General features: G+C 47.4%; 1 protein-coding gene across 1 annotated transcript; it reads right to left on the bottom strand.

Moving 5' to 3' along the window:
• Positions 1-5,257: 5,257 nt before the first annotated feature.
• Positions 5,258-55,718, bottom strand: HORMAD1 (HORMA domain containing 1). The gene is made up of 15 exons (XM_088467734.1): positions 55,632-55,718; positions 52,610-52,662; positions 50,356-50,500; positions 45,279-45,342; positions 41,320-41,356; positions 39,947-39,967; positions 37,416-37,442; positions 37,197-37,264; positions 34,936-35,081; positions 29,241-29,482; positions 27,874-27,940; positions 26,876-26,943; positions 22,156-22,236; positions 8,420-8,494; positions 5,258-5,344 (listed from the first exon to the last, which is right to left on the bottom strand). The coding sequence occupies exons 2-15, from the start codon at positions 52,640-52,642 to the stop codon at positions 5,258-5,260; spliced, it is 1,161 nt and encodes a 386-aa protein (XP_088323860.1). The 5' UTR covers positions 52,643-52,662; positions 55,632-55,718.
• Positions 55,719-55,957: the final 239 nt, after the last annotated feature.

Below are 55,957 nucleotides of genomic sequence, written 5' to 3'. Positions count from 1 at the left end.
ACACGTCTGGCGAAGCCAGGGCCAATAAAAGGATCATCTTCCAAGTCAAATACTTCAATTCCACCTCCTGCAAAGGCTCAAAGGTGGATGACTGAAGAAAAGATAAAACAAGATCCAGGTCCCAAGGAGCCGTGGGTGGCACAAAGGGGGGCTGAATTCTAAGAACCCCTTGAAAAAAGGTCTGAACCTCCGGAATCAGAGCTAGGCGACGCTGGAAAAAAATAGAAAGAGCAGAAATCTGCACTTTAAGCGATCCCAAGCGTAACCCCGCATCGAGGCCTTTTTGAAGAAAAAGAAGAAGACGTGGTAAATGAAAAGAGGAAGTGGAGGATCCACGACCTTCACACCAGGAGATATAAGCCCTCCAAATGCGATGATAATGCGCTGATGTTACCGGTTTTCTAGCCCTAAGCATGGTAGGAATGACCGACCTAGGAACTCCATGGCTTCTTAGGATGGCGGTCTCAATAGCCACGCCGTTAAACGAAGCCGCCGTAAATCCGGGTACACACATGGACCCTGTTGTAGAAGGTCCGATCGTAGCGGAAGAGGCCAAGGTTCGTCTGCCAGAAGGAATAAAAGATCGGAGTACCAAACCCGACGAGGCCAATCCGGAGCCACTAGGATGACGGTGGACGACTCTCGTTTGATCCGCTTGAGAATCCGAGGGAGGAGCGGAAACGGTGGGAACAGGTACACAAGGCTGTACGGCCAAGGGATCAGTAAAGCATCCGCTCCCACCGCTGCCGGATCCATGGTCCTGGAGCAGTAAAGGGGTAGTTGATGATTTATCCGAGATGCCATCAGGTCTATCTGTGGCTTCCCCCATCTGCAAACCAGTTGATGAAAGACCTCGGGATGAAGGGACCACTCCCCGGGATGAAGATCCTGACGACTGAGGTAGTCCGCTTCCCAGTTGTCGACCCCCGGAATAAACACTGCGGAAATGACCTCTACGTGTCTTTCTGCCCACAGAAGGATGCGACTGGCTTCTCTCATTGCCATCCGACTGCGGGTTCCCCCTTGGCGATTTATGTATGCCACTGCCGTGGCGTTGTCTGATTGTATCCGAACCGGAAGTCCTCGTAACAGAGGAGCAGCCTGTATCAAAGCTCTGTAGACTGCCCGCAGTTCGAGAACATTGATTGGTAAGAGGGACTCCTGCTGCGACCAAAGCCCCTGGAAGTGATTGTCCAGAACCACCGCTCCCCATCCGCGGAGGCTGGCATCCGTGGTGACCAAGGTCCAATTCCAAATTCCGAAGCGGCGACCCGCTAACAGATGCTCCGTCCGAAGCCACCAGAGCAAGGATATGCGGGTCCGGGGAGACAGACGCACCAGCCGATGCATCTGTAGGTGGGACCCGGACCACTGAGACAGAAGATCCAGTTGAAATATTCTGGAGTGAAATCTGCCGAATTGGATGGCCTCGAAGGAAGCCACCATTTTCCCCAGGAGACGGATGCAAAGATGCACAGATACTTTCCTGGGTCTGAGCACTAGACGAACCAGCTCCTGTATGGCTATGGCCTTGTCCCTTGGCAAGAATATACGAAGCAGAACAGTGTCTAGAATCATTCCTAGGAACTGAAGTCTCTGGGACGGCATCAACTGAGACTTCTGGAAGTTCACAATCCATCCATGTTGAATGAGAATCTGATGTGTAAGGGACACTTGGTGTAAAAGGACTTCTGCCGTCGGAGCCTTGATGAGTAAATCGTCTAGGTACGGAACTATCGTCACCCCCCGAGAGCGCAAGTGAGACACCATGACGGCCATCACTTTGGTGAATACCCTGGGAGCTGACGAGAGACCGAATGGCAGGGCCTGAAACTGGAAATGAGCTTCCCTGATGGCAAATCTGAGGAAAGCCTGGTGAGGAACCCAAATTGGGACATGCAGATAGGCGTCCTTGATATCTATCGACACCAGAAACTCTTCTGCCTCTAGTCCCGCAATGACAGAATGGAGAGATTCCATCTTGAACCTGTGAAATGAAAGATACTGGTTCAATGATTTCAAATTCAGAATGGGTCTGACTGACCCATCTGGTTTCGGAACCACAAAAAGGTTTGAGTAAAACCCTTGTTGCCTTTGTGCAGTGGGAACCGCCACAAGGACCTCGGCCAGCAAAAGTTTCTCGATCGCTTGACGCAAAATTAGTTGCTTCAAGGGATCGACGGGCAAACCTGTTGTAAAATAACGCCGAGGAGGAGTGAAAGCGAACTCGATCTTGTACCCCTGAGATACCAGATTTCGAATGAAATCTTGCCGATGCTCGAAAGGAACGAAAGGAAGGTCCCCTAAACGAGCGACGCGGAGGAGGTGCTGATGAAGGTAGAAAAGTACTCTTACCTCCAGTGGCCAGCGAAATCCATTTGTCCAGCTCTGGACCAAATATAAATATCGCCTGTGAAAGGAAGAGCTTCCACTGCTCTTTTTGACTCCGCATCCGCTTGCCAGGCACGAAGCCAAAGTGCCCGGCGAGCAGAGACCGCCGAAGCAGAAATCCTAGCGCCTACCTGGCCGATATCTCTGGAGGCGTCTCCTAAGTATACAGCAGACTCCTGAATATGTTCTGCCAAGGTAATCAGATCTGCCCGCGGAGTGCTGGATCTAAGACCCTCAGTCAATTGTTCCGCCCACTTTTCCACAGCCTTGTTGACCCAAGATCCTACCAAGGCCGGCCGGAGAAGTGCACCTGCGGCCGTATAAATGGATTTCAAAGTGGTTTCTAATCTCCGCTCTGAGGTTTCCTTCAATGTAGTAGCTCCTGGAACAGGTAACGTGGTCTTCTTTGACAACCGAGAAACCGAAGAATCCACAGGTGGCGGGGTCTCCCACCTCTTCCTATTTTCCGCAGGAAATGGGTAAAGAGAGAAGAAACGCTTAGGAATCTGGAATTTACGGTCCGGATTCTGCCAGGCTGCCGTCATCTGTTCATCCAACTGGAGAGAAACAGGGAATGTGACGGCCATCTTCTGTGACCTGGCAAATAAGGAGTCTTCTAACGATTCTGGAGCTTCCTGGCCAGAAATCTTAAGAACTTCCCTTACCGCTAGAATGAGTGCGTCAATACCTTGCAATGCCTCAGGTTCTTGTGAGTAAGTCTCTACGTCTGATTCGTCCAGCACCTCCCCTTCCTCCTGAGACGAGTGATCCGCTGCCGAATCCTCATCCGACTGGAGAACCGCCGGAAGAGCCCTCTTTTTAGATGAGCGGCTTACCGTAGCTTCAGGAGCTTTAGACGCAGAACCCATCGCTTGAGCAAGGCTATTCACCGAGCGGACTAAATTCTGAGCCCACGCTGGTTCTGCTAGAAAAGAAGGGTGAGATGTGCCAGGTAGATCTCTGGCAGACTCCCGTTCCCTACGGGAAGCGGCTAATTCAGAAGAAAGGTCCGCCATGACCCCGGCCAAACTATTTATGAAGGAGGGAGTGACAGACTGCGTGTTAGCACTGTCTGCTTCACATGTCTCGCACAGGGAAGACCCTTCGGAGCGAGCATGGGTAAACTTCTTCCTGCACTTAGTGCAGGCAAACAGCTTTTGTGATGCCGTTTTTTCTGTCCTGGATGTCATCATGTACTCACAGACAAGCACCACATACAATTCAGGAATGCAGAAGAAGTATAGGGAGAAGCAGAATTACAATAATAATGCTACTCAAGTATGGGAGCAGACAGAGCAATAAGGGAGGAGCAGAATTTCAATAATAATGCTACTCAAATTGCATGCAGAGCAGTATAAGAGGAGCAGAATTTCAAGAAAATGCAACTCAGTAACAGGGGCAGACAGGCATATAAGGGAGGAGCAATCAATAGGACCAGAAAGTAGTTAAAACCACCCTCTGTATTTACAGACCCCCTGTAGATGCTCTCATCTGCTCCTCTCCCCCTCCGCTCAGTGCCTGCAGTCTGAGGCGCCACTCCCGTTCAGAGCGCGCCAAACTAGCCCAGGCAGTGAAGGAGGAAGAGGAGGAGGGACCCATAAGCTCCTCCTCCTAATGGCCGCCGCTTTGTATGCGCGCGGCATACACTTATATAGTGGGACGTTCTGTCCCCGCACTGACAGCGGGGGCCAGCGGCACGACCGCCGCCAGTGATAACCGTGCCGGTGCCTTTTACACAAGCACCGGCACGCAGAGGCAGGACCGCTGTGAGCGCGCCTACCTAACAGCCAGCGCCGGTGTTCTATCACAACACCAGCGTGGCAACTGACAGCGGGGGCTGACAGCCGCATGCTGTTTTCAGACCCAGCAGTTATTTTCACCTCTCCTGCTAGTCAGGAGAGGTGTGCTACTCACCGGGCTGCTGCGGCCAGAGCGCTGGGCAGTGAGGGGAGAGCGGGGACCCGGACACAAGCCAGTGGTAGCTGTGGCGGGCCCCGCTGAGTCTGATGACTCCTAACTGCCAAAAGCAGCCTCCCCTCCATAGGGTGACCGGACACAGGCTGCAGTAGCCGTGTGGTCCCCTCTCTGGCGGCTCCCACGATGCAGGCAGACTGTCACAGCTAACAGTCTGCCTGTCCTCTTGTGACTTTGATTCTTTCTATATAAAATTAATATAAGGGCTGGAGACAGCCCCTGTGCACCGGCTCTACTCGGGCACATTCTAAAAACTGGGGTTGATGGGTCATAGAGGGGGAGGAGCCAGTCACACTTGTAGATTTTTAAAGTGCCAGGCTCAACTCAACCCACCGTCTATACCCCACTGTCATGAAGCTCCAGTGTCCCCTAGTGGATGAAGGAGAAAGGTGTAATTTGGCATGACGACAATGTCGCACTGCACATGTGCAGATCTGTGTCTTTGGGCGCAGTGTGACTGCAGACATCGGGGGAGTGACAGTCTGCATTCACTTGGGGGTGGGGAGGTGGACCGTTTCTCAAAAACTGGCGTGTCGGCCCCGTTTGTGAGGCATGCTGAATCCATTGTCTGCTTCGCCCCTGGCCTTGGCAGCTAGGCATTCTGTGTAATCCAAAGGTTACTCAGAATGTCCGATGGTCCACCGATGCTGAACCAATGCTGTATAAAGCTAGGATTTTACATGGCATAGCAAAGTCTGTTTATGTATTTTGTGACATTTTACAATAAATAACTTCATAAAACCAACTCAATAACATTGTTTTATTTTATTTTTTTATTGGGACATAAAAGCATTTTAAGCAACAGATAAATACAAGCTGTAATTAAGCCTCTGGAGAGGCAATGTAACAGGTATGGGGTGAGAACAAATGACGATAGTCGGTAACGAGTTGCTTATAATGGGTCTTTCGGCTCACTGGACTTCCTTCTCTTTACCATAGTGGGCTCATCCTGACTACCAGAGAGATCCAAAGGCTGGCTCTGTGAGATAAAGGTGTACAGTGTTACGCATGGGAGACACCAGGTTCCAACTGCTAATCAATACACAGTGTTGGAAAAGTGAAGGGTGTGCTCTTGGGGGCTAATTAAGCATTGGAAATGTGCAGAACGGGTCCTGCGTGATTGCACGCAGCCCCTGACTGACAGGCAAAGGCATGGAAGGGACGGTGTGGGAATGGCCGACATTCCTTGAAACTGGGTGTGCCGGCCCCATTTTCTGGGAGTGGCGAGGCCAGGGGTTGCATCCACTGGGGCTTACTCAGCTGGCCTGGCGGCCCTGCACCGTCCACTATCGCAACGATGGTGATCCCAGCCTGCGACCTCGATTGCGGTGCTGGGATCGCAGATGCAGCAGGGGGTGTCATACACCTCCTGTTGCATTTGCATATTAGCAAGAATGGGATTGCAAAGCTGCCTGTGTGCTGCCTGCATGCCTATGTGTGCCTGCATGCCTGTGTGCTGCCTGCATGCCGCCTACATGCCTGTGTGCTTCCCGTGTGCCTGTGTGCTGCCTGCGTGCCTATGTGCTGCCTGCATGCCACCTACATGCCTGTGTGCTGCCCGTGTGCCTGTGTGCTGCCTGCGTGCCTATGTGCTGTCTGCATGCCACCTACATGCCTGCACGCCTAGGTGCTGCCTGCACGCCTCCTGTGTGCCTATTTGCTGCCTGCATGCCTGTGTGCTGCCCCTGTGCCTGTGTGCTGCCTGCGTGCCTATGTGCTGCCTGCATGCCTGTGTGCTGCCTGTGTGCCTATGTGCTGCCTGCGTACCTATGTGCTGCCTGCATGCCTGTGTGCTGCCTGCATGCCTGTGTGCTGCCTGCATGCCTATGTGCTGCCTGCATGCCTTTGTGCTGCCTGCATGCCCGTGTGCCTGTGTGCTGCCTGCGTGCCTATGTGCTGCCTGCATGCCTGTGTGTCTGTATGCTGCCTGCGTGCCTATGTGCTGCCTGCATGCCGCCTACGTGCCTGTGTGCTGCCTGCGTGCAGCTTTGCAATTCCGCCCTAAGCAGAATCACCCCCTTGGTCTGTAACTCAGTATCTGCAATAATGCCAGTAATACAAGAATCACTATACACTACAGACTCACATCACCCCATGCAGCCACATGCACTGAACATTTTATCATTTAAAGTTGCTAAAGGTGACAATTTTTAAATCATCATCTTATAAAAGTGAAATGCAGTGCGATCAGTAAATACTACAAAAAAATGGTGTAAATCCTGTACACGCTGGCTTCCCTATGCATAGTACTATCAGCTAACAGCATGGAAATACTGAACGCGTTCCCCAATGCTTGCTTTAGGATATTGGCAAAAAAAAACCATAAAGCTAAAAGTAAACCTTTACTATAAAACAATGACCTGCACTGAAAGACTTAAGGATCAAACCTAAAAGGTGAAAAAGGAACAAGGTATAACAATACCAAAATGTAAAAAACAAATAAACCATTGATCACCTTGTAAGGGAAATTTAAAATCTTTTGATATAAGTTACAATAATATATATATAGTATAAATGTATCAATTCTCAATGTGATTATCTGTTAGGTGTGGTACTAAGACTCCCCGTATTGTATGCCTAAAATGCATAAAGTCTTGGCCAGTCCCCCTAGGTGACCCATCACCTTGGGCATCACATTGTGTTTCTTCATGCCTAGATTATCACATTGTATGTATATATGTTTACAGTCACCAGTAATGATTAAACCATCTTATCTTAAAGATACTTCTTCACTTTCATCTATTCACTGGTCACTGAATAACTAGCTCTTAGTTATTTATCTTTTCTATCTGACTCCACCTTCCCTCTCTTTCTCTCCATCTCTCTCCTTATGTCCCCCGTCACCACTTTATTCCCGACAATCTCTCTCCTCTCTGCCCCCCTTGTCTTTCTTCCCCCCCTCTCCTTCTTCCTCCCTCACTGTCTCTCTATACGTAAGTGACCGCACACTCTCTTCTGTGCATCTCTGACACTAGTAGGAAGTGACCAACTGTTATAACATTCAAATGTGATGACATCATTTTGAATCAGCAGTCGATTTTATTACATAGATTAAGAATTTTTTTGAATACAATAATTTTTCTGTTTAAATGGAACTTATGTCCTCCAGGTATGTGGAAAAACTATGTGAGCTAAGGGCCTGATTCAGCAAGGAAGGCAGTTGGTAATACGCACGCAATCGAGCAATTGTTGTATACTGCGCATGCATATGCATTACAGTGCGCATGCACAAACTAACCATTGTGATCGGGACTGTGATCACATTGACTACGCAGACCTATGATTGACAAGAACTGCAGTTTGTAGGTGGTAACGGGGGTGGGAGGTTGGCCGAACGCAGGAGTGCCAGTGTGTTTGATAGCGTGCGTGGAGGTTAGCAGCGTGTGAGGCTGCGATGGTACTCCATTGCACCAATGTTTTTGCAGTCTTGCTAAACATTACGGATGTGTGTAAGGTAAAGTGGGCGTCCTTAAGTAGTGCTGAGGCGGCATAGCGATCGCAATGGATTAGCATACTATCACAGTTGAACTGCATGCATAATCGCTATTGCATTCACAGTTGCGTTCCATAGTAAATCAGGCCTTACGTTTCCTCCTTCCTGTGCAAGTTTATTTATGGGTTGAGTCCAGTACTGTTACAGACAATTATCTCCTCCATAGTTTATTATGTGGAAGATATACTGTACATTAATGATATTTGATGTACTTAGGAGGACACTGTTAGTCCCAATTTAAGTATAAATATTCACTGAATTAAAAAAAAAAAAAAAGCATAAGTATGCAGCAGTTACAGTGCAGGAAGGAAGTGTCTGTTTCTCCAAGACCAGCTGCTAATAAATGCTATCCATTATTATTACAGCTCAATGAGAATGGGTATATGGGGGAAGGCGTGAGGTCGGATCCTTTGGTTTCATACCAGAATGCAGGATCCTTTACACTGTACAAACATGCACTCTAGGATCAGCAATACATCTCCTACCATCCGTTATCCTCATCTGTGCATTATATGTAAGCCAAGTCCATCTGTGATTTGTGTGATACCTATATGAATTTACCTGTGTGCCAGACTGTTGTTTCCTTGGTCTCTTAGACACCCTGGGCTGAGTTTTGCCAGTGGCTGGTGCAGGGTTCTAAAAGTAAATAATATTGAAAATACCTAATGAGCACCTGGCTGCAGGGTTAATTTCATTGCACATCGTAAATGTATTAAGCACCGTTCCCAATTTAATCTTCCACTTTCCATCATAATTTGATAATTTTACTGTTAACTTCAATTTACGGCTAGCTTAATGTATATGTACAGTACAGTATACGTGTTATGATGTCAGTTATTATTAGAACATGGAAATGAGATGCTACACTTGTATCACCACACATGTGACATACCCAACGCATAGTAGGATTCTGTCATCAATTTGATTTTGATTGAGCCCTCAACATGTCGGAAGAAGCGCAATTAAATCTAACTCAAAATTCTAAAAATAAATTTTGTATTATACAAATAGAATTGTATTATGAGTTATACAAATAGATATTATATTATACAAATAGATTTTATATTATGTATTATACAGATTATATATTATACAAATAGATTTTGTATTATGTGTTATACAAATAGATAATATATTATACAAATAGATTTTGTATTATGTGTTATACAAATAGATAACATATTATACAAATAGATTTTGTATTATGTATTATACAGATGATATATTATACAAATAGATTTTGTATTATGTATTATACAAATAGATTTTGTATATTTCAGACTGGAATATTTTTTATTTATTTAAACCCCATGCATCATTTTTTTATTAATAAACAATTACATTTCTGTAGAATTCCAGCAACATACAATTGAGATATGCATGTTAAAATCTCATGAGATTGTAAAATACAATTAAAATAACAATTGCTTAGAACACATTCCAATTTAAATAAGAGGACAGGTGAGACAAGACATTTACGGTGCTAGTTTAGTGTGAATTGTTGTCTGTTAATAGAATGATTACCACACGTCATTCAATCAGATTCTCCCGGATTCAATTAGCATCGAAAAACCGCGGTTTGGCGAAAAGGTTTTTTTTTTTGTCCATAGACAAAAACTGGCAAACTGTTTTCACCATCTCAGAGCAGGGGAAAAGTTGTGCAAAGTCCCTATTTTTGCTTAAAGATTTGGGGACTTGGTTCAGAACCGTTTGGACACCCCTTCCCCTCCACTAATGATAAATTAGGCAAAAATAAGTTTTAATTAGCTTAATGTCAATTTTGGGGTTAAAAAAAATAAATAAAAGTAGTGGAAAATGGGTTTAACGTATCGGGTCTGGCCTATCAGGCCTCAGGCTGTGTACGGCATCGCAGTGGCTAATTTATGCACGTCCCTGCAACAGCGTTGAAACGCATTGGCACGCCTGCGTTTCGCCAACCCCCCTCCCATCACCACCACAAACGGTACTTCCTGTCAATCACTCTGTGATGGGTCTGTGTAGTCACTGCGATCGCAGTCTCGGTGGCAGTGGCCTGCTAGCGCACGCATACGCAGAACACAGCAATCAGCCGATTGCGTGCATTTTAGCAACTGCGATCCTTGATGAATCAGGCCCTAAGCGGGTACATGTGTTAACAGGACACGGTATATGCATTTTATACGTTCCTAATGTATCAGATGGTCAGGTCACTTTTACAATGCTAGTAAATACCCAAGGTGCAATTCCTGCAATATTTGTGCTGTCACAGGTAAATCCTTAAGGAAGGAAAAGTAACTTTACGCAGAAGGAACTATGTCATATGAGGACTCCATATGAGGATCACTAAGAAGAAAGTTACCAAGCTCCAGGATTTGTTTCTCAGTATTAGGAAAGTCTTCCAAATTTTGCAATCAGCTTGCAGCCCTATAATATAATGTCCAATCGATAGTGGAGCAACAGACAATGGGTGTTATAATAATAATAATGATTTGCCTCATTAATAGGTGTCCTATCATTGCAGATAATATCCACTGGCAGCGTGTATATCGCTTCAGCTAAATGTAACAAATAGTTTGAGCTTGTACAAGTCCAGCGTCTGTCCCTGGCATTAAATAGTGGGCTCCACTCATGTACTGAATGGTGGTCACTGTGGTCAGTATGGGGGTATATAGAGGCTGTGTCAGTATGTACAATAGGATCTTTAGCAGCTACTGACTGGTTAAAGCCTAATTAAAATAAGTCAATGCATAGATAGAAGCATGACGCGTTTCTTCACAATGTAACAAGATCTGTTGCCTCTGCTGATAGGCCGTGGGCTGGTTGGGTATTATGGAGGGGGACCTCACATTGTGTGCCTTTCTGCTATAGGGCCACCACCCCTGGCTGACAAAGTCTACTACTGACAATAACAAATGTGAGGGGACCCCAAGCTTTTTGTCCCGAGATTTTGCTGCTACCAACCGAGGCTATTGACTTTTTTTGTTATTTGTTTTTTACTTTTTAATACAGAGGACACAACTGCATGGATTTCAGGGATCGCACAGCTTTATAGATGACCAGTGGTTCTGCTGTGATTTAGGCATTTTCAGTTTAGAAAGTCAGACCATTAGTAAGTTCAGTGGTTCTGACCTATAAACCACCTTCGATTCCACCGGTTTCTAAGCGCCAGTAAAACTGATGCTTAGTAAATTTAGACCTAAATCTTCTCTGTAAAGCAACATCACAGCCATGACTCCAAAAGTTGCAACATTCTAGCCCTTATGGCTGTTGTAATGTGACTTCTCTTACAGGCGGTTAGTGTTTTTATTTTCTGGGTGCACTAACAGACTTCAGCAAAGCCAAAACGCAATCCAACTCTAGACCTGGGCACCAAAGTGCCATCTTATCCCTTCTGTTCACCTGTGTGAGTGGCCAAATTGGAAAAGTGATCTTATCATACAAAGCTCAGACTGAGCAGGAAGATTAGCCCGTGTGTCTGCAATGGCTTGTTTACAACATATAAGTGTTTTTCATGTTCTTTTGAGGCACTCGTTAATATTACAATGGAGAGAACAGTAAATGCGGGAAACTGCTTATAATGTGCTTTGCGTGCATTAAACTCCATTAAAGGTAGGAAAGGCGATTTCTGCTGTGCTTGGCAAGATTATTACTCAGGTGCTATATTCACTTTTTCTTTACAGTTCAAAAGTCAAACAAAGGGAGTCAGGTTACATAACAAGCATTTACCATGCCTGAGAAAAGATGATGTTTTCACCTGGGTGCAGATACATTGTTGTGAAAAGGAGGAAGTGAATAAAATATTAGCTACATATTGACTATAATAAAAAAATGTTCAAGGAAAGTCATTAACTGCTAGTGATGAGATCTGGTGAGCGCCTATATAAACAGAATTAGGTTTATGCTATGTTCATCCTTCCAATGGATTCGGAATCCAACACACTTTTACTATAGGGTATAAAAGGTTCCTCAATGACACTGTAAAACTTAATCTAATAGCTTCCATCCTCGCCTCTCTCTCTCCCCTCATCTTGTAGGGATTGGTTATTTTTCTAAACAAATCTGATTCTGAATCATTTGCTAGTTCAAATGCAGACGGATCCTGCAGATATCTGCATACACGGGGCCTCATTGCGGATTCAGTATGATTTACCGCTGGCCGCATGGTTCAAATCCCGACAGCGGCATCCTGGCAGCAGTGAAAATCCCAATCGTGGAGAGGTAAGTATTGACTAACCTATTCTCCCCCCTAACCCTCCCTTAGGGGTGCCTAATCCTAACCTCCCCCCCAAGTGCCTAACACTAAGCCCCCCTCTAAGTGCCTAAACCTAACCCCTCCCTTCCCCGCCGCCTAAACTTAAGTCCCCCAGGGGGTGTGCCTAACCCTAACCTCTCCCCGGGGGTGCCTAACCCCCCTCTAAGTGTCTAACCTAACCTCCCTTCCCCGCCGCCTAAACCTAAGTCCCCCGGGGGGTGCCTAACCCTAACCTCCCCCCGGGGGTGCCTAACCCCCCTCTAAGTGTCTAACCTAACCTCCCTTCCCCGCCGCCTAAACCTAAGTCCCCCAGGAGGTGCCTAACCCTAAGCCCCCCTTCCCCTAGCCTAACCCTAAACTCCCGGGGGGGTGCCTAAACCCCCCCCCCCACGGCAGTCCGCGCCCGGCTTACCTTCGATCGGTATGCTGGGTATCAGGCTCCGGGCGTAGGTAAAATGACAGGCGTCGGAATTTCGACGCCTGTCATTTAGCCCTTGCCGGGATTAGACAGTCGGGAAGCCAACGAACGGGATTCCGTCCATCGGCTTCCCGACTGCTTCCCCTCGTTGCTATTTGTTCGGCATTGCACAGCCCCAGGGTAGCGCAGGGTACCGGCTGCGCAACTCCGTACAACTAAAATGAAAATGCAGTAGGAGGTGTCTGTAGGCAATAGATATCTCCTGCCTACATCTGCGATCCGAGTGCTGCGTCTGAAGACGCAGCATCGGATCAATAGTTGCGATAGACGCAGCCCTCGGCTAGTCTGCGTAAGTTGGAACTTTCTCAAACTGGCTGTCGGAACTGGTCAGCCGAGTCCAGGAACTCTGTGTCCAACGATGCAGACCCTCGGCTCGGCACACGTACAAAGCGGGGGCAGTAAACTGTAGAACTTTATAAACATGCACACAGAGACAGCCTGACTCAGCCAACGCAATGGGTCACGCTGCCCACATAGTGCTCACTGATCTGGATATGAATATGCCCAGCCATTGTAAGGAAAGGGCTCTCTGCCCTGATGTGTGCTTGTTGAATCACCAAAGTAATGTAGTTTTCACCTGTTTTCAGGCAGGCCAACCTCTAATAACATCCAATAAACGAAGAGTTATCTTTTCCTCCATAGACTGATCCTAACTCAAAGTTAGAATCACAATATCCTGATTTATTTCAATGGGATTGTGTTCAACATGTAGAATCCCCATTGAAATGAAAAGGCCATTGAAATAATAGAGCCACTAACATGAATTAAAGGTCACAGAATAGTTTAATGGCTTTATCTCCACATCAATGCAGATTCAATTATTCTCTATTCTTTTGTGATCAAAACAGACTCCCCTCACTGATGGTTGGGTTTGATCACACGTGGCTTACAAATGAAGAATTACATTCATTATTTTAGTCAGAGCAGTGTCTAAGGGACCCTTTCCTATTATAATGGGACCACTGAGATGTGTACTATGGCCCTGACACGCTCTGAATCAGGGCCGTCCTTCTTAATTTTACCACAGCTATAGCGAGCGGCCAGGAAGATGGTCGCGATGGTCAAGACCATCGCGACCATCGGGCTTGCGACGAGACCCTTGTGGTAGGGTCTCGTTGCCGCAAGCCCCAGAGAGATTTCGGCTCAAACAGAGCCGAAATCTCTCCCACTGACATCACTCGTGATGTCAGTGGGGCCGCCCCCAAATGGAGGCGTTCACATGGGAACGCCTCCGTTTGGGCAGCCACCCCCCCGGCCCGCCCACCAAAGGGGGCGAGCTGTCACTCAACATCGACGGCTCGCCCCCTGTGTTGCGAGACCCAGAGCGACGGAGTGCCCGTCGCTATCCGGGTCTCACGCATGCACACGACAGAGCCGGCTCCGTCGTGCGCATGCGCACTGGCCCACCATCGACCCGGTTGCGAGCGCACAGCGCTTGCGACCGGGTCTGAATCAGGCCCTATGTTAGTTAAGGCAGCCGATATGGTTCTCTACACAAGTGTCAGCTGCTATAACTGCTCAGGAAACTGTGTAACAAGTTACTGACGTTACAGTCATGAAATATTAGCACAGAGAACGCCAAACAAAAAAGATAGTAAAAAAAAACATGTAAATGATTTACATAGCTTTGATAAAGGTTATAATTGGTACAATCATTTCCTGAATTAGTATAGCAATGCCAATTAACTCTGCAGCCCTGTAGGGTGAACCATGCACCTTTTTCAAGTAATCTTTTCATCGAGGCTAGACACCATGGGCCTGATTCAGACCCACTCGCGAGCGGCTGTCCGCTCGCAAGTGGGTCGATGGTGTGCACTGCGCATGCGCACGACGGAAGGAGCTCCGTCGTGCGCCTGCGCGAGACACGACGAGCGAAGGACTTTCCTTCGCTCGTTGTGTCTGATCAAAGGGGGCGTGCTGTCGATGTTGATTGACAGCACGCCCCCTTTGGTGGGCATGCCTCCCAGACGGGGGCGTTCCCAAGGGAACGCCTACCGTCAGAAGCCGGCCCCACTGACATCACTAGTGATGTCAGTGGGAGTGATTTTGGCTCTGATAGAGCCAAAATCACTCCGGGCCTTGCGGTTGAGAAACTCAACCGCAGGCTTCGGCTCGCAGTGGCGATGGTCGCGATGGTCAAGACCATCGCGACCATCAACCTGCACGCTCGTATAGGCTGTGGGTGGTCACCCACAGCTATACGAGCGTCCAGGAGGACGCTCCATAATTATGGAGGTGGGCCCTGATTCAGAGCGAGCGCTCTGGTCAGAGCGTCCGGCTCTGAATCAGGGCCCATGTTATAAATATACCCATCTATACCCATCTAATAGATTCCAGTGAACTTCTCGCTTACAGTGCTTTTATAGTTTTGAAACCTCATAGAAATAATTGATTCCATTTATTTACTAAAGCATATTTTACTTAAATAAATGACAGTAGCACTCGTAGGGCCTGGTTCTGGATTGCACGTAAAGCGGTCACAATTTCGTCCGCATCCTGCAATTGGAAATCCATGCGAACATCCACCTGTATCCTGAGTCTGCGGTATCTATGCAGCCGCACATCGCCCCCAGCTGTCCGCTTCTCAGAGCAGCTGTCATCATACCTATGGTGCAAACTCGGATGGACCTCTGCAAACGCTCGTCTCTCAATAGCCCGCAACACGACACGCTTATCCTACGTACTAATGCCACATTGCCATTCAGTGACGCTCATTCTGCCATAAGTGAAAAGCGACCAAAATGCATATGACTCTAAAAGTGCCCACACACATAGCGATATTTTACACGATCTGGCCGATTCCGACGAATCGTGACGACAGATCGTGTAAAATATGGCCAAATCGTGAGGAAATCATGAGTCCTAACTCACGATCACGATGCGATGCGCGTCCCCGCTGGTCGCACATCGCATCATCAGATCTGCCGTGCAGTAGGGCAGATCTGACAATCTGGGACAAAATGCACTGGGAAAAAAAAAAAAAGTTAAGATGCGCGATAGATCGTAAGTCAGATTGGATGCTTTTTACTCCAAATCGTGTGTAGGAGCTGCCGGGGGAGAGTTCAGGGGAAATTGCACACATCGTGGGATCGTGTGCAGATTGGTATGTGTGTGGGCACCTTAAGGGGGGAATTCAATTACAAGTGATAAGTTATTATGGGTGAAAAGGGAGGTAGCTATTCAATTAGGCTCCCTTTTTCACCTGATACCTTTGTTACTGCCCGTTAAATGAATGTATTAACAGGCATTAACACACAGAGGGCCTGATTCAGACCCGGTCGCAAGCGCTGAGCGCTCGGAACCGGGTCAATGGTGGCCCACAGCGCATGCGCATGACGGAGCTGGCTCCGTCGTGCGCATGCGCGAGACCCGGCTAGCGACGGGCAATCCGTCGCTCCGGGTCTCACACCAAAGGGGGCGAGCTGTCGATGTTGAGTGACAGCTCGCCCCCTTTGGTGGGCGGGCCGGGGGGGTGGCTGCCCAAACGTAGGCGTTCCCATGAGAACGCCTGCCGTTTGGGGGCGGCCCCACTGACATCACAAGTGATGTCAGTGGAGAGCTTCCGGCTCTGTGAGAGCCAAAAGCTCTCTGGGGCTTGCGATGAACGAGACCCTACCACAAGGGTCTCGTCGCAAGCCTGATGGTCGCGATGGTCTTGACCATCGCGACCATCATCATCATCATCATGGCCATGTGGTCTCCCACAGCTATGCGAGCGGCTAAGAGGCCGCTCCAAAAAAAAAAAAAGCCCGGCCCTGATTCAGAGTGAGCGCTCTGACAGAGCGAGCGGCTCTGAATCAGGCCCATAATCCGTTAAAAGTTCACAGATTTGTGCGTTAACTGGCTGTTATCACCCGATGACTGAAGATTTATCAGAGATTTCTCTGCAGAAATCAACGATAAGTGAGGCTAATTGAATAGGAATCGGCGTTTAATTAGCACCCATTAACTTAACGTGTCTAATTGAATTCCCCCCTAAGTCGCTTGTGAACGCTGTAATACACCTTTTACACCGAGCTAAAAATCCCGGGTTATGCGCATCAACCCGGGATTTTTGTCGGTGTAAATGGATCCACCCGAGTCCAGGGACCCGGAGATTCAACTGGGGTATTTTGCAGGGTTGGCCACGTGTCATTCCTGTGTGCCACCCTGCAGTGTAAACGGCGCAATCCAAGTCACGATGACCCGGATCATGCCGCATGCTGGCCGACGTCATCTCCAAGCGTCCACTTCAATGCCGGAGGAGCCGGGTCACTGCACGATGGTACCGATGCTTACATACACTTCCTTGAGATGACGTGCGCAAGTGAGCTTCTTAAGACAGGCTGGTCGGCGTCTGCATACACAAAGCGTTTGCATGCCAAGACATAGTGAGCGTGCTTATGCCGTGCCGTGCGATCGCCTGCCTTGCCTTCACCTAGCCAAATTTGCATATGCACCCAGTGAGCGTACGCATCTGGCGAGCGGATCTGGGTCGAGCCCCCTGTTCCAACCTGCGGGTCAGACCCGAAACTTCGGTATAAAAATTTTAAAACAATGAACAATACATAGTCTATTTCAGCATATTTCTAATTGGTCTCATTTAACCCTATCTGTGTCTATGACAAAGTCTAGGGATGGGGAAAATGTACTTATCTCTGGCCTGATTCAGCAGCATACGTAACTACGATCGCAGCTGCAAATTTGTACAGGAAGCAGCTGCGAAAATATGCTACTGCCTGCCAAAGCTCACCCGGCATAGGGATGCCCACTGCTGCATTCTCATATCCGTACAACCTTGCTTTTCTGCGTATACATCGGTACCATCGACGCACATAGGCCCATCACGCACATTTACAGCAGGTCTGACCATCCAAAGACACTGCACGTCTCCTCGCACGCAGTGAGTACACAAGCTGCGTATGCAATCGCTGTGGCTAATTTATGCACGCCCATGAAATGGCGTACAAAAGGACAGACACGCCTGCGTTTTTCTGACCACACCTCCGTCACCACCCCCAAACGCTGACAGCCCGCCACTCACTCTGCGATGCATTCCTTTGTGCGCCCATAATTGCAATGCGATCGCTGTGCAGGCACAGTGCGGCTTGTACGCATCCGCAATGGCAAACAATGGTCATCGCTATTGCGTACGCTGCTGAATCAGGCACAGAGAGTATATAGACTGAAAACAGGTGACAAATACAACAAATAGGTCTATCAGCGTGGTATAAATATTTATATATTGGTATATCTTTAGTAAATAAGACCAAACATACAATAGATATTATGATCTAGAACAGATCAGTTTAGAGGTAGTTTAGATTTCTTCTGCGGCTGGATTGCAGCAACATTATAATTCAAGTTACTCTACTATATACAAACATACAATGGGGCCCATTTATCAAAGTGCATTTGAGGTAAATTCCCCGAAAACACCTGTTTTCGGGGGTTTACCTCAAATACTTAGTATCCCTCGAATGTATGATGGAGGGACGGCAGCAGGTATCTCCGATACCTATATATAGGATGATCTCCGATACCTGCTGCGATCCCTCCATTGCCGCCGGCAGCCGCCTCCCCCATAGGTTTCTATGGGGGATGCGATGCTGCCAAATGTATCAATATCGGGAATGCGAAACATTCCCGATATTGGCCCTAGCAGCTAACGCCATCTGAAGATAGCGTTAGCCGCTGTGTCCTATGGGCACTTACCACATTTCAGCCGGCGGAGGGATCTGGAAGATCCCTCCGCCGACAATGGGCGCCGCTCATGTGCAGTCCGCAGGACTGCACATGCGCAGCAGCCCGGAATGCGCTCCGGCAACATCGCAGGGACGGGCTCTTTTCGGAGCCCGTCTCCCTGCGTGTGCCGGGTCATACATTCGGCCGGTATGATCGCATTTTGCAATGCGATCATGGGCGGTACTGCATGCCCTGATCGCATTGCAAAATGCGATCCTTAATAAATGGGCCCCAATATACTTATATAGAAGGCACGAGAAAGGTACACAGAGGTTTTTTGTAAATATGTTTATTGAAAGGTTCACTCAAAACATTATTACAATAAATTCTAAATACATGACAGTCATAGGCCCGTGTTCAATTTATCAAGTTATCACTAGTACCCTTGAGTGACATAAGCAACACCACAAGGCATGTGATAAACATGGCCTACTTACTGACTACAAATGGTCCATACGCCTCCCAGTGTCTTGCTAAAACAAAGCTAAGAAGCAGCCATGCCGTCACATTTGGATGAAAGAAAAGTCCTTGAAATAGAAAATCCTAATGCCAAGATGCCAAGTTATGTGTACGAAGGGGGAGGAGATGATGGCGTACAGTAGGTAAGGAAGGGAAGTGAACAGAAAGGAAGAGGGTCCTGCTCGTGAGACCTTACCATCTATAGATCTATATTCCCACTTGGACTGCGACAGGAAAGGATTTTCAAAGAGGAAAGTAACGGATGTTTGTATAAAATTCAATTTCCTTTAATTGAATTGAATTTGTATTTTATATTTAATTATATTCTACATGGTACATGTGGCTCGCATTTATTAATAGCACGGACGGTCCTTACACCATTCTCTCTTGTGGATTGTGTAGGAATTGGGAAATGCGATTTACGACTACTACCGCGGACAAGCCCCATCTCGGCACTCCTCCTCCTCACACCTGCTGCTCCTGACTTATACCTGGCACTTTAGTGCTGTAGAACTGAAAGGACTGTGAGATGCATCGGACTGGGTATAGTCATGCTCCTATTCCTGCTAAGGTGCAAATACCTTCAACTCTGCATGAGGAACTTGCAAAACCTGTAATGTACAGTATGTATCTGCATTGTGCTGAGTGGTGGGTTCAGGCACCAGTACAAATGAGAAACATTGCAGAAACAACATTTCTCCTATATCCTATGGGGTATATACAGTAGAATAGGATTTGGCGCTCAGTTCAAATTCTGCACAAAGACTGAAGGCTCTCCCCCCTCTACTGAGAGCTCATATTGTGTTAGTAGCCCACCTGTGTGGCATTGTACTACTATCTGATGGTAGCATTGATTAGTGTGTTAGTTCTCTTTTATGTTACTTGATTAACCCCTTAACGTATAATTGCAGGCACCCGCACAGTTTCTGTGGTTGTATGATAGTTGAAGTGGGGTACAGTGTAGCTGTTGCGGAACCTCCGACTGGACCCCCCTACACGGCTGCACATCTCCTCCCTCTTCTCTGCGATAGAGGGGAAAATTGTGGTCAACTCCTGGAACTGTGACCTGTCCTCTACGTGAGGGTGCAGTGCCTAGTACTACAGACAGGTGGGAGTTCCAGCTGTGGCACCCCTGAAATAGGCACAGACTGGCACCTAGATGATCTTCCTCAGAGACGGGTGCCTGACTTTGGGGAGAGCCAGCAGCTCCTCCTTGGCGTCCTTCTCCTCACAGGAAGAACCCAGCTGAAAGGGACATGCAGTTCTACTCTCCTCTATCTATCTGCAGGGAAGTACTGGAGCTGGGCTTTATTTCTCTGTGGTTAGTCCCGTATTTATTGGCAGGGGTCTTGTCCTATCAGTGCTGGTTCACCTCTGTTCCTTAATGGTGCACAACAGCCGTCCATCTATCTTATGTTTGTCTGTCATGCAGGATGAAGGATGTAGCGCCAGTCTGGCAGGATGATAACGGTCATCTTTTTATGTTTTTACTTGTTCATAATGTCAGGTAAAAAATTAACACTAGTGTGTGTTCATGTGATAGTGAATATAGGCCCTCATCCAGAGCCGGACGCTCTGAGCAGAGCGCTCGCTCTGAATGAGGGCCGTCCTCCATAAAAATGGAGCGTCCTCCTGGACGCTCGTATAGCTGTGGGTCACCACCCACAGCACATACGAGCGTGCAGGATGATGGTCGCGATGGTCTTGACCATCGCGACCATCGCCAGTGCGACCAGAAGCCTGTGGTCGGGGTTTTCGACCACAAGCCCTGGAGTGATTTTGGCTCTATCAGAGCCAAAATCACTCCCACTGACATCACTAGTGATGTCAGTGGGGCCGGCTTCTGACGGTAGGCATTCCCTTGGGAACGCCTCCGTCTGGCAGGCACGCCCACCAAAGGGGGCATGCTGTCAATCAACATCGACAGCACGCCCCCTTTGATCAGACACAACGAGCGAAGGAAAGTCCTTCGCTCGTCGCGTCTGGCGCATGCGCACGACGGAGCTCCCTCCGTCGTGCGCATGCGCCGTGCACACCATCGACCCACTTGCGAGCGGACAGCCGCTTGCGAGTGGGTCTGAATGAGGCCCATAGATCGCAAGCTCCACCGGGAGAGGGACTGAGATGAGTGACTGATATAGGCCCTCATTCAGAGCCGTACGCTCTGAGCAGAGCGCACGCTCTGAATGAGGGCCGGGCTCCATTTTCATGGAGCGTCCTCCTGGACGCTCGTATAGCTGTGGGTCACCACCCACAGGCTATACGAGCGTGCTTTTTGATGGCCGCGATGGTCGAGACCATCGCGACCATCGAAATTGCGAGCCGGAGCCTGCGGTTGAGGTTTTCAACCGCAAGCTCCGGAGTGATTTTGGCTCTATCAGAGCCAAAATCACTCCCACTGACATCACTAGTGATGTCAGTGGGCCGGCTTCTGACGGGAGGCGTTCCCGTGGGAACGCCCCCGTCAGGGAGGCACGCCCCCGGCACGCCCACCAAAGGGGGCGTGCTGTCAATCAACATTGACAGCACGCCCCCTTTGATCGGACACAACGAGCGAAGGACTTTCCTTCGCTCGTCGCGTCTGGCGCATGCGCACGACGGAGCTCCCTCCGTCGTGCGCATGCTCAGTGCATAACATCGACCCACTTGCGAGCGGACAGCCGCTCGCGAGTGGGTCTGAATCAGGCCCATAGTCTCTGTAATGCACTGATTAATGTGTGTGCTACATACAGAACAGCTAACATATAAATGATGATAGATCATTTAAATAACTGTACTATCAATACTTGTGCTTGCCTTTAATTGCATCAATTGCGCTTACTGTCTCGTTGGGGGCAGGGTGGATATAAAGTTGTGGATATAAAGTTGTGGATCCGTTCAATCACAGTATTTTAGTATGTACCATACATTCCATCAGGTTTATTATCACCATATTTGTTAATTAATATCTGTGCTCCAATGGCCATTGCAATATCAATGGTAATCCATGTGTGTATGTTATGTGTGTGCTTGGTTGGATAAGTTGTATTCTTGTAGTGAACCTCTAATCTATCAAATAAAATGCGCAGCTCTAAATGTCACCAACAGTCCCACATTAACGAGCCCTGCCGCTGCCGTGGTGCGCACCTGCGCGCATACTGATACACTGACTGAGCTGCAGTGTATATTTCCCTTACCGTGTGGTATATACTGTGTTTATCTATGGAATACTGAACTGATCCTATTCAGTGACTGGTGACCAATTATATATATGCTGTCTGTGATCGTATTGTTGCTCTTGCTTTTTATTAATTGTGGGCTAATACAGAGTAGCTCTGTTGTTCTTTAATTATTCATTAATGCTCAATCATGTATCCTACTGTACACGTCACATAAAATAAAGATAGCCGTATTTGAATGACTAACCATGCCTGATATGATGCGCCCACTCCTGGTTTTGCGTCCGTAGCTGGCTGCGCTCGTATTTGCCTCCAGTGACTCCTTAGTCTAAAACAAGGAAACAAGATTCATTTTTAGATCAGACAGTGAGAGAAGTGATTTGCAAACACAAAATGACCAACCTCACCAAATGTGCACATTTATTTTATACTAGGTGTAACACTCTTGATATTTAGCAAATGCTAAAGCAGTGTAGGTGGGAGGTATTTATCACCACATTTTGTCCCTCCACATACGGCACAGTGATCACTCGTCTGTCACCACAAGAGCAAACAAGATACCAGCGATGGCAGCCTTGCAAATACAGGGGCACTGCCAGTGGCATCACCGCTGCTAAAATGACAACAGCTAACAATCGGAATTGCTAACGGGTTGGGCACGTTAACTCCTACTCATTGATTTCAGTCCTCAGTCTATGGAGGTGCGAGCTGAATTAGCTAATGTAATGACCTGATAGATGAGCAATACAGGCTGCAGATGGCGGCTCGTGTCTAGCTAAATCTGGCCCAAAGCTATTTAACATTTATCAGATTCCATTGGGGTATTGTCCGTTGGGTGTGGGAGGAGATGCAGCTATCTGTAATGGAGCCAGGAGGTAATGCTGCATTCACGCCCATGGGTTCAGTCTTCTACAACAGCGAGAAGTCAGGCTGCTAAATAGCTCAGCAGCACTATAGTATATGGCAGCATGTGTGCTCACAAATGCACATCCCGTAGCTTATGGGACAAGCATGGCACTTCCAAAGAGAACAGTGATGACTAATGACGCCCTGCTAGGAAATACACTATACAGTTTGACTGTACTATTCGTGCTTCTAATACAACTATTATATGGCTTTAATAAACTACAAGGACCAAAGTATAAAGATACTTGGGCATTTCACCCATAGTTGCTTGATGAGCATTCCATCCTAAAGCATGGGCATCAATATGGAGCGGGTCCCTCTGTACTGCTATAACGGACTCCACTTTCCTGGGAAGAGGTGATCGGATAGGCTTACTCCGCCAGTACAGAATCTCTCTTCCCAGAGCAACAGGGCCAGGCTAACTTTACCACCCCTGAGGTCTAGGGATTCCCTCCTGACTCCTCCTACTATTATTAAGGGGTCTATTTACTAAGCTGTGTTAGGAGATAAAGTGAACGGAGATAAGGTGCCAGCCAATCAGCTCCTAACTGTCATTTTTCAAACACAGCCTGTGAGATGACAGTTAGGAGCTGATTGGCTGGTACCTTATCACTTTTCACTCTGTCTCCTAACACTGCTTAGTAAATGTAACTGCCACCACCAGGCTTCTACACTGGCACCTGGAACCTCTGACTTCTTCTGTTACAGAATGGGCTGGATGGTGACGGCTAATTCCGCACCAGCAGCTTACCGTGGTAGCAGAGGACAGGTTTGTGGACACTGGACTCAACCCAGGACAACCAGAGAACAAATAAGCGTTCAGCACTTATGCGGAAGTCACAGGGTACAAGCAGGTGTCTCTGATAGCCGCTAGATGTTTATTAGCTCCAATAAAATGTCTGAACGGAAAGTATTGGGAATAAGCAGCATATATGGTGTTATTCAGGAGTAACATGTTACAATCCTCAGATGTACATAAGGATGCACACCAAACTAGACTCTCAGAGCCTGTTATACAGTAAAAGCACGCCAAATAGCAGCAGGTTAGCCAGTCCACATCCACTTTAAACCAATTAAGATTAATTCAGAAATTTGCAGAATGTCTGTAAATTCAGTCACAGTTATGAGCAAGGAATCAGATAGCGCCTTCCACAACTGGATTCAAGGTCATTTCACAGCACACTCTCTGTTGCACTCAGCTGATACAACAAACTGCTGAGATACAGACCAGAGTGTGCTAGAAGCACCAGAGCAGAGAGCGACACCCCATGCAGGAAAAAGGAACTGCACGTGTTGTGATAGGTACAGGGTGCTAGAATGAACACTATGGGACTAAGGGCCTGATTCAGACCCGCTCGCAAGTGGGTCGATGGTGGGCCATTGCGCAGGCACGGCGTGCGCGAGCCCCGAAGCGAGTGAGAACTTCACTTGCTCCGGGGCTCGCCACAAGACGGGGCGGCTGTCGATGTTGATCGACAGCTCGCCCCGTTTTGTAGGCGGGTAGGGGGGGTGGCTGGACAAATGGAGGCGTTCCTGAAGGAACGCCTGCCGTTTGTGGGCGGCCTTACTGACATTACTCGTGATGTCAGTAGTGGACTTCCGGCTCTATTAGAGCACGAAGTCCACTTGGCATTGCGAGTGCTGAGACCCTACCACAAGGGTCTCCTCGCAATGCCGATGGTTGCGATAATCGTGACCATCGCCAGGCCGCTCCCACAGCTGTGCGAGCGGCCTGGAGGCCGGAGTTAAAAAAAATAGGGACGCCCTGATTCAAAGCTAGCGCACGCATATAGCGTGCGCCTCTGAATCAGGCCCTAAATCCCTTTCAGTGCTGTAGCACTGCACATTAACTACTCAGTGCCAACCTGTAAAAATTACATGCTAGAATAAATTAAAACATTTTAATTATATTTAAAACTATATTTCTCCGGTCCCAGCACCGGGATTCAGCTCTTCTGGTGCTGCAGTTACCAGACACTGGGCCTGATTCAGACCCGCTCGCGAGCGCTGAGCGCTCGCAAGCGGGCCGATGTCGGGCAAGTGCACATGCGCATGACGGACCCGGCTCCGTCGTGCGCATGCGCGAGACCCGGATAGCGACGGGCAAGCCGTCGCTATGGGTCTCGCTACAAAGGGGGCGAGCTGTCGATGGTGAGTGACAGCACGCCCCCTTTGGTGGGCGTGGCTGGCCAGACGGAGGCGTTCCCATGGGAACGCCTACTGTCTGGGGCCGGCCCCACTGACATCACAAGTGATGTCAGTGGGAGTGCTCTCGGCTGTGATAGAGCCAAAAGCACTCCAGGGCTTGCAGCAGAAGCGACCCTACCACAAGGGTCTCGTCGCAAGCCCGATGGTCGCGATGGTCTTGACCCACAGCTATGCGAACGGCCAGGAGGCCGCTCTAAAAAAAGAGAGGGACGGCCCTGATTCAGAGCGATTGCTCTGAAAGAGCGTCCGGCTCTGAATCAGGGCCTCTGTTCCGGTGCCACAGCTAACTGAAACATGTATTGAAAATGTACATAACACACCACACAGCCTGCACCCATGATTAATGCTTACCTCTCTGGAGTCATGTGTCCGAAAATCACCTGGAAAGTTTCCCCTGGATGGTGTAACAGCACAGGAAGTTTCATTTGTTCCCCTGCCGTGGTAGCCATTCTTAGCCAAGTGGTTATGCGGCCAAGAAGGTTTTCCACTGGATTTTGCAAAATGGCTGCCGGAACTTGCATCCAATCAGCCACAAGAACATTGTTGAGGTTGAGAACTGAGTTTGGGTGCTAATGTTGGAAGATAAGACCTGTCTAGTGGTCAGCGATCCAATTCACCCCAAAGGTGTTTAATAGGATTGAAGTCAGGGCTCTGGGCCTGATTCAGACCCGGTCGATGAGCTGCAAACGCACTGTCTGGCTTAAGGACGCCCTCTATGTCTTAGAGGGCGACGGCAGTGAGCGTACGCAGGTGTATAAAGCCGCCCACCTTTCTCTCTTGGCCCACGTCATCTCCAGGAAGTGTCTGATTAATCGGTAACATCGAGAGCCATCGGAGCTGCACGCAGCACTTGAGATAGCCCCTACTCCCCCGCAAGCACTGCGATCAGTTCAGGCTAAAAAACAACCAAGTGACGTGTACAATGACGCTACTTTTATTATGCACACCCATTAAACTCTGTTTTGACGCCCAGACACGCCTGCGTTCGCACAACTACTCCCCCCGTTCACAAGCACCTTCCCCTGTCACCACCCACAAACGGCGTTGCCACTCAAAGCAGCGTCTAGTCTGTGTACTACAAGCGCACGATTCCCGGCCACAGTGACTGGTCCGCGCATGAGTACTTTTACACATACGCATGCGCAGATGTGCGATAACCGCCCCCTAGCGAGCGTTCGCAGCTCAGCAATCGGGTCTGAATCAGGCCCTTTGTGCAGGTCAGCCAATTAATGTGATTAAAATGGCCAGACACATACTGTCCTCATATTTATGGATATATAGTAAATGTAATTAAAATTCCTCAGTATTAAATATTACTATCTTTTTGGAACAGATGATTTCTGCAAACCCGCAATGTTTCCGTAGTTGCGCAAGTGCGCCTACATGCCAAGCGCATTTCAAAGTGCACGCCCATTTCATGGTATTAGAGGACCACCCAATAATAGCAATTTGTGCCAAGTTGGGGGATGCTCTGCCATACATGTAAGATTTAATTGGTAATAATTTTAAAAATGTTTAACTTACTACTACTGCTTCCTAGTGGCAATGAAACAAAACTACTGGTTTACCATCACTCTTTCTCAGTTATTAAATATAAATATATGTTTTAAGCTTTCTATAGTATTAGTTGAAGTGCACTCGGAAGTGAAAGGGGAAATTATAAGGTACTTCTCATTTCAAGTATAAGGACACGATCCAGTGTCTAGACGACACCATCTTGCCAGGCAAATGTTTGCATTACCCTGTAAATCCGTACTTGAACAAACAAGGGCTCATTGCATTAGAAAGGAGCATTTGTGCTGTGATATTACACTTCTGCAGTTCACAAGTGTGAGAGAAACACTGGTGCGTACCTGTGGCTGCTGTTTATTACTGTGATCCGATGACAGACTCTCATTCTCCTGGCAAGTCAGACTGAGCTCTGAAAATAATATCAGCAATGTAAAGTGAGGGTACATCTCAGCAAGGAAGATAAATAAAACTGCAACATTGATTAGCAAATTTCCACCCGATTATAAAGGTAGATGAGTTTGATTAGTCAAGAGAAAGGTTCTTGTATTTTATCACACTGCATTTAAACCTTAGAAATGTAGGTTTAGCAAGCTTAATTTATTAATATATATTTACTTGATACCTAAACTATGCCACAAACATATTCACATTACATTACAAAGCTGCAAAAAAGTTTTATTTTACATTGACTGTCCGAATTTTTGGGGTTTGTAAATCACCCTTCCTCTATTCTAAACTGACAGGGGATCTGCAAGAAGTTATCATTTTTATCATGAACATAAGGCCTGATTCAGCTGAGGACAGAGGTGCTATTACCACTAATGTAGTAATGCAACAGGTGTTGCTCTCTAGAATGCAACATTGGACCATCTGCAAGACCGTCGGCCGGCTAAGTGACCCGTGGGTCCACGCAAGCCGGCCGCCGCAGCTGCTAAAAAGAAGCCAGGAAATCTCCGTCAGACGACGGAGATCATGGCCTTGTCACTTTCCCTCAACGGCAGCGCCACGCCTCCGTTTTTGGAAACGGAGGCCATCGCCGTCCTCTCCCCACCAGGAAACGACAGCAAACTCTCAATCACTGACAGTCTGCTGCCGAACTGTGAGTGACAATGCAGACCCGGACTGCACATGCACAGTAAGGGTCCGAGCAATTGGCAGATTCCCGAACATCGGGAATCTGCGTCCAAACATTAGCTGCGTCCTCCGCTGAATCCGGCCGATAGTTCATTTCCAGAAATTGTATACATATGGCTGTATACGCCTGGCTGTACAGTAAGTAAAGATAGCTTTATTCAGTGTGTGCACATGAAGTTTGATGAAAAGTAACAGAATTTCTTACCATCAACATTCAAAGACCCGATGTCATTTTTCTCTGATTCAACGTTATGCTCACACAGCGAATCAGCCTTCACGAAGGTAAAAAGACAGCAGGTTATTCTTCCTTAACAGATTTCAGTCCTGTATTGATTTTTGTCTTTGTTTAGTAGAACAAAATGAGCTTTACAAATCTAATTTCTGAGCAGCAACCAGGAAGAAAATAACTAGGTTTCAGTATTTAAATCACCGAAATGCAGCTTTCAATAAAAGTGTAGCTGAATTAAAATACAATTGCTAAATGTTGTCCATTGCACAACGGGATTCTGACATATTTCTCAATAAATGAAAAGCAGGAGAGAACACAAAATAAATGGTGTGCTTGTTACATTGTGATTTAGGCCACTCTGCAGGAGAGAGTAGAGTTGATTTGCTCAGTGGATTGTTGGGGTGCATGGCTTTCATTGCAGTCTATAGAGAGACAGATTTATGCCTGGAGTTATGTACCATCTACAGAACATAAGGGATGCAGTCTGATAAGTCCAGCTGATAATGAAACTAGAATATTTATTGCTGGTGGAGTGACAGGATATTTGATCTATACCATGTGCAGCTACATAATAGGTTAGAGGATCAAAACACATTTGCTGGACTCTCATTGCAGAACTTATCACACTGCATCCTCTGTGCTGTCTTACCATCAGGGTTTACAGCGATTCCTTCTTCCCAACAGCAGATCCAGCGCTACTATTCTTTCTCTTTCAGCAAGGCTGGAGAACAGGGGATCATGGGGATTGCAGGTTGGGGCAGGCACTTTTCAGAGATAGAAGTTACCCCCTGTACTCTCATTCCCCTGTTCACTGCCACTTGGCACTCAGGGGAGTAGTAGAAACAGAGGGTATTTCACTATAACTCTGGCACTATCTTTTAATCTCATTATCTTGCTATGCTGGAGCCTCAACTCTGAACAAAAAGGGTATACTGTCTTGCTATAATGAAGCCCTAATTCTGAATATAAAGGGCATACAGACACTCCATGACATATTTTCCCCTGATGCCTAAAACATCTGACGCATAATTGTGGGCACTACTGCACACTGTACATGCATCAGTGTGGGGCCAGCGGTCTCACACCGAGATCCAGGAGATAGGAAAATGCAATCGATATGTAATGTACCCATTTATTACTAATGTATAATTAGGATTACATAGATAACGACAACACATATTTTGCCAGATATTTTTTTATTGCTGATATTTACCCTGATATTTACGAAGGATTTTTCCATCGGGTTTGCGATCCTACTGTCTTTGTCTAACTGGCATGCATATTTTTACTTTAATTATATTCAGGAACTTTCTGCATCACTCTCTACCTAACCTTGCACTTACAGCAGACTCCAGAAATTGGTCTTCTTCCATTTTCAGGCAGGCTGCTTGTGTGGGGCTTTTGTTCTTCAGTAAGCTCTTTCCCATGTTCTCCATTCGTTCTTTCTCTGTGGTAACCCGCACTTTTAAGACATGGAAAGGAGTAGCCACCTCACCTACGTTTAGATACATTGGTTCCCCCTCAAACATCATGTTGTCACAGCTTCCTTCTTTGAAGCCGGGAGGCTGATAGTCCTTTGGGGTAACTACAATATAAAAATAAGTAAAACAAAAATGAGACACAGGTCTCAAGAACATCATCTTTTGGTCAAGGTTGGACAAGTTGAAAATATTCGGCTTACTTACAGTGACTTAATTAAAGGACAGTCAGTCTTGAACCTCCTGTTTGAGAAATGTGACCAGCTTTTCTACAAAAATGTTTTCCTTGTACTATCTGCGTTCATAGGCCACACTATAGCAATGGACACGGACTTACACTTACTCACCTGAAGAAACAGCATGTGATGCCCAGGTGAGCCTAGGACAAGCAGAGCAATGTAGAACCTGCTATTTTCCTTCAAAGAGCAGATCTGTGATCATCTAAAGGCTTCCATGAAGGAGCTGTATTCTCATTAAAGTTTATGAAGAGCAACTGTAGGATCTGTACTGGTCCTACAGAATAAAACTGCAGACTTTTATCACATGGGAATAACAAAGCCACAACGCATTTCGCAGATCAGGATGGCTTCTTCAGGCCGACAAATCGGATATGTAAAAAACAAAAGGGCTTTATTGCCTGTCCACACACCTAACCGGTCCTTGTGGTACAGGTATACTGTAGCTCAAAAGGTGATAACAATGAAAAGTACAAACAATCAACAAGCAATGTACAGGTTTAAAAAAGTCAATGGGGTGGAATGGAACTGAAGTCACAAAGTTTTTACCCAACGCGTTTCGTCCCCTGTAGGGACTTTTTCAAGGGTAGGTCCCTACAGGGGACGAAACGCGTTGGGGACACTTTGTGACTTCCATTCCACCCCATTTACTTTTTTAAACCTGTGCATTGCTTGTTGATTGTTTGTACTCTTCATTGTTATCACCTTTTGAGCTAGAGGCAGATATTTGTAACTTTTAACCATTTCTTTACTCTTCCCATTATTTATTTCTTTATAAATGGCATAATGAATGATTATGTACTGGACTCTTACTTTTTTCCACCTCTCCCCAGAGATGCCGGAGGCCCAGACTGTGGCTACTCAGAAGGCTGACACTATATTATACCAAAATTACACACCAATTGTGGTGGTTCACCACAGGCTTAAAATAATATGCTAATTTGCAGTTGGCAGGATTAAATCCCCTCCTTCCCGCACTTAAACAAAATGGTTAGGTGGACTTTAATTGCGGCAAATAAGCTTATGACCATACCTGGCTGCACAACTTAATACCATCGCCTGACCTAAATAATATTGGGCTTACATTTCTCTACTAATCCCTCAACCAAAGTACCTTATTTATCTAAAAGATTCCCACATCACCCAACAGGATTGCTTACTCAATTGCAATTGTGGCTGAGGGCATGGATGGGGCACTAAGAACCAAACTCACTAACATCTGGACCTTTTGTACAGGGTCAAGCACATAATAACCCATAAGATAACACTCTAGTACAGTGATAGGCAACATGCGGCCTCCTAGCCTTTACTTGCAGCCCCCAGCTCATTCCTACTTTGTTGTATAATACAGTATATTTTAGCTTGTAATGCTTGTTGCAAATGTCTATTGATATGTTATTACACATAGCTATCTCTTTCATTGATTAAATGTATTGATTTAATTTATTACTGAAATTAATAGAAATATGTGGCCCTTTTGAAAGTGATAAGTACCCGGATTCCAGATCCACCGCCTACACCCCAAGGTCTCCCTGTGGAGCCTTTGGACCCTGAAGAAGAAATAAACACTGCCAAAATTACTATCCTGCCTTTAGCCATCACACAGGGGTGCTACTTTGTCTTGAAATATTATTGTGCTAGACAACCTTCCTCACTAAAATATTTAAGTATTTATATTCAATCCTCCTAACCCGACTTATACGACCTAAAGTTTCACCAATATAGCAGTAGTAGTCACTTTATAGACAAACATGCCATTGTTACAAGGATAGTTTTGCTAAAAACATTATACTGCTCCCAAGTCAAAGTAGTTTTTCTAAACTAGACAAAAACAAAACAAAACATTTCTAACTTCCTCATTAGGTTGATACCAGATCTCTTCATCGACTCTCTAAAGATAGAGAAAAATCACAGGCCAAAGAGATCCCAACCTGCCACAAAATGACTCACGTCGCATTAAATGATACTTACACCACTTGTCACCCCCTCAGTTATATGAAGTATGAATGAAAATGGAATTAGTAAGAAAAATAGACTCTTATGGCTTCCCAAAATTTTAGTCCTTGTGTGTGTGACCAATGATCTTTAGATATGGAACTATGTGTTACATATAGGAAAATAGCTCTGTGTTCCCTCCCAAAAATTATTCCTAACCTACAGATAAAAGAATGGGTGGACACTGGCGTTTGCCGGAATTCAATAGTTTTGGGCGCCCATCAAAGCAATTCAATTGTTGCTCTGATCGGGTGTCCATTACTTTTGATGCGCCAAAAGCACTGGGGGTTTAGCCACGCAAAGCAGCTAAACTCGTCTGAAGTCCACGTTAGGGCGCCCAAACTACCATGGTTTTAGAACAAGGTCACGTCAAACAAATGTATTTTATGAAGAAATTAGCAAACTGTATACTGGTATCACGGTGGATATCTTCTACCTATATAGTGGTCTGTTTGGGGATTTCAGGAGAACTGTTATGTATCCCGGGCCTACTGTTCCCCTCACTCAAACCACTGAAGTGGAATCAAAACTCCTATCCCAGAACAGAAGCAGATGCTCCTAGCACAGAAGCTCCCAGTTGGGCATGCTGTCTGTCATGCTGACTGTCTAGGGGCTTGGGAGCTGGAGGTTCTTGGTCACTACTTGCAGAAGCAGTTACCAAGTTCCACCGGAAGATAGTCCCACAAATCCCGCAATTGCTGCAGCTGAGCAGAACCCGACCATTACGTAGAATCTATTATTTTTTAAATGCCGTCCAAAGGCAGGCTATGACACAAGTGCACGTCTCTGGCGGGCTATGACACAAGTGCACGTCTCTGGCGGGCTATGACACAAGTGCACGTCTCTGGCGGGCTATGACACAAGTGCACGTCTCTGGCGGGCTATGACACAAGTGCACGTCTCTGGCGGGCTATGACACAAGTGCACGTCTCTGGCGGGCTATGACACAAGTGCACGTCTCTGGCGGGCTATGACACAAGTGCACGTCTCTGGCGGGCTATGACACAAGTGCACGTCTCTGGCGGGCTATGACACAAGTGCACGTCTCTGGCGGGCTATGACACAAGTGCACGTCTCTGGCGGGCACTTTGAACAACTGGTTTAGCAAGTATAACATTTTGCTTTTCGTTAATATTGCAGTGCAATAATACTGCTAACAAATGGATTAGTTTACTGCATTTACAGTAGGGGAGAACAAGGGACAGTAGGGAAGAACAGGGGGCAGTAGGGAAGAACAAGGGACAGTAGGGAAGAACAGGGGGCAGTAGGGGAGAACGGGGGCAGTAGGGAAGAACAGGGGGCAGTAGGGGAGAACAAGGCACAGCAGGGAAGAACAGGGGGCAGTAGGGAAGAACAAGGGACAGTAGGGAAGAACAAGGGACAGTAGGGAAGAACAAGGGACAGTAGGGAAGAACAGGGGGCAGTAGGGAAGAACAAGGGACAGTAGGGAAGAACAAGGGACAGTAGGGAAGAACAAGGGACAGTAGGGAAGAACAGGGGGCAGTAGGGGAGAACAAGGGACAGTAGGGGAGAACAGGGGGCAGTAGGGAAGAACAAGGGACAGTAGGGAAGAACAGGGGGCAGTAGGGGAGAACGGGGACAGTAGGGGAGAACAAGGGACAGTAGGGGAGAACAGGGGACAGTAGGGAAGAACAGGGGGCAGTAGGGAAGAACAAGGGACAGTAGGGAAGAACAAGGGACAGTAGGGAAGAACAGGGGGCAGTAGGGAAGAACAAGGGACAGTAGGGAAGAACAAGGGACAGTAGGGAAGAACAAGGGACAGTAGGGAAGAACAGGGGGCAGTAGGGGAGAACAAGGGACAGTAGGGGAGAACAAGGCACAGCAGGGAAGAACAGGGGGCAGTAGGGAAGAACAAGGGACAGTAGGGAAGAACAAGGGACAGTAGGGAAGAACAGGGGACAGTAGGGAAGAACAAGGGACAGTAGGGAAGAACAGGGGGCAGTAGGGGAGAACAAGGCACAGTAGGGAAGAACAGGGGGCAGTAGGGAAGAACAGGGGGCAGTAGGGAAGAACAGGGGACAGTAGGGAAGAACAAGGGACAGTAGGGAAGAACAGGGGGCAGTAGGGGAGAACAAGGCACAGTAGGGGAGAACAAGGGACAGTAGGGAAGAACAGGGGGCAGTAGGGAGAACAAGGCACAGTAGGGAAGAACAGGGGGCAGTAGGGAAGAACAGGGGGCAGTAGGGAAGAACAGGGGACAGTAGGGGAGAACAAGGGACAGCAGGAGAGAACAAGGGACAGTAGGGAAGAACAGGGGACAGTAGGGAAGAACAAGGGACAGTATGGAAGAACAAGGGACAGTAGGGAAGAACAAGGGACAGTAGGAAAGAACAGGGGTCAGTAGGGAAGAACAGGCGCAGTAGGGAAGAACAGGGGACAGTAGGGAAGAACAAGGGACAGTAGGGAAGAACAGGGGGCAGTAGGGGAGAACAAGGCACAGTAGGGAAGAACAGGGGGCAGTAGGGAAGAACAGGGGGCAGTAGGGAAGAACAGGGGACAGTAGGGAAGAACACGGGACAGTAGGGAAGAACAAGGGACAGTATGGAAGAACAAGGCACAGAAGGGAAGAACAAGGGACAGTAGGAAAGAACAGGGGTCAGTAGGGAAGAACAGGGGCAGTAGGGAAGAACAGGAGTCAGTAGGGAAGAACAGGGGTCAGTAGGGAAGAAGGGCAGTAGGGAAGAACAGGGGACAGTAGGGGAGAACAAGGGACAGTAGGGGAGAACAAGGGACAGTAGGGAAGTACAGGGGACAGTAGGGAAGAACAGGGGGCAGTAGGGAAGAACAGGGGACAGTAGGGAAGAACAAGGGACAGTATGGAAGAACAAGGGACAGAAGGGAAGAACAAGGGACAGTAGGAAAGAACAGGGGACAGTATGGAAGAACAAGGGACAGAAAGGAAGAACAAGGGACAGTAGGAAAGAACAAGGGACAGTAGGAAAGAACAGGGGGCAGTAGGGTAAAACAGGGGACAGAACGGAAGAACAGGGGACAGAACGGAAGAACAGGGGACAGTAGGGAAAACAGGGGACAGAACAGAAGAACAAGGGACAGTAGGGAAGAACAGGGGACAGAAGGGAAGCACAGGGGACACATGAAACAGTAGCACACAATAAGGGCCCTGCTCATAAGAAAGCCCATATTCTAACTGCAAACGGAGCGAGTGAGGTTCAGAGAAGAGATTCTATTGGTCGATGTAGGGCACGTTCTAATAAGCCAATGGGCTTTTAGACAGCACAAGACTTGAAGGCTGTGAGAGTCTGATCAGGCGGGGAGTTTGGTATTTCATTAGGGTCACTGGAATGTACCTTCATCATAATAAAACAGCTTCATGGTTAAGCAGACGTCATTTGGAAGGGGGCCCAGGTTTTGCATCAGAACGTACAGCTTACGGATCAGCATGACGCTGGCTTTCTTCACATCTGAGCAGGCGGTAATGGAGTTGCCTTTATTGCTGCAATTAAAAAGTATGATAAGTCACAACGTAGAACAAGTACATCCTGATACAGTGTAAGGTGTAATGTAGGCTCACAATCTAAACCTGCGCAATCACATTGGGAAAACTGTTCCCTTTATGTAAAGGTCAATGTCTGAAACATATATGTATTTTAATTCTGTTACACTGTATATGGTACATTTAAACCTCAACTGGTGAACTAGATCAAAAAAAATAAATAGGAATAAAGATCGTGCCATAAGGTATCAGATAGATATTCCCACAATAGGAGACCGGTTTTGTACAGTCCACGGCCAAACACAATTTTTGCAGCCTCTGCCCATATATCTGGGGGATCTACAATCCGGCCACCCAAGATCACCAGTTCACACACACACCCCCCCCCCAGACTGCAAGCCCACCAACATTTGCTCTGCCCACTTTTCCATAGTCTTCATTGACCTAAGGTAAAGCGGCATCAGCTGTACATAAACAGAATAATCCGGATTATTCTATCCATACTATCCTTAAATGCTGTGGGACTTTGCGGGTGTTTAGCGCTGGTTTGCAGGGGTTACATATCCGGGCGTTGGTGGTGCAGTGGCGTGGCATGCGGGGTCCTAATGGACGGCGGGTGAGGTGGCAGAGATCTCGGCCATGACAGCTGGCAGCACTGGCTGGTGTAACGGTGGCCGGGGATCTGGGGTAGTTTGGTGGGTGTTCCATGTGGCTGGTGTTCCTGTGTGTCTGCATGGAGGGCACCGCCATGTTGGAGACCATCAGCTAACTACCAGTAATCCAATGGTCAGTCAGAGGGAGTTCCTGGGCCAATCAGTGCGTTGCTATGCCTATAAAGCCAGTCTGGCCCAGAGAGGAATTGCCAGTGCAACAAGTCACTACTCCTGTAAGCGGCTTGTTACTGTGCTCCCTGCTGCGGCTGTTGGTTCGGCCCTAGTACATGGTTGAGTCTCGGTTCTCCTGTGCCTATACTGTTGATCCTATTGTTTACCTCTGCTGACCTCGTTCGGTCTGGTGACACCTGTATAGATGGTCCTGCTACGCATCTCAGCACATTCTGTATAGCTGGTTCTGCTCCACTTTCCAGCACATCCCGAATAGCTGGTTCTCTTCTGCATCCCAGCACATCCTGTAATGCTGGTTGTGCTCTGCATCTCAGCACATCCTGTATAGCTGGTTCTGCTCCGCATCCCAGCACATCCCGAATAGCTGGTTCTGCTCCGCATTCCAGTATTTCCCATATAGCTGGTTCTGCTCTGCATCCCAGCACATCCCGTATAGCTGGTTCTGCTCAACATCCCAGCACATCCTGTAAAGCTGGTTCTGCTCCGGATCACAGCATATCTTGTGTAGCTGGTTCTGCTCCGCATCCCAGCATATTCTGTATAGCTGGTTCTGCTCCGCATTCCAGCTTATCCTGTATAGCTGGTTCTTCTCCGCAACTCAGCTAATCCTGTATAGCTGGTACGGCTCCACATTCCAGCATCATCTCTAGTACTACTTTAGTAACTCTAGTAACACTTTTATCAGTACACAGTGAATCTAATGAACGTCTCCATCTAGGATACTCTACAGCTCTTATACTCACCTGATTCCCAACAGCATCTAGTATCCTGGTTCCATACTCACCTGCTACCCGTGATGTCTGGTTTTTATTCATACTAGTCCATACACACAGTTCATACATGAGGAGAAATTATATACTACCTCCTCGTTTACTCCCATCTGCTAGACACTCTCCCACTACTGCCCTCACCTCGCCGGTGACAAAAACAAAAACCCACCAAGATCTGACAGCAGATCTGACAAGGAACATCCACTTTAGATAAATTTTCCCATTTTCCCAGCAGATCGAACATGCGCAGTAGTGTCAAATGATACATGCCGAAAGTTGATAACTCTTATTGCCGATAACAGCGGCGATAAGAATTATAATTATCGGGTCAAAAACCCGACAGTTCGTAAATGAGTCCCTAAAATTCTGAGTTCCCTGCAGGATGGTGATAACGTAGTAGATGAGCAAAGAGCTTCTACACTCCAGGGTGCAGTGTACCTCAAAACATGAATCAGACATGTAGTAATTCAATGATAAGGCAGAAGAAAAGAACTACTCACCTGCTAAAATCCATTATGGGTCCAGTAGGAGAATACTTAAATTTAAACTGATAGCATTCCGTAACAGTCTAAAGAGATAGAAATATATATGTAATGCTTATAATTAGCATGAAATCCAAATGATGACAAATATAAACCTAGTAACTGGCCATTGCAGTTAAATGACAGAGTGTACACTAGAGGGCAATACAGTATCATGGCACATGTTTAGATACATACCTGTGGATCTTCAATGTTTGTATATATCTACAATGACATTTGAAGAGAAAATTAATTTTGATTAAAAAAAGTCATAGAACATTAAAATACTTAGGGGTAAATTTACTAAGATGGGAGTTCTATTAAGAAGTGATGTTGCCCATAGCAACCAATCAGATTCCAGATATTATCTTCTAGAAGGTGCTAGATAAATGAGAAGTAGAATCTGATTGGTTGCTATGGGCAACATCACTTCTTAAGTAGAACTCCCATCTTAGTAAACTGACCCCTTAAAGTTCGGAAAATAACAATGGTGGTTCCCAAACTAGGTGCCGTGGCATCCTGGGGTGCTGCAGGGCACTTGCAGGGTGCCACAGGTTGGAGGTCCACTACGGAATCAACCTATTTATAGTCAATGTGATAGGGAAAAACATTTTTGCTGGCTGCCAACCTTAAAATATTTGGACAAACAGAATTGCAACCCTGTCCATAACCACATAACGGACCCTAGGGATGACATATAAGCACAATTTAGTTCATTTAATATTTTTGCAGAATTTCATAATAAGAAACTTGTGTCCTAGGGGTGACGTGTAAACTATGCTGATACTTCAGGGCGCCGTGATTAAAGAAAGTTTAGGAACCACTCTTTACGCCAACATCATTAGAGACATTTGGAACAACAACAGCTAGTAAACAATAATATTGCAGACATCATACAATGAGCCTTTAGTTGTCTGTGGTTAAAAATAATACATGTTCTATAAGGGGTAAATTTACTAAAGGTCGATTTGAATCAATTAAAAAACGATCAACTTAGATGTTGTGTTTCAGGGGCTTTGGTGGAGATTTAATAAAGCTTGTTGAGAGATGAAATTGGAGATAAATAGCACCAACCAATCAGCTCCTAACTGTCACTTTACAGGCTGTGTTTGAAAAATGACAGTTAGAAGCTGATTGGTTGGTGCTATTTATCTCCAATTTTTATCTCTCAACAACCTTTATTAAATCTCCCCCTTAATCACTCATTTAGCACCCCTAACAATCAATATAACATTTAATGGCTAATTGTAATTAGTAAATGTACCCCTTATACCCCTTTCAGATATACAATCCAGGAAATTTCTTGCTCACACAGGAATTTCTCCTGTGCAAATTCCCGGGTATTTGGTGGAGACCCCCCCTTTCACACTACAGTGTCTACCCAGGAAATTCCCAGGTAGACTCCTTTCAAACAAGAGCAGGGTTTTTCTGCTTACCTGCCTCTTCTCTGCCGTCTGCTCCTCCTAGCCTATCCCCTCTCTGGCTCATGATGATGATGATGATGTCATCATTCAGCATCCGGAAGCCGGCCAATCATAATGCAGATTTTTTTTTTTATTATAATTTTTAAAAAATGTATTTTAATTCCCTGGTGGTCCAGCGGGAGTGCGGGCGGCCCGCTGTGGCACAGCCGGCCGGTGCTGGGGGTGGTGAGCAGCAGCACTGAGCGTCCTATAGGACGCTCTGCGCTGTCAGCTCAAAGCAGCAGCGCTGAGCGTCCTATAGGACGCTCTGCCCTGTCAGCTCAAAGCAGCAGCGCTGAGCGTCCTATAGGACGCTCTGCGCTGTCAACTACATGTAAAAGCTGCTTGGTGCTGCCCGGGAGTAGTAAATTCCCGGGTAGCACCATTCAGACAGAAGCAGGGTAATTTCCCGGGACTTAAGTCCCGGGAAAAACCCTGGTCGATAGCAGGGGCGGCTACCCGGGAACGTGTTCCCGGGTAGGTACCTTTCAGACAGACTTGGCTACACGGGAATTTGGCTGAGGCAGGCCAATTTCCCGGGATTCTCGAGATGTCTGAAAGGGGTATTAGTGTATAGAATCTGGGAATATTCCAGAGCTACGTAATACCCCTTTTCCACCTAAATTCCGGGTCTGACCCGGAGTTGGAACAAAGTTCCTATCCGGATCAGACCCGGAATTTTGCCGGCGCTGACTCGAGATATTCCCGAGTCAGCGCCGCTCACACTGCAGTCGGGTCTGCATAGACCCGGCTTTTGCGGAGTGAAAGTGGACGCTTGGAGATGACGTCATCTCCAAGCGCCACTGAAGCCGGACCAATCGGCCGGCTAGCAGCGCACTCCAGGTCATCGTGACCCGGAGTGCGCTGTTCTCATAGCAGGGTTTCACGGGCTACGCCCGTGTTAAACCCTGCTAGTTACCTGGGTTGGATTGCCGGGTCACTCGACCCGGCGATCCAACCCTCTGCCCTTTTACACCAGGGAGCTGCCCGGGTTAACCCTTCAAAAACCCGGGTTTTAGCTCCGGTGTAAAAGGGGTATTACACTTGCTGCTGTTTCATGCTCAGAGCACCAGACGCTGGTTGCATCACTGTCCCATTAACTTTCACTAACTGTATAAGGCCTGACCTCCTCTATCCTGTCCTCTATCCAACAGGTGACTCAATAAAATTCAAAAAAAGAGTCACATTTCTTGTCTACAATTAACAGAATATATTAGCAGACTGAAAACATGCCATAAAGGCTGTAAAGACAATGAATGAACTTACTGCTAGTACCACCATTCTGAGCTGTATAAGACACAAGGAGAAGGTTGTGTTACCATATTACTGACCACTGAAGCAAGAAACATGTTGTATTTACCAGATTCATTCAGCATTTCCTCTACAAGCCAGATAAAGGGTCTGATTCTCAGTCGCACACATTGCCGATGTTCATTGAGTTGAGCGACTATTTGCCACTGTGCATAAATCCCTAAAAACTCACATGGGACATTTGCAATTGAGCCGCACAGTATCGGCAATGTATTGGGAATGTGCTGGCCATTCCTGGCCGGTGGCTATTGATACGCACAAAATGGTCCATCTTATGGGCGTGTCGTGGGCGTGTCAGGGGAGTGTCATGGGCGTGTCGTTGAACCTGTTGAGCTCACAAAAAGCTTAATCACTCACACTGAAGGATGTACTCAGACGGAGCATCCAATGATGCAGCAAGTGGTATTACAGCGTCTATACATGCACAAAGTGGGCATCTCAGTCCTTGCACAGTCAGACTCACGGCTGTACATCAGGGATAGGGCTAATACTAGTATTAGTATATAGTTGCAGACGTGAATATGAAAAACAAACAAACGCTAAAGCGGTCGCAGCAAGGTGCAACTCAGAATCAGGCCCAAAGGCTCTATAATAATAACGCCAGCCTAATGACATTATGTGAGTGAATGGACTGGAACCGCACACTTGCTAACTTCAACACTGCCTATATATTGCAGCTGTTATAAGCAAGGACTGAATACAAGGTTCTGAATACATGGGCACTGTTTTCCTATGCCTATGTGTATGAGCCCATTCCTCATAAACTAATTTTGCTGTTATAGATTTCATAACCATATTAGGGCGTATTCATTGTTTGTATATTAACCCCCTTTCCCGATATCCTGACCTAAGCTTCAGCTGTCACAGACGTCTGTTACGTTACTAATCACCATCTTTTACTAGTCATGAATACACATTTTATAGCATATCAAGACAAATATTGGCATTTTGTGTTACTTACTGTCAAATCCTTTTCACTGATTCCAGGGGGGACACTGGGGTACAGACGTGGTGCTAGGAGCCTGGCACTTAATATTAAAAAAAACCCTAAACTAGGCTCTTCCCCCTCTATACCGATACCCGGCTGTACAGCAACTCAGTGAAAAATATAGAACACCGCCTAGTAAAACACCCAAAGGATGGTGGAACAACACAACCACCAAACAAACAGATAAACAAACAAAGAGCTGGGAGGGCGTCCAGTGTCCCTCATGGAATCGTTAAAAGGCTGACTGGTTGTTGTAGTTCAGTGCAATACTGAACCGTAATACAATGTTGGTAAGCGAGTGCGATTATATTTCAATGAAAGCACACACTGAGATACTTACATATTTTTTCTGTAATGCATCATAGCAACCTAACATCCTGCAAGATAGATGTTACTTCCTATTAGGTAATTAACTACTGTTTCCTTCTAATGTACATGATCAACTAAGAAATAACACTATTAATTTGGATTTTATTTTTACAAACTCACATTCCCCAAATCACATATTCAGGATACTTTATACATTTTTAACACCTACATTGAAAGATACATTAAAAGTTCCTCATTCGATAGGATTATAGCCAAAAGACATTCTTGTCACCAAGCAAATTATCACATGGCAGCAGAAGTTCAACTGTATTGAATTTATACTATCCCACAATTATTTCAGTTTTAATCCCACATACTAATGTAAGAGACTTGGCACCGTGATGTGCAGCAGGCTCGCTCCAAGCTTTGCACACTTACACCAGACTCATAGGCAAACGCAGGGGGGGTTTCCGTCTACCTGGAAACCCCCCTCCCCAGCCCACTCCACCACAATAGAAATAGTAATGTTATAGAATTTTATTAGTGCTGCATATTCTTCACAGTATCACAAATTAGATAATTAGCGCCACCTGTGGATCTTTTAACATGTAACAGTCCGTAATAAATAACCTGTGCACCAACTAGGAGATCTGGAAAACATGCTGTTAGGGGTGCACTGCTATAGAGCCCAATATGTAAATATATGTCCAGGGCAGTGCTAGGTTCTGCTGCTGCTGCTCCCCTAGACTCCCGGACTTGCTCTAATGCTCTGGAATGGTGAGACATCTAAAATAAAAACATTCAGCTCAGACAGGATGGCCCTACTGCAGCAACTAATGGCTTATACCCCTTTTCCACCTAAATTCCGGGTCTGACCCGGAGTTGGAACAAAGTTCCTATCCGGATCAGACCCGGAATTTTGCCGGCGCCGACTCGGGATATTCCCGAGTCAGCGCCGCTCACACCGCAGTCGGGTCTGCATAGACCCGGCTTTTGCGGAGTGAAAGTGGTCGCTTGGAGATGACGTCATCTCCAAGCGCCACTGAAGCTGGACCAATCGGCCGGCTAGCAGCGCACTCCAGTTCATCGTGACACGGAGTGCGCTGTTCTCACAGCAGGGTTTCACGGTCTACGCCCGTGTTACACCCTGCTAGTTACCTGGGTTGGATTGCCGGGTCACTCGACCCGGCGATCCAACTCTCTCCCCTTTTACACCAGGGAGCTGCCCGGGTTAACCCTTCAAAAAACCGGGTTTTAGCTCCGGTGTAAAAGGGGTATAACTGTGATCACTGGTCCTCTATATGCTGGAATTATGACACATATAGGGGTATTCAATATGGAGTGAAAACGCTGTTTCAGCGATGTTTTCGCTCGGATGACGTCATTTCCCCCGCTTTTACTTTTACACCGTATTCAATTTGGAAACTTTTCGCCGGTGCGAAAAGTATATTGCATTCGACCCTGCGAAAAAGTATCACCAAGGAATGGGTGGCGAAAAAAAGTGCAGAATTGGGGTTTTGGGGTGCAACATTTCGGAAACCACCCTGCAACCTTCAGACAGTCCCCCAAAGGTAAACTGTGTAAAAAATACCTCAGAAGACCCCCAAAAAAGCACTTTCATTTTGGGGGCGAAAAAAAAAATTGGGGGGTACAAAGTTAAAAACTAGCGAACTACAATCTAGGGGTGTTCCCAAGTATGCCCCCGGTGTTTTTTTCATTGCAGGTGTTTGCGGCAGGTGGATTTTTCACGGTTTTTTAAAACTCCACTTTACCAACTTTTAAATATGCTCTCCCCCATTTTCAAGTACCCCAAATTTGCTGGGACTAGTTATTTTCTGCAAAAAACACTAAATACTGTTCTTCACCACCTTCCCAAATCCCCAAAATAGCAGCTATCGAGCCCGTTTAAAGACCCCAAAAACCTTCAGCAGGGCTAATCGGGGGTATCCAGAGTGATCCCCCATGTCACAGCATCTTTTTGGGGGTGTTGGGGTGATTTCCCCAAAAATCAGCAAAGTTTTAGCTGATTTCACTTTCGCCAGGTGCCGTTTTCGCCGATTTCATATTGAATACGGGTATAAGCGAGGGCGCGCGCAATACTTTTTCGCCGGCAAAAGCTCCGATATGCGGTGAAAACTTTGACGGCGAGGTTAACGTTTCATATTGAATACCCCTCATAATATACTTTGTATAACGCATATTAAAGCTAGTTAAGTGCTAATTCTACCCTCTTCATGGACTGGCCACACTCACTCTAGAATCAAGCATTTGGAAACCCCCCTCTAGAAATCCTGCGTTTGCCACTGAGACTTACAGGCGTGTTTGAGGAAGAATACATCTGGCACGGGCCTTTCCAGTTCTATGGGAGTTACTATGATGAGCTGTTCTCGGCTTGGGAGAGGGACTAGCTATCTATTGAAATTGTGTGTTCCTTATGTCAACACTGACTCCTTCACTGCAAGGATCATTAAGCTTGAATGAATAAAACTTATTGTAAATCTGTAGACTGTAATCATATATGCATCTTAAAAGTAACCATCACAGCGCTGCAGCCATTCAAATAGGGGGAATAGGGCAATACCTTTACTTTGTGTAAACTTGGAGCTTCCACAGCACAGTGGTTGAATACTTACTCAGGCAGCATTTTTCCGTTTTAATTAAAAATACAAAGAAACTGCAAATTATTCTGAATGATGAATTCGAAAATGTACTTTAAAAGCCTACAAGGTTCGCAATAAAAACATTCACTTTTTTGTTAGGTGGTTGAATAAATTTCAAGCCACTGCCCTCCCACAGGTAGTAACTGTTACTGAGGACAGAGGGAGGAGGCAGTACAATGATTACATCATTGCGCGGGTGTACAATGAAGTCACTGGGGAGTAGGGCTTATACCACTGCAGTACAGAAAGCAGTGCAGAGCATGTGAGGAGGGTACTTAGGGCCTGATTCAGACCCGGTCGCAAGCGCCGAGCGCTCGCAACCGGGTCGATGGTGGCCCAGAGCGCATGCACACGACGGAGCCGGCTCCGTCGTGCGCATGCGCGAGACCCGGATAGCGACGGGCACTCCGTCACTCCGGGTCTCGCAACAAAGGGGGCAAGCTGTCGATGATGAGGGACAGCTCGCCCCCTTTGGTGGGCTTGCCGGGGGGGGTGGCTGCCCAAACGGAGGCGTTCCCATGAGAACGCCTACCGTTTGGGGCCGGCCCCACTGACATCACAAGTGATGTCAGTGGGAGTGCTCTCGGCTCTGTGAGAGCCGAAATCTCTCTGGGGCTTGCGGCCACGAGACCCTACCACAAGGGTCTTGTCGCAAGCCCGATGGTCGCGATGGTCTTGACCATCGCAACCATCATGGCCGCTCGCTATAGCTGTGGGTGGTCACCCACAGCTATGTGAGCGGCCAGGAGGACGTTCTAAAAAAAAAAAAGACCGGCCCTGATTCAGAGCGAGCGCGCTGTCAGAGCGAGCGGCTCTGAATCAGGTCCTTAGAACCAAGAAACATGGAAGTGTCCTCAGTTGAAAGAGTGACCTCAGACAATAACACCCTGCACTGAAGAAATGGTAGTAGAGTCAGGGATTGGGAAGGGTAATAAAATTGCCCCAATGCTCTCCTTGCACCTATATACACTCATGGGCATGCTTATAGTTCAGTCATAGTTGTTTTCTCGTGCTCACCTCACAATAATGAACCTTGTACGAAAAAGTCCATGTGGTAGACTCTAATAAATATAGCAGGATTCGAAGACCAATTAATATGGTTATTCCTGAGTAGATGAAGCTGTAGTGACAATGAATGATAATGCCGTGCACCCTCTTCGACTTGATGAGTAATTTGTTTGAGAGCAAAATTATCCAACAAACATATCAAACTAAGAAGCACCAAGTATATCCATGGACAAAGCTGACCTATTGAGGCAAGCACTGGTCAGTTCCTGACTGGTAAATGTAGCTGGGTACAATAGTAGCTGACGCTGATAACATCTCTCACCATTTCACGAGCTGGGTGGAGCCAGGACAGCTCTTATCTTCCCTGAGGATTTTCACACATATGTCTAGTAACACAAGCAAGAAAAGATCAGCAGATTTGAAAAAATATCCTTGTGACAATTGTTTTAATAAGAATGAGGCATTTAACATTTAAAAACATATATATTGCTGATAATATAATAATGCATTTCCATAATTTTAATTTCTTATTGCCGCTTATTGTCCTCAAACACTATACAAAGGTCATCTGGGCCAGACGCACTGTTAGGCAATTTAGCCTGACATTTTGAGCAAGTAAAATATACAATAGACCTCCCGCACCAGACTTAGCTCTGGATTTCTCCCATTAACTGACATGATGGAAAAGGGATGAGGTAGAAGGACAACATGTTTTGTTGCAGTGACCGATAAGTCTTTTAATAAACTGTGTGAACACAGGCCCTGATTCAGAGCCGGATGCTCTGACAGTGCGCTCGCTCTGAATCAGGGCCGGTCTTTTTTTTCTTAGAACGGCCTCCTGGCCGCTCGCATAGCTGTGGGTGACCACCCACAGCTATAGCGAGCGGCCACGATGATGGTCGCGATGGTCAAGAGCATCGCGACCATCGGGCTTGCGACGAGACACTTGTGGTAGGGTCTCGTTGCCGCAAGCCCCAGAGAGATTTCGGCTCTAACAGAGCCGGAATCTCTCCACTGACATCACTTGTGATGTCAGTGGGGCCGGCCCCAAACGGTAGGCATTCTCATGGGAACGCCTCCGTTTAGGCAGCCACCCCCCCCGGCCCGCCCACCAAAGGGGGCGTGCTGTCACTCAACATCGACAGCATGGCCCCTTTGGTGTGAGACCAGGAGCGACAGATTGCCTGTCACCATCAGGGTCTCGCGCATGCGCACAACGGAGCCAGCTCCGTCGTGCGCATGCGCTCTGGGCCACCATCGACCCGGTTGCGAGCGCTCAGCGCTTGCGACCGGGTCTGAATCAGGCCCACAGTGCCTGATTCAGCAAGGATCGCTGATGCGATCGCATACGCAGATGGCCGATTATTGCATACAGCTGTGCCTAATTGCGATTGCACTGCGATCACGTCGACCACGTAGAGCAATCGCAGAGTGATTGACAGGAAGTGAGCGTTTAGGGGTGGTGACGGGGGGGGGGGTGGTCGGAGAGACGCAGGCGTGACAGTGCGTTTGACCGCCGTTACAGGGGTGTGTACAAATTAGCAGCTACGACGGCATATACAGCTTGAGTGCTCACTGCGTGCAGGAAAGTTAGCCATTTTTAAGTGAGGTCTGACCATCTGTAAATGTGCGAGTGACTCCGATGTACTTCGATGTTACCAATGTTTTGGCTGGACTGCACGTGCAAGTTATTACGGATGTGCGAGAGGGGAAGAGGGTGTCTGTATGTTGTCCGTGACAGTGGTTAGCGAGTGCACATATTAGCATACTTTCACTGCAGAGCTGCGTCCACGATTTCAGCCGTGATCACATTGGCGATCCTTTGCTGAATCAGGCCCTCAGACATAAAACTTACACTCAGATACTTCTCTGCAGGAGATATAGGAGAAGAGGTCTGAGAAGCAGAGCGAGACTGTGAATTAGGCAGGCTTTCTACCGTGGAGGGAATGGCTGCTGGGTATAAGCTCATGACTTTAGGGGCCAATAAAGACATGGATGTCCCTCAGAATCAGTGTCCCTACTCTGAGGTTGTTAGACTATCCAATCCCTACCTGACCTGCCACTGAGCCCCAGAGGTTCTGCACCATGTTCTTCCATGCAGGACCACTGCCAGTGGCCGCTTGCTCTGAACACGTCCTCTCCCCGGCAGAAAGAGAGAAAACACCAGCAGGTGCGGTTCTCTGCCTGCTGCAATGCACCACACGGTCTCTCCAATTACTACCTGCAGTGCATCCCAAATTGGGAGCAGGAAGGTGGCACCTCCTCAGTTTGCTCCATGTTGCATTGTATGCTGCGTATTTTGAAGCCAATGCCACCGCAGAAAAAAGAGAAGTGTAAATAAAAATCAATAAACTAAGTAGTAAATTAAGTAACTAAGGGGCTCATGCTAAACGCAGATTCACGATTATCGGGAACCTGCCCGTGTGCAAAACGGGTCCTGCCTGATTGACAGGCAGAGGCATTTAAGGGTTGGTGCAGGGGTGGCCGGCGTTCCTGGAAAAGGGACTGCGACGGCCCCGTTTTCCGGGATCGCCAAAGCCAGGAGACGCAGCCACGGACGCGGTTTCCTGGCCTTGCAAGACAGCCAGCCTGCATAAGCTGAGGCTTACACAGCTGGCCGGCACTGTCCTCCAGGTTATTCCAGCCTGCGATGTTAGTTGCAGTGCTGGGATCACAAATGCACCACAGGGTGTCATGCACCTCCTGCTGCATTTGCATATTTGCAAGGACGGAATAACCATGCTGCTTGCGTGCAGCTTTGCTATTCCATCCTCTGCTGAATTAGCCCACAAAACAGGTGCAGTACCAGACCCTGCAGATCGCTGGAGCTGGTCATTAAGGTCCCTTACTGGCAAAATTTAACATTGAATCAGCATTCAGACTCTTTCTGCTAGTTCCTCAGTTTCAGATTTATAGGTTTCAAGTTTGACAAATGTTATCACATTGCTAAATGTGTCCGCGTGAGCTCTGCAATTTCCTGTCACTTCTTGGAGTTCATTTCTGCATTTGTGCCTAGAAGCTGGGACAGATTGTAACTGTTCTGCATTACCTTGATAATTGGCCGAGCAAACACTGACAGATGCCAAAGAATACTATCCTCATTGGAAGCATCTTAAAGATTTCTGAGGGTCAATTCAATTAGGAGTGATGGCAAATCACATCATTATAGCGCAATGTACAGGCGATGTGTATTTTAGTACGCATCAACATGGGGCTGCAATCTAAACTGCGTGATTTAAGGGTTCCGTTCCAATTCTGATGTTTTACACACTTCTGCAGCTGAGGTGGATGCATTCTCTGCTTATGTTGCCATTGCTCTAGTTCAGTGGTTCTCAAACTCGGTCCTCAGGACCCCACACAGGTCACGTTTTCCAGGTCACCCAGTAGGTGCACAGGTGTAGTCATTACTCACTGACACATTTTAAAAGATCCACAGGCGGAGCCGATTGTTTCACCTGCGATTCTGTGAAGAGACCTGGAAAACATAAACTGTGTGGGGTCCGGAGCAGCACCGTAGCTGGATGGCAGTGCGCCCTGTGCAGCACTGCCGCCCCTCTCACTCCCTCTCCGCCCCCCTCCTCCCCCCTGAGCGCTTACCTTTCCTTCCGAGGGGAGGAGGGAGGGCGGGATCCTGCGCCGACATTCACTATGCGGCGCGCTCCACTGCCGGAGGTCTCTCCCTGCAGACCTCCGGCGCAGAGAAGAGTGTGGCCGGTGCCGCTGGAGGATTCCGCCCTGTGCGGAGGCACCGGCCGCACCACCCTCCCTACGGCCCTGGTCCTGAGGACCGAGTTTGAGAACCTGTGCTCTAGTTTATCTTCTGAATCTTCTCCCTCTATATTCAGACTTGTGTGGAAATGGCATCTTTTACATCTGATGATTTTTAAGTCTTTTTATTGCACAGCAAATGCACAAAACAAAGTCAGAATAAAGCAGAATTACAAGACTGTACACAAGCACAATATTCTTCACAACATGCATTAATAGTGCTGCAGTTTTTTTTTACAGAATGAACAGGCAATATATATTTATACGAAAGATCGAAGATCCTCTTTAGCTGTGTTTCCTAATGCAGATTTCATCCTTCGGCATCTGAGAAGTTGGCTGTTTTTTTTCTCACTGTGCACTAAAGGTCACAGTTTATCCCTTTGGAAGGTTGCACAAACCATTGTTTCTTTGTAGGCTCGTCTATTGGCTCAGAAGTCTCGTTCTCTTTGGAGAGTTTGAGAGGCGGGGGGGATCTGCAGTATTAGAGTATATACACAATAATAAGACATTTAGGAAGAATAAAAACCTAGCTAACGGTAAAATAATTTACTAAGCAAATCTTTTCTGGGGGCTTACCTTGAGTTAGACGATTGCGGCCGATTTTCCGCCATGATGCCGGAGGACTTCTGCTTTTCTCCAAGGAGAGTATTCAAAAAAATCCGGGCCTGGCAAATCGTAGCATGCAGATTCACTGCATCTACATGCAATGAATTATCAGTCATGCATCCACCCCCCGGTGGACTTTCACAGACTACTTCAAATTTATGGGACCTAGCGGCTTTGCGTTACTGTGGTACCAGGGGAGATGATGCATTATTCTGCAGCTCCCACTTCTCCCTAGCGACTTCTGTCTCACAGACCCAGGGCTGCATGTTAATGTGGACTGGGAGCTGGCGATTCCATTGTTTTTGCCAGCAGCTTGTAGTGCTCAATGGAGCAATTCAATTGCTGCTCCGTCAGGGCGCGAACAGCCGCTGGTGAAGGCATTTCTGCTCGCCCCCTCATGAGGAAGGCGAGCAGAAATGTGTGACTGCAAACCGGTTTAGCCGTTTTACACAGCTAAACCCGGTCTAATTGGCCGCGACGAGCACGATAATTAATGAGCGCTAAAAACAATTATAGTAACAGTGGACGCCCATTATTTACCACAACGTAAAAAAACAATTGAATCACCTCCAGAGTGTGATTAGTAGACTTGACCAGAAGCCGCAACACAGACATAGGGGGCGAATTTAGCTACCGAGCTAAGTGCCGGGAACTATACAATTACTTCCTGCAACTAGCCCCGAGGCTGAATTATCGCATTCTGTGGGGCTTTTGAGGCTAGTCGTGACCTGACAGCTGCATGGCACCTGGCGCTAAGCCTGAGAGCTGCAGCTGAACACAGCTAGCACCGGGCGTTATAGCGGTAATCAGAGGCCGTTGCGGGTATTGAATAGCTCCCGGGCATTTAGCACGGGAGTTAAATTCCCGCAAATTAATTGAATCACCACCCTTGTTTCTTCTGATTGGTCTGCCCACTCACAAACACCCTCTGTACCCATTTTACAGTGGCAAACTTAAATACCCTGCACTTAGGTGGTAATGCAGCTTAAGAGAATGCACATTGTTGAAAAAATGTTCGAACTTACCTTCCAGATATCTTGTCCCATATGCATATTCGGGAAACAAGCCTCTCAGGTAAGTGATACAGGACACAGAGACAGCAAGCAGCCTCTTCACTAGAACCAAGGACTGCTGTTCTGTAGCTACGGTGTTCGGTAGCGTCACTGCACTCTACAGTATAAGAGAAAATGAACATTATTGCTACGCTATGTTCAAAAGTTTTAGAACACCTCTTTTTTTTCCAATTAAAGTCAAGTGATTAACCTGAAATGGTACAAAGGTAAGTGGCAAACTGCTGGAGGTTCAAAAAAAAGTTTAGGTTTGCAAAAAGTAAAAAATAATGTAAAAAATAAATAAATCATTTTTCAGGACTCTTTCTGCAGCATTAAAAAAAAGGCTTGTCTGGACCATTAAGCACTGCCAGTGGTCTACTGAAGACTGGATAATGGTCTTATGTTTAGGGATGGTTATCGACCATCGATAGTTAAATACCATGGATGGCTAATCGTTTCACCATCGATAGCATAAATCCAAAAGTTTTCTGCCATCGATGGCTGACAAGGAATCAATGGTTTTTCTTCATTTCCGAGGGCACGGAGCTTAGCCCTGCCGTCAATGGTCCGTACAAAAATCCACATGTCCGGGTAAAAAAATCGGGCAGGAGGGAGGCGTGTTGCAGGACAACTTGGGAGGCAAATATTCAATCCCCAGCCTAGAATTGAATTTTATTCAATCCCCAGCCTAGCCCCCACAGTGACGTACCAGCTTTCGGCGGTATGCCGCAGGGGTGGGTGGTACAGCTGGCACAGGACTGCGCAGCGTGACCTTTGTCCTCACGTCTCGCTGTTAAGTGCACATAGCCGGGGGAAGCGGGAGCCGGCCAGCGTCTGAGCACTCTGTTGGAGGTGTTCAGCGCTGTCCGGCATAAAAAAAAACAAAAACATTTATTGGAAGCTTTCAATCCCGGGATTCAATCCCGGCCATCTTTAGGTCAAAATCCTGGAATCCCGCCGATCCCGGGATTGGCCTCCCTAGTTACAACGGCAACTCACCCCCCTTCCATCTAATCGAATTGACCCTTAAAAGGAGAAAATTAAATTCAGCGAGGTAGATGCAATGTGCCATTCTGGAATTTCGTATTCAGCCACATCACAAGTTTTCCCTTGCAGCCCAAAGAGGTGCGGATGAAAACTTGCCGGATTGGCAGTACCATACATGGCTGTGCAGCAGAGCATCGTGGCAGCACATCGCTTAGAAATTCATTTTTCTCCATTAAACAAAAAAAATTATACAGGGAACAAAAAATTATTATCTCCACTAAATGTGATAAGAAATCATTATTTATGGGATCCACCTGCCACAAATAGTCCACTATGTATGTACCACAACATTCAAGTGCAAAATATAACGGAAACTTGAGATTCTGAACAGGAAATATGGAATTTGAAAGTGGAAACACTGTAGACAACTCTCAAAGCAACTGTTGGTAAGTATGTACAAGCGGGGGGAGATCAACATTAGCGCACAGCAAGGGTCATCAAGAGCAGTAACCGGCCCAGGTACTGGGAGCGGGGGGGAATGTTCAAATCAAGGAGGACTTGTCACACCACTGAGCAGCAGCAGTCTCCTCTCTCTCCCTGACCCATGTGCTACAGGCCCAGACCAGGGCCGAAACTAGGATTTTTGTCACCCAGGGCAAGGCCATAATTTGGCGCCCCCCCAAAAAAATACAACATAAAGGACGAAAAGGGTGTGTGGTTTTGTGACACAGTAATGACCCATATACATTATACCACAGTAAGGCCCCTTTTACAATAAGCCACAGTAAGGCCCCTTATCTGCCAGGGCCGTGTGGTGGGTGAGCTCGGGGTGGCGCGGGACAGGGCTGCCACACGCTGGGGAACTATCAGTACTGCCGTCATTGTAATGTGGCGCGGCTCGCGAACCAATTGGAGCTCACAGACTGGCAGCCTCTGCTGATTGGCTGCTGGTCCGCGAGCACTGATTGGCTTGTAACCGGCACCACATTAGACTGACGGTGTCTCTGTGCCTCTCAAGGCCGGGATGTGGCTCGAAACCCACAAGAGCAGCAACCTAGCCTCTCCCCGGCACCCCCTCAAGTCCAGCACCCGGGTTACGTGCCCCCTTAGCCCCACCCTAGTTGCGCCCCTGCCCAGCCAGTAGTACCCCCTCCCCGCACAACTAAGAACCCAGAGCATCCACGTGTTCTGCAATCAGAAAATGAACCATCTAATCATCTATGCGGACGATGTAACATACCACAGCACTTCGTTGCATCTGAGCTGTGGCCATTTTGAACTGGTGTTCTCAATCTGAAATTTAAAATAGAACAGCAGTAGTGTCATAATCTGACAATGAAGAGATCCACAAAAATAATATTTTTATTCTTTCAACACCTTCAAATACTCACAATGAAAAGTAAAAAAATGGGAAGAGATATACATGAATATGGTACTGCAAAATCATCTGGACTAATTATGTATCTACAGTATATAAATATTTTTATAATAAAATCGGAGCCTGATCTGATCTAAATGAGGTCATCATACTGTGAACCTAAAGTGCACGGCGCATTCCCTCACCTCCCACATGGTAAAAAGGCAGCAAAAAGGTCGACAATGTATAGTTTGACACCAAATGGTCAACAGGCAATAGGTCGACAGGGTCAAAAGGTCAATGGGTACAAAAGGTCGATTGAGAAATGGTCGACAGTGCAAAAGGTCGAAACATCAATGGTCGACACTCCCCCCTCCCCCCCAACATTTTTAATGTTAGGGGTCAGGCACTTGGGGAGGATCAGGCTGTCAGAGGGGACTGTTAGGGTTAGACACTAGGGGAAGGGAAGTTAGTTTTAGGCACTTGGGGTATGGGTAGGCACTATAGAGTGAGGGCTAGGTTACGGTTTGGTTTAGGCACTACACATCATCCACATCAGGCAGTGTGTACCCGTTATGTCGCTGAAGATGCGTGACGGGCGATATCGTTAGTGGGGGCCACGCCATCGCACCGTGAGTCCCGGCATCGGCAATTGTGTAAGCACTTCGCCGGATCCCTTAGTTAACGAGGTCGGTACACACTAGACATCATCTAGTGTGTAATCGGCCTCAGGTACAACGAGACAGGAGGGCTCAGGGAAGGGAGGAGGTGGCGCGGTTGCGGTGAGGTATTTACTTGGATATATGTGTGTGTGTGTGTATATATATAGTGTTCACTCTAGCTCCGGCGCGAGGCAGGGCGCCGGAGCTAGAGAGGGCACATTCGTGCGTGCGCCGAAGGCGCGAGCGCGACCGAGAAGGGGGCGTGTCTATAAGACACGTCCCCTTTTCATCACTCTTGGGGGCGTGCCCGGCACTTACGGACACGCCGGGCAGCCCCCAAGCCCTGCAGACAGTGAGAATAGGGCGCATGCGCCCGGCGTCTATTCTCCGGCGGTGACCGGGTCACCGCACATTTCGTCACCCGCGGGACACTGCGACCCGCGGGTAAAGACGGCTCCCGCAGGCTGTTAGGGCAGGGCGCTTTTTGCCCTCCTTCTGGAGGGCAGGGCGCTTTTTGCCTTCCAGAAAGAGGGCAGGGCGCCGCGCCCCGCTAAAACAGCCTAGCGGGAACGCTATATATATACACATAATCATACTTCATGGGCTCTTCATATTCAGTTACAGTCAACGTGATATATTTAGCTACATGACTAAGATCTTAGGTCTTTCGTTGACTGAGGGCGGAATTCAATTGTTTTCTGGTGCCCAATCTTACATCTAAAGTGAGATCAAAGGGCAAGATTCAATTGAGCTCGGGTTTAGCTGCGTAAAACAGCTACACCCTACCAAAGTGCTGAGCGCGATTGCGAAGTGCCGTTTGGGAGCCCAAACGGGTCACTTTTTGCACATTTCAGCTCGCACCCTCCTGTATATCATTAAAAGCACTGAGTTTTGTTAACAAATTTATCAGGAGTTACCATATCCTGTACTTGGCACGTCTGTATACCGTAAGAGCACTACTATAACACGCATTATCCCAACCCTCCAACATAACCCTTTCCATCCGGTACAGAATGCTCTGCTTCTGGACTTCCCATTTATGCATAATTGCAGCCACCTGTGTTGAGCTTGTTAACTGATGAGACAGGTGTTTCACCACAGGTGGCTGCAATCAGAGCCGGCTCTAGGGGTGTTCGACCTGAGCGGACGCACAGGGGCACCACCCATAGAGAGTGCACCCCTCCCCAACATCCCGATTTCAGCGGAACATTACTGTCCCGCTGTTCCACCCATGGGCCAAACAAAATGGCCCGCGGGTGGTTAAATCGGGAGTTTGGGGACCCCCAGCGCCGCAGCTGTGCCGGACCCCGGAGACTCTGAATGGATGCTCAGTGACGGGAGAGGGCTGGGGGAAGCCCAACTAGTGAGCCTGACGTTATTTGGAGGTGGACACGCTTCCTAATAACGTCACGTAGGGGGCATAGCCTATGGTAAATAGATAGGGCGCTCTGGAGGGCGGCCGGCACAGGGTGCTCCGACCCCTGTAGCCAGCCCTGGCTGCAATCATACATTTGGAGGCAAATCCAGGTGCAGAGCACTGTGTACCTGATGGAACTGGTTATGTTGGAGGGTCTGCATTATTCATAGCATTCTATGGGGGGAATTAAATTCAGTGCGCTGGGTGGTCAGAGAATGCCGGTTCTCGCGCCATAACAAGGGTGTTAAGGCGTGGTAACCAGCATTCTCTGACCAAAGTCCTGGGCGCGCGGCTGTTAGCGCCGCGCTATGCAGAAAAACAGCTGAGCGCCTGGCACTTTGGTGGGACTTCTCCACGCGTCCCCAGGGGGGTGCGAGAAGACATCCTTAGCCCGCCCAAACAGCGCAGTGTATTGAATAGGTTCGGGAGCTTCCTCCTGTCGCTATTCAATATCGCGCTGAATTGAATTTCCCCCTATGTATATTCCTGACACAGAGTCACATCGTTCGGAAAGAATGACTACTGCCCTCATCACCTTATTACACTCACTGGTGACAACTAGGGGGTAAATTTACTAAAGTGAGTTTTTAGAAGTGAGTTTTAAAAGTGATGTTGCCCATAGCAACCAATCAGATTCTAGCTATTATCTTGAATCTAGAAGGTGCTAGTTAAATGGAATCTGATTGGTTGCTATGAGCAACATCACTTGTAAAACTCACTTCTAAAAACTCTCACGTTAGTAAATTTAGACCCAAGTATGATCACAGCTCAGGCGGCTGACAGTGACTTCCCTCACAGGGGTGACGTGGTGCCTGCAGCTACCTACATTTACACTATAATATTAATGGCCGCCCGGGTGTCTTCGAGTCCTCACTGAGCGCATCTCGCGCGCTATACCCCCACGTGATTAGTGACGCAGCCGCATGTAGCCCAGGCCGGGCGGGAGTATTGCTCCGAGCAGTCAGTTCTAGCACCGCCGGGCTCAGCTCAGAGACAACGTCACGGCCTCGCTCACCACGTGACTGATGATGTCGCGCGGAACGCGCTCCGCACAGGGCGGGAAAACTGCCCCTACACAGACATACGGGCCGGGCGGGGGCTCAGTCAGTCGCTGTCTCTATACTAGTGCTGGCCTGGTTATTATAGTGTGTT

The sequence above is a fragment of the Taudactylus pleione genome, unplaced genomic scaffold (genome assembly GCF_031769625.1).
Source record: "Taudactylus pleione unplaced genomic scaffold, aTauple2 ptg000073l, whole genome shotgun sequence".
Classification (NCBI taxonomy): domain Eukaryota; kingdom Metazoa; phylum Chordata; class Amphibia; order Anura; family Myobatrachidae; genus Taudactylus; species Taudactylus pleione.
This window is presented reverse-complemented; position numbering and strand designations above follow the sequence as displayed.

Bases quoted from the DNA above. Each gene is read 5' to 3' on its own strand.
- HORMAD1 (XM_088467734.1), bottom strand. From the start codon at position 52,642: ATGGCCACAGCTCAGATGCAACGAAGTGCTGTG. The intron at 50,501-52,609 runs GTATGTTACATC...CTTATACTGTAG, and splicing joins AGATGCAACGAAGTGCTGTG to AGTGCAGTGACGCTACCGAA. The intron at 39,968-41,319 runs GTAAGTATCTCA...TGTCTTATACAG, and splicing joins ATGCATTACAGAAAAAATAT to CTCAGAATGGTGGTACTAGC.